This window comes from Rosa chinensis, chromosome 5, assembly GCF_002994745.2.
Source record: "Rosa chinensis cultivar Old Blush chromosome 5, RchiOBHm-V2, whole genome shotgun sequence".
NCBI classification, from domain to species: Eukaryota; Viridiplantae; Streptophyta; class Magnoliopsida; order Rosales; family Rosaceae; genus Rosa; species Rosa chinensis.
In genome coordinates, this window is record NC_037092.1 from 61,288,144 (window position 1) to 61,358,941 (window position 70,798).

General features: G+C 37.3%; 5 protein-coding genes, 2 long non-coding RNA genes and 2 pseudogenes across 18 annotated transcripts; 1 reads left to right on the forward strand and 8 right to left on the reverse strand.

Annotated features, from left to right (window-relative positions):
• Positions 1-7,013: 7,013 nt before the first annotated feature.
• Positions 7,014-11,865, reverse strand: LOC112202242. 4 transcript variants are annotated; one of them, XR_005800469.1, is made up of 9 exons: positions 11,329-11,865; positions 11,111-11,198; positions 9,994-10,173; positions 9,290-9,395; positions 8,856-8,942; positions 8,657-8,703; positions 8,327-8,456; positions 8,037-8,240; positions 7,014-7,461 (listed from the first exon to the last, which is right to left on the reverse strand). It is a non-coding gene; the product is annotated as an uncharacterized LOC112202242 (long non-coding RNA). The 4 variants fall into 4 exon arrangements; XR_005800467.1 differs by having other exon boundaries at positions 7,014-8,240; positions 9,994-10,165; XR_005800468.1 differs by having other exon boundaries at positions 7,014-8,240; positions 8,877-8,942.
• A 4,712-nt stretch (positions 11,866-16,577) lies between these two features.
• LOC112163791 (7-dehydrocholesterol reductase-like) lies at positions 16,578-20,786 on the reverse strand. Of its 6 annotated transcripts, none has more exons than XR_005800603.1 (9): positions 20,346-20,786; positions 19,993-20,127; positions 19,315-19,512; positions 18,329-19,015; positions 18,084-18,202; positions 17,940-18,011; positions 17,756-17,838; positions 17,373-17,443; positions 16,578-16,871 (listed from the first exon to the last, which is right to left on the reverse strand). XR_005800603.1 is itself a non-coding variant. In XM_040507137.1 (3 exons), the coding sequence occupies exons 1-3, from the start codon at positions 20,080-20,082 to the stop codon at positions 18,995-18,997; spliced, it is 309 nt and encodes a 102-aa protein (XP_040363071.1). In that variant the 5' UTR covers positions 20,083-20,786; the 3' UTR covers positions 18,552-18,994. The 6 variants fall into 6 exon arrangements, 1 of the variants encoding a protein (XP_040363071.1); XR_005800602.1 differs by having other exon boundaries at positions 19,993-20,278; XR_005800600.1 differs by having other exon boundaries at positions 18,329-18,436; positions 18,929-19,015; positions 19,993-20,786.
• Positions 20,787-23,042: 2,256 nt separating this feature from the next.
• On the reverse strand, positions 23,043-26,676 carry LOC121049575. 4 transcript variants are annotated; one of them, XM_040507330.1, is made up of 3 exons: positions 26,520-26,676; positions 23,586-25,450; positions 23,043-23,418 (listed from the first exon to the last, which is right to left on the reverse strand). In XM_040507330.1, exon 2 carries the CDS (start codon positions 24,371-24,373, stop codon positions 23,588-23,590), a length of 786 nt encoding a protein of 261 aa, XP_040363264.1. In that variant the 5' UTR covers positions 24,374-25,450; positions 26,520-26,676; the 3' UTR covers positions 23,043-23,418; positions 23,586-23,587. The 4 variants fall into 4 exon arrangements, with proteins under 4 accessions (XP_040363264.1, XP_040363262.1, XP_040363263.1 ...); XM_040507328.1 differs by having other exon boundaries at positions 23,586-26,174; XM_040507329.1 differs by having other exon boundaries at positions 23,586-26,179.
• A 559-nt stretch (positions 26,677-27,235) lies between these two features.
• LOC112164560 (amino acid transporter AVT1I-like) lies at positions 27,236-29,605 on the reverse strand. Its single transcript, XM_040505921.1, has 4 exons — positions 29,539-29,605; positions 29,248-29,330; positions 27,854-28,467; positions 27,236-27,751 (listed from the first exon to the last, which is right to left on the reverse strand). The coding sequence occupies exons 2-4, from the start codon at positions 29,327-29,329 to the stop codon at positions 27,236-27,238; spliced, it is 1,212 nt and encodes a 403-aa protein (XP_040361855.1). The 5' UTR covers position 29,330; positions 29,539-29,605.
• A 1,469-nt stretch (positions 29,606-31,074) lies between these two features.
• On the reverse strand, positions 31,075-34,759 carry LOC112166683 (annotated as a pseudogene).
• Positions 34,760-42,139: 7,380 nt separating this feature from the next.
• Positions 42,140-42,498, reverse strand: LOC112164714. The gene is made up of 2 exons (XR_002922460.2): positions 42,457-42,498; positions 42,140-42,255 (listed from the first exon to the last, which is right to left on the reverse strand). It is a non-coding gene; the product is annotated as an uncharacterized LOC112164714 (long non-coding RNA).
• Positions 42,499-50,926: 8,428 nt separating this feature from the next.
• LOC112201730 lies at positions 50,927-54,837 on the reverse strand (annotated as a pseudogene).
• An 11,351-nt stretch (positions 54,838-66,188) lies between these two features.
• On the forward strand, positions 66,189-69,133 carry LOC112168441 (serine carboxypeptidase-like). The gene is made up of 9 exons (XM_024305563.2): positions 66,189-66,581; positions 67,008-67,176; positions 67,286-67,405; positions 67,594-67,737; positions 67,815-67,965; positions 68,044-68,132; positions 68,237-68,495; positions 68,607-68,740; positions 68,854-69,133. The coding sequence occupies exons 1-9, from the start codon at positions 66,241-66,243 to the stop codon at positions 68,974-68,976; spliced, it is 1,530 nt and encodes a 509-aa protein (XP_024161331.1). The 5' UTR covers positions 66,189-66,240; the 3' UTR covers positions 68,977-69,133.
• A 241-nt stretch (positions 69,134-69,374) lies between these two features.
• LOC112168442 lies at positions 69,375-70,454 on the reverse strand. Its single transcript, XM_024305564.2, has 3 exons — positions 70,225-70,454; positions 70,023-70,143; positions 69,375-69,677 (listed from the first exon to the last, which is right to left on the reverse strand). The coding sequence occupies exons 1-3, from the start codon at positions 70,411-70,413 to the stop codon at positions 69,508-69,510; spliced, it is 480 nt and encodes a 159-aa protein (XP_024161332.1). The 5' UTR covers positions 70,414-70,454; the 3' UTR covers positions 69,375-69,507.
• Positions 70,455-70,798: the final 344 nt, after the last annotated feature.

Below are 70,798 nucleotides of genomic sequence, written 5' to 3' on the forward strand. Positions count from 1 at the left end.
TAGTCTTGACACGGAAGAGGTTTGATATAGTCCCTTCATAATTCTCTTAATTTAATTTCATATACATGTATATATGATATTAATTATTGGCGTTTGTTTTTACCCTTAGGGGCTAAAGTTGGTGAAGGCATCTTTGGAGTCAAATACAGTTCTCAGCATGTATGCCTTCGTAATGAACTGCATAAATTACGTTTCAATTAACTTTGGTGCTTTAGTAATGCAAATTGCCTCTTGGTGGTTCTTTGTATTTCCTGGATTGATATGTTAGAATTAATTTGGACAGATCTTTGTTTGATATGCATATGATATTTTTTCTCATATCATTTGTTAAGAATTGTTTACTTGGATATGATTAACAAGTGCTATCAATACCCCAAACTTGAAATAAAAAATAACATAAGAATTTTATGGACTTTTACTGCTTGGGTGGATTTTACTATCTCTGTTCCTCAGGCTTCAGGTTTGCACTACCTCTGTTTCTCATGTGTACTGCAACGGATATGGCAGTCCTATGTGGTGGTAATGGGGAGGGTTGCTATTCAAAGTAAGCACTCATATGCGTATCTACTTTGACTGAACATTTATTCTGATACATGGACTTATCTATCAAGAATTGTTTGTGGTATTAGATATGGTTCCTATCCATAGAAAGGGAAATATTGCCATGAAATGGCTCTGAGGATTCTTCTGAGATATCATTTAAGTATTTTGACTTTGTTTTGCAATTTTTTTTACTTATGTTTTAACTGAAAAGACTCACAATTTGAGCTTCTTGTTGGATTTCAGTGCAGTGGTTCAGGGAAGGGCACACAAGAAGCGATCTAGGTTTGATTGTCAAGTATGCATGTCTACAGTTACATTTAGATTCCGGTATGGTTATTAGAGTTCCTACCAGTAAGGTTACTAAAGTTCTGATTCATGGGTGTGAACTCTAATTCTATGTCTTTTATTTCTTTGTATTGGTAGCCTAGTGTAATTAAAGCCACATTAAATGGTTTATATGCTTCATGATTTAGTATTGTGATCTATTCCTAGATATGAAAGATTTGTTGATTGATAGCTGGGATTTGTTAGATGTGTTGGATTTATTAAATGTGGTGTTGAAGTTTTGGTTTTGCTCATAGTCTGTTGGTTGATATCGATTTATGTTATTTGCACTCAAACCAAATATCAAACATTTTCAGGCTGTGTTGATATTTGGCACTCCAATAAGATCTTTGCCAATGAGTCACTTGAATATAACAAAAATTGTGTAGGCATGCGGTAAAGGTAATACAATTGTATGTTAAGCACTATATGACAATTATATGTGAAGCACTATATGTTAAAGCATTTTTTCTTGCCCTTACATATGCTAACCTCTACTAAACATTGTAGGTACAGGACATGAAGTTTAGTTTTCCATTTTGAAGAGCCCTGTGAATAATGTGAAGGATGTGTGAGGCTTGTCATGTTAAGCTTTCTTGAATAAGAGCTAAAGCTGCTAGTATGTACTTTTGCCTTTGAAATATAGGTTTTGATCTTTTCCTTCAAATCTGTGAGAATAATGAACTACCAAGAGAGTTTTGTACTGTAAACCATGTTTGTTGCAATATAAGTTTCTCCTGTTCCAAAATTCTTGTTATGTTCTTTTATTTCCTTTATTATTTTGTTTATTGTTTAACTAGTTTTGAATAAGAATCCTCTATGGAATAAATTAATATGTATCGCGCATAGACCATATCGTAATAAGTAGACAACCACAATAAAAAGAATATTTTTCTGCTATAGACTAAAACTAATAACGACAAAAATAAATTTCCTCACTATAAACGTTAGATCCTACATTGACGGAAAAAACATTCCTCATTATTGAGTATCTTTAGTGAGAAAACTTTTTCTCGCTAAAAGGATATATATTGCGATGAAACAAAATTTCCTCTCTGAAAATGGCTTATAGCGAGGAAAAACTTTCTCACCTAAAGCTATTTATAACGACGAAAATACATTCATTCCAAAAACCAGATCTTAATTTTTTAATTATTAATTATCATTAGCGAGGAAATAAATAATTTAACGACGATATCTAGTTTGTCGGAATATATATTTAACGACTATTTTATAGTCCTCTGACTTTTTTAACGAGAAAAAAGTATGAGTTTGGGTGAGGAAAAATATTGTCGCTAAAGAATAACAATGAGAAAAATTAATTTCATCGTGAAAAGGGTTTGGCGAGGAAATAGTTTTTTCGTCGTTGAAACTTTTCTTGACGAGCTTTCTCCAACGAACTGAACACGAAAAAAATTTCCTCGCCAAAATACTACAGCGACGAAATGTCGGTTTTCAGCGAGGAACTTTTTCATCGCAAATGAGGTTTTTTGTTGTAGTGGCATATATGCTTTTGATTTATGAGTAGCCAAAAGATCAGCCCTTGTCACAATCTCAATTGGAAACCTAAATCAACACCAACAAAAAAGTAACTGAATCAAGCTAGTCTCCTCAAAAATCAATTTTTATAAATGTAACAAAAAAAAAAAAGAGAGAGAAATTAAGACAAGCAGAAAGGGACTGAACAATAGCTGGATGACTTGTGTGAAAGTCCTAGATATAGGATAGTAGTACCTAGAATGTAATTTCTTTCTAATAGGTTCCAATGACAACTTAATTAGACCTTATAGATGATTAAACCAGCAAGTCACCTTGAAACACAGTGCAAATAACTCTTGGAACTCTTTTAAGACTAGCCAATGTATTATAGTCCAGTGAAGATAATTCCTATGCTCTACTAGGATGTTGATCCAGTTGATAAATTGGTGAGTTGAGTGAATGGCAAGGACAAGCATATCTTGGTGTAATGGTGTAGTTATGGTTACTAATAACGTAACAATATATACTCTCGAGCTTTTTTGGTTTTTTCCCCTCATCAGTTGTGTTGTTTGACTTAATTCTTCTCATACATGTGGTTAATTTTACAGCTATTGCTCGTACAGCTGGCCATTTATCCAAGAGTGTTGAGGTCATCAAGCTTGTTAATTATAACCTGATGAAGGCTCCAGAAGTGGCTGTTACGTAAAATGAAGGGGCCTCTTCATCTAACAAATAAGCATAGAGTTGATGACTTTCGTTTCCTTAATTAGCTTCAGATTTATTGTATACATGCATAGAATATACGCGTTGAGCAATACTTTCTTTTCATTGATGTGTAATTAAAATTGCATTGGAAGTGTTTTTATTACCAAAAAAAAAAAATTCTATTTTTCCATTCTTTCGTTATTAAAGAGTCTAGGAAAGTAAAAAAATCGGACTGCTTGCTACTAACTGGAGAACGCGCCTCACGCGCGGAGAAAAAGGAGAGAGAGAGAGAGAGAGCGTCTTCGAGAGAGAGAGAGAGCGCCTCTCCCGGCCGAACGCCGCCGGCTCCCTGCCGTTTGCGTTCCGGTCCGGGAGAGGAAGTTTTCCCGGGCTAGCGGCATGGATCTCTGGCGGAGGCCTGGTTCACGGATGGTGGAAGGTGGTTTGACGTTGGACGGGGCAGATCGGGTGAGATCTCCTCCCCTTGGGTCATGGGTGAGATCTGACAAGGAACAGCGAAGGGGTGATTGCCAGCGGCTGTTCCTGGCGTCACGGATGGTTCAGGGTGTACGGAGGTGGCTGGGGCTTCGATCCCAGGGCAGGGACGAGCTCGGAGATGGTTCGCCCCTTTCTGGGCTTCAATCTCGGACATCGACCAGGTTTGGGGGTGGCCGGCTTTGTGGTGCGGCGATGCGGTGGCGTAGGAATACGTTGCTGCAACGTGGTGGTGCAAGGCGGCGGTGTGGTGACGATGGAGAATGCTGGCAGCAAGTTTGGAGGAGGGCGGCGATAGTTCCTTGCGGGAAGTGGAGGTTGGGCCGGGCCGCCGTGTTTGGTCAATTTTTTATTAGGATTTTAGTTTCAGGTTTTTGGTTAGGTCAAATAAAACGTCCCTACTCAATTGAGCTAGGGTTTGGAGGTTTTGGTCGTGTTGTGGAGCCATCTATATGGTGTTACTCCTGGGAACAATATGGTAGAATTTCGATGCTGTTTGGTTATCAACGGAAAGGTGGATTTCCCTTGCACGTGGTCTGGCGGTTTATGGACACGGTGTGGAAGAGGGTGGAGTGGTTCGTCTGGCTGTTGGTGACGAGGTCGTATCGTGACACTCGGGATTGGTTATCTTTCTTTGTAGCCTGGGGTGATAGGCGTAAAAATTGGTTAGGGGTTGGACCTTTTCGGTTCATGGATGTTACTATTAGTGACGGACCCATAACTATGGATCTTGGTAGGAATATGTGTCGTGGTGTTGATACCACAACCGATTATTCCAATGCTTTGTAATTCTTTTGGTTATTAATGGATTCTATCTTTTCTCAAAAAAAAAAAGAGTCTAGGAAAGTACGGAAATAGTAAGTAGTACAAACCTTCATTAAACCAAAAACCTTAGAGAGCTAGGAAGCAAATTATTTTTCCTGCATTTTGGTCGCTGTTGTCCATTTGGTGAGAATAAGGCAATTAATAGGCAACAGTTTTGTAATAAGTTTCCCCACGAGGACCTGATTGCAAGCTGCATAACTAATTCCAGCCGACCGAACTAAACCCACTTCTACCAACAGATTTCAAATCCCCATAAGGTCTAGGTATCATATCAGCCAGGAATTAATGAATTTCATATGTAGTAAGTTAGAAGAGGATGAGGGCCGGACCATCTAAAACCATCTAGTTGGAACACACCTTATATTTTCAGAAATAATAGAGTGCTCTATAGCCAAACCATCCTAGGAATATATTGACCAAACTAATCAACTTCAACCACAAACTGTAGGTTTGGAGTTTCTGAGCTTCTCCCAGGCAGAAGCAGAAGAAAAAGTACCACTGAAGAGGGGCAAATACCAGATTTCACCACCCCTGTAAGGAGTAGGTAGTTTTCATATTAGCTATGGATACATGAATTTCAAGTAGTAACCAGTAAGCTAGAAGAGGATGAGTGGTGGATCATCTATCATCATCTAGTTAGAACAGGCCTTACCATCTCTATGAAAACTAGAGGGCTCTGTAACATTTGAGCCATAAGCAAGTGGAGATAAATGCCCCAAAATGATGCCAATTGCAATACCAGAGGGATATAAAAAGGAGCCATTACCAATCCTATGAAGTATCCATAATCTTACAGTACTCTTTAATTAAGCAATTTTGTCCATTTCCAGGAAAACAATTGGGGAGGGCTGATGTGTCTCAAATACTATCACCGTCCAAGTGATAGGCATAAATCTGAGCAGCCCAAATGCTTCACTTCCAGAAACATTCAACAAATAATGGAGTGCTTTTACCCCAAGGCCACCTGATTTGGCCATTTGGGAAGCCAAAGCTCATCATAGGAGACCTTTTTGGCGTACTCGCCATTAGATGTTATTATCAATTATGCTTGTTGCCTTGACTATATATCTAGTTGGTCCCATGATTATTGAACCTCATCAGGTCCTCTACTGAATAAGCACTCATATATTGTGTGTGACGTATTGAACAGATCGTGAATGATAGTCTTGACACAGCACTAGACTCGGAGGACCTTGAAGACGATATAGAGGAGGAAGTTAATAAGGTTTTGACTGCTATAGCGCGGGTGAGACTGCTGAACAACTTCCAGAAGCTGTCAGGAAGGAGAAGTTGAAGCAACCTGCTGGTGCCCAAGCTGCACAGGAGGCATGTGTGATGTAACTGTCATATGATAAACTCCAGTTTCAATTGTACGTTCCTGGCTTTGAACAAGGCAGGAGAGCATTAAATGCCATGTTACTTCGATCTGCAGGAAGAATCAATAGCTGAGGGTGCTCATGATGAGGAAAGGTTGGAAGAAATACGAGCCAGACTTGCCAAAGTAAGGTCATAAGGTAGAGTAAGGCTTTAAGCCTCTGCCTTTTCTCTTCTCCAAGCATTACATAACCGAGGCGGCTCGAATGTAGCATCTCCACCAGATTGAGATAGCAACAGTGAAGCCCCATTTACTACTGACAGAGAACACCAGAGATGTTTTGCCTACTGTACATTATATTTAAGCAGCTTGTTAAAGAGTTTACACGGTAAGCTGCAATTGTGCAATATTAAAGTGCAAATAGATTATAGTTTGTCAATCTCTATCTATATGAAGTTCAAGTTGTGTGTAACTTGCATTTGCTCCTTATCATAAAAGTGATGCTGATTTCATGTAACTGGGCATGAGATCATAGCATGACGTGTTATGATGTTACTATCCGGATACATAGAGCTTACAGCAACCGGATGATCGCCATCACCACATTCTTTTCCTTCAGCTAACATGGCCTAGAACTTGAGTCTAGCTTTTCCTTAAGTTCATAATTAGATCTTTGGATCTCCAAACTCGTATAGGTTGATATTTACTCTTGGACAGTATAACAATGATCTAAAGGGTTATGGTAACAGCGGTAAGATTAGTTTAGGGTTTGTACTTCCTGTACATGGTCTTACTGGATGGAAAACATGGCAAAATTACTGTATGAGTGCTCCTTAATCTTCAAACGTTGGATTTGGTCAACAGGATGAAAGTACAACCGGGTGACCGATTGGATGCATATGAGGGGAAGACAAGTTGACACAGTTTTGTATTCTATAAACCGAAAATCTTTTTTGTCAAATGTTACCAAACTATACTTAAATAAAAATAAAAAAATGCTTAGTGGTTATGTTTCTGCTTCATTAAGGAAGATGAGAGGAAGATGGTTCTGTCTTTGAAGTCACTCCAACTCTTGAAAATCTCAATGTTTTCAAAGCGTTTGTCCAACTGTGTGAGAATTTCCTCTTCTTCATTAGCATCACAAATCTTGCGTTTTTCTGAAGGCAAAGATATGTCTTGCATGCAACTATAATTCCCAACTTGTTTTGGCCTATTAACTCAAAATGAATAATGTATTAGAGGACAATGCTACTAACAGAAAATATCCTAGTTTTCTCGAATCATGATGAGTGCTATTCACGCACACTCATCAAGCACCTAACTAGCATGAGAACCCGCGCGTTGCCGCGGGGCAGATTTTCTACTTTAATCTCTTTATGTTCGATTTTAAGTTTTTGGTTGACAAAGATAACTAAGATGTGTTTACATGAAACGAAAAATATGCGTTAAACAAATTGTTTTAGAACTTAGTTTACATTGTATGAATCTAGTTCAAGGATATGCATTTTGTATGCAGTCTTTCTACAAAACAGTATAATATCGAAATAATGGTGGATATCACTTCATCACAAAAGATCACTATGTAGGGAGCAAAAAAGGTCTTCACAGCTTCATATAAATTAGTGTCTTATCAAAAAAATGTTGTCATGTAGGAAGCAAAAATATATGCACAGCTTTATTGATCTTCTACTGACAGTGTTCTAAAGATGGTCCTTCAGTTTTCAATCTTGCTTGGCATGCACTTGATGTGATTTTGGAAGACACTCTCCTATGCACTTGTATTTTGAAGCATTGAGAAATAGATAAAATATTAATTGGTAACTGTTATACACTACGAAGCAAAAGAATAACAATTAAGAAACAAAATAAGCTCAATGCATAACATATGGCCAATCAAAGTCTTCTGATTGTCACAGTAACAATCAAACAATACTAACTCACTCATACTCATAATTTCAGAAAGATGGAATATCATGAAGGCAGGTCTGCATACATGCTCAACAATACTAACCATTTCTGGGTTGGGAACAGCATTTAAATCAAGCCTTTTCAAGAATAATCAGATTAATAAGATGTACTTTATGAGAAGGTGTACTTTTTAATTATGTTGTGGAAGTATGGTCTTAATTTTAACGATGAGGAGTTAAGAGAAGCATCAGAAATAAGTGTTATAGAGGGAGGCTGGGGCGGTAGGGAATCCTTCCCTATGTCAATATGTGATTCAAAGTTCTATAGGCATACAAAAAACAGACTCGGAAAACAATTCAGCATCAAAGATAAGAATCAACAATCTAATGACATAGGACATACACAACATGAATTTAAATGTTGATTGGTAAGCATAGAGTACCCAGCTAGTTGGAAAAGGCCTTGTTTTGCTGCAGAGCTCCCTTTATCAAGTCCACCACCAACTGTGTCCAACTTGGCTTGATGCGACGTGTAACAATGATTAGATCTTTGTATAATATGTATTTAGTGGTCCGGTATGATCTTGCCAAACTCAAATGCATCTTCAACCGAAGCGGACTCATCTGATCCATGGACTACAAACACCCTGTATATACAGAATCCCAAGTAACTTAGTCATGTAGAAGATGCAAGAAATGAAAAGAAAAAAAAATTGAGAGAAAAAAAACATACAAAGAAGCTGGAAATGGTTCATTACAGTTTCCTTGCCAGCAATCTTTGTCAATCTTGGGGCATGATTCATGCATATAGGTGCCTAGGCGATCCATAAAGCTTTCCTCAGCCATCCAAAAATTAACACTTTCTGCAAGTATAGCATTAACTAACTGTGTGAAAGCCCAGCCTATACATTCACTCTGCCCCCAGGTAGTTACTGAAAGCATCTAATCTTCTGCATTTATCTTTTTAAGCTAAAACTTTTCACTCACGAATCAGAACTATAAGTGGTACCATGATTTCAAAACCTCTATGTCTACCACACATGAAGTTGGGATAGCTTATTACCAATATCAATGAAACTTCCTTTCTGATTCTAAAAGTTGATCAGCATCCTGCACAAAAAAGTACTTCATCACTAATTGGTCTAAATCTAATTCATCAATAACCATCCAAACAATATAGTCTAGCTACTACCAAGAATTTTTCTTTGGGTATGTTTTAACAATAACAAAAGATTAAGCAAGGGTGGTGCACTGCCACTTACTCAAGAAATTGATAGGCATACCGCATTGATATCATTTTGTACAGGATGACCCTTGCTTACTGCTAGAGCCGCAGCTAGTTCTTCAGCCTATTGATTAATACAACCAGCATTAGCACCTTGAAACGAATTTTTCATAATGTATTATATATTTCCCTATGTCCAGAGTAGGAGCTTCAATTTTTGGGTAGCACATAACATATAACACAAAACATCAGTACAAAACTTCGAGAAAGTACTTCTGACCAAACTGATTCCCAGGAAACTGATACCATATGGTTATAGTAGATTACCAGTAAAACTTGATGAGACTAAATCAATCAAAACCAAAAACCCTTTTGACCCAAAACCAAACTGAAATCACATTCAAACTAAATTCCACACTCCACCAAAACAAAAACCAATAATAATAATAATAATAAAAACATTAAATTTACCTAGTCGTTCCCACTTGGTTGCCTCCTGAAACCAATTGATATTCAACACCTAAGCAAACAACTTCTTTCCATCAAAGCTGATGAAATGGGGGGGGGCGGCGGCGCGCTGGGGAACAAACAAACATAAACATAAACATTACATCATAACTGTCAGCTAAAAATAGAAGTTGATAATGAACTGCATTGTAACCAAACCAATCACAGATCAAATTTAAAAGCTCAGCAAGTCAGCATTCATTTAAACTTGGTAACACGGAGACCTTGACATTACGTAGGAAGAGAACTTTCAGCTTTAATCCTTGGCTAGTCATTACAACACCTCACACCATATCCAAGCATCAATTGAGGCTGAGCCAACTCAATTCCACTGATCAACAACTCACTGGAATAAGATTAAAAGTATCTACCTTTTCAAATAAAACAAAAACTTACAACCAAGCTCATAAAATCATCCCGATCCTTCAGTTTCTAGTTCTTCATATAAACAATAAAAAGATGCCACAACCATATTCAAATTCCATCCCATTGTCAACTGGGTATATTGAATCAACAAAACATGCAGCAGCAAAATTGTAATTGCAGTATCATCCTATGCAACCAAATGTAAAAAAGTAGACATCTTTGACTCAATCATGTAAAAACTCAGGGGTCTGAAAATTCTAAACCTCAGTTTCACAGCAAAGCATTGGATTTGGGGTATTTACCACATTTAAATTTAGGAATTTATACTTGATGCTTTCAGCTAGTGAGTGGTTGTAATTCAATCCATGAGCATTCATTCATCGTAGGACCAAGCACCCGATATTGAGTTAGAGCAGGTTGGGAAGCTTCTAATCCTGATTGATGAGCCAAGATGACCCTCTCATCAAAAAGCACCTGCAAGGCTGCAATCAATGATGAAATAAATATAATCACACTATTTCTTCACAACAGAAATCTGAAACTTGACTATAGAGATAGAGAATCTTCATAAGAGGAGCACAAAATTAAGCCTTCCTTTTTTTTGGGCAACCCTATAACCAATTCCTAGTACCTCTGACATTTTGCTTCTAACTCAAAATGAGCCGCTGGTCGCTGAAAGACAAAGATATTCCAAGATATGCTGCTAATGTCAAAACTAAACAGGATCCTGTAGAAAGTTCTGAGGCTGATTTATTAGGCAGAATTTTTTTGAATATGCAGGGTAAATGAGAAAGTTACCATTTCAGATTTTTGTTTGGCATTGGTGGGAAAACGAAGCTGGTTCAAAATCTTGGTTTACTTTGAACGAAGTGGTGGAATGCTTTGTATGCATATATAGACCAGTAAACAATAATTCACTCCTCATGTCAAAAAATGGCATAAGTTCTTTCATTCTCTCTTTTATTTCACCACAAATTCTCTAGAATTTTCTTTAAGTCTCTCTACCCTATACTTGTTAAGAAATGCTTCACGATCCATAAAGCTGGCAAAAAAAAAAAAAAACTCATATAAAGCTATTAGCTCTCAGTTTTCCTTTCCAAAGACAAAGTTGTTATGCATATAAATTGAACCTTCACAGCAATCCTATTATATCCAAAATCATGTTAAATAAGATTTTGACGCCACTACATACCAGATTCTTTTATTTTGAAAGGACCTACACTTGATTGAGTTAACCAATTCTGTAAGTAGTTTTGATGTGAGGATTTGAATCTAATACTATTTACAACCACTTCTTTTTCTTTTTGCATGTACAGTTATGGGTTCAGGAGTTTTTAAGCTTTTTCTAATGAATTTGTATGCATTCTAAGATGGATATAGAAATACAACAAAACATCAAGGCATTTGACAGTGAAGTACCTTAGAGGTAAGCTTTTTGTGCCAGCTTGTACTACAGTTGCAGCTGATGGAGCTGCAGATGCAGCAACCACAGATAGCCCACAATTCCCTATAGAAAACAGAAATGAATGTGTGTATGCATGTATCAATATCAACCATTTCCATCTAAACTCACACATTAAAGTAAACACAGATAGAGATAAAATACAAATAATGCAAACTGAGAAACAATAGATAACCTCAAGTGAGTAGCTTCGTGCGAAGCGACTTGTACTTGCATGGCGGAGATGAAGGCGGGCAAAGCCTATGGTATCCGTTTTAGAGTGGTGGATTTTCTGAGGAAGAACCATCGGGTGACCCGGCAGAGTCGTTTTGGGAGCTTGAAACCTCTCATTTTTCTCATGCTCGGCAGAAGAAATGAAATTGAGGAATTGGGTGTTTTGAGCGTTTGGGTTGTTTCAATTTTGGGTTAGAGATAATGGAATTTGCTCAGGTTATCTGCTTCGGACATGGTAAGTCGTGAAAGAGTCGAGAAGATTTCAGAGTGAGAAGTGGCTAACCTCGTGCCGACTGATCAAATGCAGGTTAGAGATGAACTCCAGTATTCGGCCACTTTCTTCGGTATTCCCTCTGCTCTTTCTCTTTCTCTTTCTACCTCTCTGTGTAGTGAAGAAGCAAAGACACGGTAGTCGTTGTTCTGAGCTGGTAGCCAGGCGTCGCAGCAACAGAACGGAGGCAGGGGAAAAATAATCTTTTTCAAATAACGGCTCGGCATGAGCCGGTACTGTTACTAAGCCGTCACTGTTCTTAAGCTACAGTACACGAACACTTATATATAGAATTTCACCATTTATAAGGAAGGTGCTAAAATAATACTACTCGAATAATTTCATCAAAAATGGGCTAAAAACTAATGAGAAACAAAATCACGATCAATGTCTTAGTGGATGAGAAAGATCAGGAAAATTCAGACATCGGTTTTTAGCCGATGTCCAATATAATTATACAGATCAGTTTCTTACTTGATTTCAATGTATAAAATGAGTCTGGACATCAGTTGATTTGTAAAAAACTGATTTCATTTCTTATTATGGCATCATTTCCGTCAAGCTTTCGATTTCTTTATCCATATTTGACATATGCGTTTTAGGTAGAATCGATGTCTCTATCTTTCTGTAACATTAGTTTTGTTTTTTCAAGTGGTTTGTGTATCATTATTTTACATCAGTTTTAAGTCTAAAAGTGATTTGTTTCTATACAGAGACATCAGTTCATTCATTTATAAGTTGTAGAAATCATCAAAATGAGAATACAAATAGTTAAGCTCCATAAGAAAATTACCATTGATAAAAAGATAGTACAAATTATAGGGAGAAGGGGCCTTATTTTCCGAATGCAACAAAAGAAAAGAGCCATGAGAGAATACACCGTCCTTATAAAACTAAGATAACAACAGTGAAGTAAATTACCGAAGATAAAGCGGTCAAGACTCTAGCTTATTAGCTAAGTATTTATAGACTAGAAGGCTTTCAGGTTCTGAGCAACTTCGAACCAACAATCTAACCAAATTTTTGTGTTCCACAGTGTTTATAATGTTGATTCCATTATAGAAATTTGCTGCTCTATGCCTGTTGTTAAAGAAAAGCCTCTTCACTAGCTGCAATCTCTCTCCCATTAGGCAAAACTCCCTGCAAATATGAAACTAACCAATTAGTTTCTGCAATCATAATAAAACATTTTATTCCAGTTCAAAGCATATGGAGAACAGCTAACCTTATAAACTGTTCTGAAACCTCATTGTCCAAGCTTTTTGTCATTGCCAAAAGATTATGTGGCCTTTTCAATTGTATAGTACTCAAAGTTTAATCTACCGTCATTGTGGCTTTTTGCCACCTTTTCTTCATCATTGAAATATAAGAAAAGAACCCATGAAAAAAAAAACATTACGAAAACATTGGAGAATTGCTAGTAGTTGCTTATGAGGGGATGGGGTTTGGGTATTAACCTTATTCATATTGAACCGTAGTAGAAAAGATTAATGAGCTCAGAATCAATAGAAAGTATGGGAACATATCTTTTGCAAAACAACAAGGGCCAGTTCCTAAAGCAAATCAATGGGCTCGGTAGTATCCAGCTACAGAAACCCATGAAGAAACTAAAAGTGGGTCTTCAAAATTACCAACCAAGCTGCATTAAAAGAAAGGGACCCATTCGAACAATTTTACCATAAAAACCCAAAAGAATTTCTTAACAGTCCCAAAACCCCTTGGTCTATTCTTTAATGAAAATAAAACAAAAACCCCGAAATTCATACCTTTGAGCTTTAAGAAGGCCATGTGCAGGCACCTTTGTGCATCTAGTTTTGCATTTGGTCCGGTCTTGTCGACTTAATTCTCAGTGGATCTAGTTGTACATCAATTGAGGTCTCTAGGCAATTAGATTTATTGGTTAAGAGTAGGTTGAGAGGGTCGGATCCTTTTAGCGCCTCTGGCGTAGTACCAAAGAGGGATCTCGCTATGTCTATGTATTGATTGTATAATGAGTGGGTTTATTTTCTATGTACCATTGTGGGTACTACCACTATCTTCTTATCTGTCTAAATGGCAGCGGAACGGTATGTAATGGCCTATTCTGGCTTTTGATGAATATAAATTCGCCCTACTGGCTAGATTATTAAAAAAAAAAAAAAACTACATTAAAGACCAAACTTTCTGCATTGGGTAATTAAACAGAACCCATAATCTCCGAGAACAACTGAGCAAAAAAAACTCCAATATATGTATCATAAATAATTTACAAAAAAAAAAAATCCAATATAATTTTCCATTTTACCATTGGAAAATTGAGACTAGTAACGACACCAACTATTTGTTTCCTCAGTTACTTAGTTGCTTGCAAGTTGCAATGCGTCCAGCAATAACTACAAGCATAATAGCTAACAGTCTAACAATTAGCAAAGTACCAAATCAAAGGAACAAACCTCTTGCATAATAGCATTTCCTGAAAGGCTCAGGTCAAGAATGACACAAATTATAGAAGAATCAATGTTTTCTTGCTTGGGTGGATTGATGGTAAGGGCGGGCGTAGTTCGGGTCAGATCGGTGTTGAGCCCAAAACGTTTCTGTATCGCCCAATTCTGTTGGGCCAAATCTCAAACCATGACTCAATTATTTCTGAGATGGACCCACATGTTCGGCGGGCAGAAATAGCAGTTCAGCCCCATTTCGGTTTCGGGTTTGTTTAATGGGCTTAAATTTTTTTTTTTTAACAAAATTCTTTTAATCAATTGTCTAATATCCCGATCCAATTTCAAATTTAGTAACATATTTAAGGCCCAATTTCAATTTAGCAATAGGTTTTAGACTTCAACAAAGATCAATTCCAATTCTTCAGGATTTAGTATGAACAAACAATTGAAAGCTAAGCTTGAAGAAGACGAAAAGAGAGAGAAAATATCTGTAACTAATTTCTGGTAAAATGGTTTTTGGAAAACATGAGGTTATTACAGCTGAATATGGGGTATTTATAGTAACAGAAAGCCTAAATTAACGAACAGGATTGTGACACTTGTCAGTCATCTGAGTAACACGATTAACTCCTAACTAACTCTTCTAACTATTATGTTTACACTAACAGCCCCCCTCAGCTGGATGGAGGTGAAACCACCATCAAGCTGTTGCAAAGATACATATGCTGAGGAGAACATAGACCTTTGGTGAACAAATCAGCAAGTTGTTCAAGGGTGGAGACAAATTGGAGTGAAATGGAGCCATCTTTAACCTTATCCTAGGTGAAATGAACATCAACTTCGACATGCTTGAGTTTGGAATGATGCACAGGATTTGAAGCTAAAGCTAGAGCAGAGATGTTATCACAGTGAAGAGTTGGAACGTGTGAAAGTGGGAGCTGCAGATCAGTGAGCAACTGCTTGAGCAATTGAAGTTCAGAAGTAGTGTCGGCCATACTTCTATATTCTGCCTCTGTAGAAGACCGAGAAACAGCATTCTGCTTTCGACTACACCATGACACAGGAGACTGATTCAGTAAGATAATAAGGCCAGTAGTAGACCTTTGATCATTAGGGTCCCCAGCCCAGTCGGCATCACAGTAGGCCTGTAGACACAATGGTGTATTGTCAGACTGCCTCTTGAACAGAATTCCATGATGCAAAGTGCCTTTGACATATCTCAGTATACGTTTTGCAGCATTAAGATGAGCATCAGTGGGATTATGAAGAAATTGATAGATAGTATTAACACTGCACACAATGTCTGGCCTAGTAAATGTTAGATACTGTAGACAACCAACCAAACTTCGAAAATAAGGAATATCACATGAAGCAAGTGGGGTACCACTATCCTTGAGAAGTTTGACCCCTGATTGCCAAGGTGTGAGATGAGAATGACAATTATCCATACCAGCCTTGTGCAATACGTCTCTGGCTTATTTCTATTGAGATAGAAAATACCATTTCTGCTATATTTAATTTCCAGACCAAGGAAGAAATGCAGATCTTCCAAGTCCTTCATATCAAACTCATGTTGTAAAGCCTTCTTAACCTCAGTAATCAAACACTCATCATTACCAGTTAATATGATATCATCAACATACAGTAAAAGATAGACTTTGGAGGAACCTGAGTTTCAAATAAATAAGGATGGATCTGCATGAGAACACTTAAAGCCAATGGATGGAAGAAAGGAGGTGAATCTATCAATCCATGCTCGAGGTGCTTGCTTAAGACCATAAAGAGATTTCTGCAATTTACATACATGAGATGGGAAGGAAGCATCTTCAAAACCCCCAGGCTGAGACATATAAACCTCCTCATGTAGCTTACCATGCAAGAAAGCATTCTTAACGTCCATCTGATGTAACTTCCAGCCACTAGGCCAAAAAAGCTAACAGACAACGGACCAAAATTGTTGTGTGATTTGGACGATATCCGTTGTGTATCGGAGCGTTGTGTGATGAAAAATGGCACAACGGTGGAAAGCCGTTGTATGAAACACAAACAGTCGACAGTTTCTTTGTTATCAGCGTTGTACCTTCCCTCGGCAGATGTCAGGCACAGCTGCCGCACAGCCATGCTGTGCGTGGCATGTGCATCCTTCTTACAACAGAACTTGTTTCCAAGCTGTTGTTGGAAAACCTAGTCAAACAACATTTTTTTTAATTTCTCCGTCGTCTGATATACTATCAAACTTCAGTTGTACAGTATAATTGTTGTGTGAATTGAATTTGGACAACGGAGTTCAGTTTTTACCATTGTGTGATTGTAAAGAGTGCATTGAGTGAATGGCCTAATTTTGTGTATTCAGACAACGTTGAATTTCCACGCTATAAAACTATTGTACAATCATTTTCATTTCCTATATTTTGTGCACAATAATGCTCCATTTCACCTAATGAACGCGATCAATTGGAAAGAAAACACATTACAAACCATCATTTGAGTAATCCAACCTATTCTGTATCCAAGCCAACATTAAAAGATTAAAAGAAAAAAAGTAGTCTAATACATACCTATCTACTTGGGATATCCAAGACTGATACAAATTATTCCAAAACAAGATAACATTCTAGTGCCATGCCATTATCAATATCCATAAACCATCAAAAACTAATATGAATATTGAAAAAAACATAAGCAGCTGCTGCATGTGAATATTATATATCAGCAGAAGCAGAAAATGGTGCGCCCATAGGATCAATATTTCCCCCTCTTTTGCAGAATCCAGAATGAGTCTCTCCTTCTTACCAGCTTGAGGATCTCAGTTATCTGCGAAAGCAAGAGGAGGCTGGATTAATATAGAACTTTAATCTGTACATGTACACACAATTGGGACTTTCAAAGTGATACTACTATGTTAGTTAAGTCCACAACATATGGTATTAGCTGAAGCAAAAGAAAAGGCTCAATCCATACAAAGCTTTAAGTTGTACATGTACACACACAATTGGGACTTTCATAGTGATAGTACTATGTTAACATAGCATATGCTATCTGTGAAAGGAAGAGAAAAGATTGGATTAATAGAGAGTTGTAAAATCAATTCCAGTTAGTTGTGTATTTCAATTCCAGGTTTCTTTCAAAACAAACATATATAGATCATCAAGGTCTCAAGTGTTTTCCCAAAGTCACAACATCAGTCAATAAAAACAAATGAGAAAACCCAGAAATAATGAAAGGCTCACTGAATCGAACAAAAAAAGTTATTGAAATTGATTAGCAGCTGATCAGATTCAAAATTGCAAAGCATCATAGATCCAGAAAAATTACCATGCAACAAATGTTCACACTCTATCAACTACAATTAAGTTTCTTCCCACTAGCTCCAAGCTCTCAGCTACCTACAAAAGCAAGAGCATGCCTAAGGTATAGCACCAAGCAAGAGAAAAGAGGTAGTATTTGGCACTTCTATTAAAAAGAGCATGAAAGGTATCAAAGTGATAACAGGATCTTCAACCGCTCATATTATCAATTGAGAAGAGAGAAATATAACTCCTTTTTTTAGGAATCTAGAATTTCAAATACATAGATTTAAAATCTGAAAACATAAAATCAAAGGGGAAATCAAAATACAAGCCTAGGAAATAAATTCATAATGGAAACGAATTGTATGAGAGAGAGAAAGAGAGAGAGAGAGAGAGTTTTGTTATTACCGAGAAGCTGCATGAAGGAGCTCATCCTGCAAATTCTTAATTAAGCTCCTCCATATCCTCTAATCTCCTGTTCCAACGCAAGTCTGCCCTCTTCAAAAAGTTAATAAGAGATATAGCACCAAATAACTAAATAGAAAGTTGGCATACAGCCTAAACTAACTTTTTTTAATTCTTACACAATCACCTTGGAGAGAACACCCAGTCCAAAACATGGAGCATCCAACAGAACTTTATCACACTTCATAGTATTATTGTCCTGGAGAAAAGATAAGGACCATAAGAAATTTCCAGTCCCAAAGATCAATGTTGTATAGAGGTGATAAGTTACAGTATAACTATGTATATCAGCATGGATAGTGGTGATGACACCATCTACTTGGTGCAACTTAGCCATTTCTTTGAGGATTCTCAACCACCCTTCGTTTATGTCAATTGCATATACCATACCTGAAACCCAATGATAGTAAAAGAAGATTAGAAAGTAAGATCCAATTCATGATACAAGAATAAGAATTTCAAAATTCTTCCTCAGTGGGTTAATATAGAAAACTAATAATTTAGATAATGAATTACCTTGGCCACTCAAAAGCGACGCCATGTAAAGAGTCTTTCCTCTAGGAGCAGCACAACAATCACTAATGATTTCACCCTGCTGAGGATCTACAACAGAAACTACCAGACCTGCAATGAGATTGCAGTATACAGTTTAAGAAGATAGGCATATAAAAGGTCCACCAATAATAACTTAAAAACTAGAATATACTTTGAGCAAAATGGAACATTGTATAATTCATACCTGCATGGGTTGAATTCCTTTATAGTAAACACAAGACAACCAATTATGGTAGTCTAGTACAATTGAATTCCCAAAATGAACCAATCATGCATTGCAAATAGGGTCGCACAATCATTAGAAAGTGTGCACTTGTGAAAAAAGATGAAGAGCATACCTTCTGGGTTCGGTCAGAGGCACACTAAACCAATCTTATCATCAAAAACTATACTTCAGAGTTAGAAATAAAAAGAGCCACAGGCAATTGATTGGTTGATAAAAAAGCAATTATAAAATAATTAGAAATCATATAAATTTGTAAAGAAGATAATATAGAACCCTAACATATAGAAATTGAAATTGAAATTGTAGGGAAAAAACTTGGGATATGAACAATATACCTGATAACAACACCGCTATTGGCTTGAAAAGCAACGAATGAACTCCGGTCATGGTAATGTCACAAATTATGTTGCCATACCATTTGCCTGCAAAATTTACAGTTTACATTAGAAAAGGAAACTTCAAATATACATGTGTAACTATAGTACTAAAATATGGCATAAGTTTGCTTGTATTTCAAAGAATTAGAAAACTGAAAATTTATAGTTAACACTTATCTTAAGAATTCCAGAACAAAAGATGACAAACAAGACTATGAGTTAAACATTTTGAAATCTACTGACTCGTGTAAAGCCAACAAGTGTAGAAGGCAAAGCTATGTAAACCCTTATTTTTGTAACCACTTTGGCAAAGCAGTTTGACAAAGGAATCAAGTGCCAAGCACCTTGTAGACAGGCCGATACCCAGCCGGAGATATTGGTCCTTCAACCTTTTTTCCAGGTAAAGGCAGCTGAAGTGCAGCCTCAAAATTTGCCATAACTGTAGGTCTTGGCCATATGTCAATAAACTTTGCAGCCCATTTTGTTTCAAGTAATCCCAAGTTTTGAAAAGAGAGCCACCAGCATGTACCATTGTATACCATCTGCAATTAAGTATCAAATTCGAATCAGCATATAAGAGGTTCTTTACTGATTCAAATAATCAAAGTACAACACTTGATGTTTGAAGCCTAATTCTTTGCATTTTGTCATCAACCAAACAAAGCATTCCAAAACAACAGAAAATGAAACAAAAAGACAAAAAGCAATCAAGTTCTCAACGGATTTCCATGAGACATAAGCTTCATATACAACTTCAAGCCTTTCTATAATCAAAAAAGCAACAATCTTGCACTTCCCTTTCTCTCAAAACTATAAAATTCTCAATCTTTAAACATATGAGATTTGAATTTCTTTCACAAACCAAAGAAATAACAAGAAGTCAAGAACCCATTATTACCCACGATCATTCAATCTCAGCAAACCCAATTTCACATGATCAAACACCAAAATCGAATCTTTACAAAATCAAAAAGAAACCCAAAACACGATTGATACACATAGAGATAGGGAGAGGAGCTTACAATAATGACAAATGGAGGGCAAAAAGTAAGCAGTGAAAGCATGGAAGCGTAAGTCACCAATGGTGAGTGCACAGTCTTGCTCTCCACCATTGTTTCTGAATTGGGTCTCTAAGAATGTGGACTGCTGAAATGAATCTGAAATGGAGTTGACAGACTCACTCAGAGAAGACTTGGCTTTTGTGGTACCATTTTCTGGTACCACAATCCCATTGGCTTTTGTGAATCTTAAATTTACAACGCAATCCCTGGCTGCAGATCTGAATAGTCTCTGAACCTCCTCTATCTCCTGATGTGTATTATCCTCTGTCAAAACAAACAACCAAATTAATCCATTTCGAAAAAGAGAGACGTACTGAGTAATCAATGAGCCGTGAGGAGGCTCTCTCTAGAGGCTTCGATTGGGTCCAAGAGGAACGTGGAGGCCTTCTTCTTTAGCTTCTAGGTAGTCTTGGATTCGAGCGAAGACTTCGACAGGGTGCTCCGATGGAGATTCTTTTAGGGTTGACTTAGGGTTTGGTGACGGGTAGGCTTTCAAGAACAGGAGTCGATGGCTAGGTTGTCGAAGAAGGTGTCAGAGCCATTAAGGGGTTAGATACGGAAGATTTAGGGTTGATTTGCAGAGAAAGAAGTGAAATTAGGGACAATGAGGACTGGAGAGAGAGAAATTCCCGAAGCGCGATGTTGAAGGATAGTTGAGATTTCTGGGAGAGAAGAGAATGAAGAGAAGATGAGAGTGAGACAAGAGGGATGAGAAGAAGTTTTGTTGTATTTTGAGTCTTTGACGGAGTGTCGAAGACGAAAAATGAATATTGGTTAGGGGGTGCTTCTTTCTTTCTCTCTTCAAGGACGCATATCGATTTTTTATTTTTTTTTACTCATGACTCATACAACGGATGAATCAAGTTCTGTTGTCGGATTATCTACGTATAAAATTTGAGCTGAGAGCCTGAGAGGGAAAACTCCCGCCTATGTACTGTCACAATATCAGTTTTGGTGTAAATGCTTATCTTTGCTCATTCAGACAACATAAATATATCATTACGTTGTAGGAACCTAAAATCACCACACAAGTAACCAACATTTCAAGCAAAATTTCGTCATTTTGGGGCACATCCAAATGTTGCCTCCTACATTTCCCTCACTTAGACAACACAAAGCTAAACACTGTTGTATGACATTTTACAAGTTACACTCATACAACAGAAACAAGTAAACTGTTGTACTATGTAGTAAAAATCAGTGCATGTGAGGTGAAATTTGGAGCCAAATTTGAGTGAAGGTCGGAGGGAAATCTGCCGCTAATTTTTTTTTTCATTCACACAACAGATTATTCTTGTAATTGTTGTGCAATCACCTTCCAACTAAAATCTTTTGAATTTTAACAGGCTTATACAATGAAATTTTCTTATAAGAGTTGTATGATTCACTTTCCCACATCACACAACGAATTTTTTTTTTCGTTGTGTAAAAAGTGTTGTATGTTAAGGTTATTGGCCTAGTGAGCCATAGTGTGCAGCTAGACCAAGAATAAGTCTAACTGTTGTATGTCTAACAATAGGAGAAAAGGTTTCTTCATAGTCGACACCATATTCTTGACTAAAACCTCTGGCAACTAGTCGTGCTTTATGTCTGGCAATGGTGCCATTAGCATTTCTTTTTAATTTGTAGATCCATTTGCATGACACAAGGTTCTGGTCAGGTGGTAAAGGCACAAGTGTCCATGTCTGTTGCTTCATCAGTGCATTATACTCTTCTTGCATGGCTTGCTGCCATTGAGGGACCTTAAGAGCTAGCTTATAACTGACAGGTTCAATTTGGCTTGGATCAATCGAATCTGTAGAAGAGATGGCAGACAGAAAGCATTTTTTCTTTGAAATGCCTCTTTTCCCCCTTATAAGCATGGTGTGATCATTATGAACAGCATTGTGTAGCCCTTCTATTGGATAGAGAATATTGGCCTCGGAGACCTGAGTTCTTGGTCTTGAAGGACTGAAGTCAAGGATGAGAGAAATATTTCCACCACCAGGTTGAGCATTAATGTCCAAAGTGCCATTATCCTCACCGAAATGAATTACAATATGTGAATTGGGGTCAAAAACTTCAATAGCTGGAGATGGTGTGAGGGAGGTTGGTGGAACATTGACCATAGCAGAAGGAGTTATAGATGGTGGAGGCATAGAGTGAGAACTCTGTGTGTTTGAAAAATGATTGCTTGAGTGATTTGAAAGAGCTAAATGTGGAGAGTGATTAGTAAGAGACTGACCTGAGTTTGATGGTGTGAGGAGGATAGGTGCAGGAGCTTGATACTGTGTTGAGGACTGAGTATGAGTAAAACAAGGTAATGGAGTAGAGTTAGCACTTGATGTAGATATCCCAGACCTGTGTTGTATGACCTTCATGGTATCAAAATAGGGGAAGTGTTCCTCATCAAATATCACATGCCTGGAGATAATATACTTTCGTTTGCATGTTGTAACAAATGTAGCCCTTATATCCAGTGGCAAAACCAAGGAAAATGCACTTTGCAGTCTTAGATTGAAGCTTATCTGTTCTGGATGCTAGTAAGGGATAACATGCACACCCAAAAACTCTGAGAATATCTAGAGATGGTTGCGACTTGTATAGTTGCTCAAAAGGTGATTGCATCTTAAGAACTGGTGTTGGCATTCTGTTGATAAGGTAAGTACTGAGAGCACAAGCATGGTACCAGAAAGTATTTGGAAGAGATGCATTTTGAAGCAAAGTGACTGCAGTCTCTCTTATGTGTCTATTTTTCCTTTCAGAGACACCATTTTGTTCAGGTGTATAAGGACAAGAGATCTGATGAGCAATTCCCTTGCTGCTAAGAAAACTCTTGAAAGCATTGTTCACATATTCACCACCACCATTTGTCCTTAGAGGTCTAATAATACTTGAAAATTGAGTTTGAACAAAAGCATACAAGGCCGGACAGTAAGCAAATACTTCATTTTTATTTTTCATTGGAAACATCCAAGTGTACTTAGTACAATCATCAATGAAGAGTACAAAATACCTATAGCCATCAATTGAAAAACAAGGTGAAGGCCCCTATACATCTGAGTGAACAATCTCAAACGGAGCTACACTTTTAGTTTGTGAATCTGAAAATGGTAACTTGTGGAATTTACCTAGAAGACAACTTTCACACATGGATGATCCTGAGTCTGACTTAAATGGAATATTACATTTATTCAACATACTACTAACTATCTGATTGGATGGATACCCAAACCTTTGATGCCAAAGAGATTGTTTTATATACTTTCCCAAAAAAGCTGAAGCACCAGATACATTAGTTGCAGCTGTAGAACTTGTAGAAGTCTTAAGAGATGGTAGATCAAAGGGAATGGGATATAAGCCTTGTTTACTCAGTCCTTTGTACAATATCTTGCCCAACACCTTGTCCTGTATCACACACATAAATTTAGCAAACCACACAGAGCAGTTATTATCCTTGCAAAGTTGATAAATTGACAGTAGATGAGCTGCTAGTTCAGGTATTAAAAGTACATTCTGTAATTGAAGAAAACCAAGCATAGCTTTACCAATATGTGTAATATTAAGCTTTTTACCATTACTGGCCAACTTGAACTGCATCTGTATGTGGGTAAGGAGCAACATTGTTGAGCAGCTGAACTTCATTGGTCATGTGATTAGTGGCACCTGTGTCTGCTAACCAGTATTGAGGAGCTTGAGTTGCAGCAGCCAGCATTGCATTTCCAAGCATCATTCCTGCATTTCCAGCCATCATTCCATTTTGTTGAGGTGTCATTGCCTGAGTTGAGGTTTGGGGCTGCTGATTTGGAAAGCCTATGATATGGTAGCACCTTTCTGCAGTGTGATTGAACCTGCCACAGACTTGACAACCACCTGAATTCTGATTGAAGATTCCTTGTTGTTGATTGAGGACATTGGATATAGACCTGCAAGTTCTAGCTACATGGCCATTTTCCCCATAGATCTGGTAGATGATGGGATTCCTGAAGCCTGCATTATTATTGAGAAGACCTGCATTGTTGTTGGGAAAGCCAGCATTGCCTCTGCCAAGAAAATTGAGACCATTGTTGCCATTGGAAGCATAGTTGTTCCTACCACCATTAAACCTTGGAGTTCCTCGTCCAGCAAGAAAGCCAGTCATAGGCATATTGGGATCAAAAGCATTGAATGATGAAACACCATATGGCATAGCTGAAATTAGGATGTACTGAGTTTGGGATGAAACTAGTGTGAAGCCAGGAGGAACTGCAGGAACTGATGAGGCTTGTTGAATAGGAGCAGTTGAAGGAGATGCCATATTCTGAATAGAACCAGTAGATGTGCTAGCAGTTGATGCAGAAGTAGAGACATTTTGAGCAACCATTGCAGATAAAGGAATTTAGAGTAATCTGGACTTCATTTTCTATATCTATCTCAGCAGCCTGTAGCAAAGTCTTTAACTCAGGCACAGAACAACTGACAAATTGAGCTCTTATCACTATTTTAATAGCAACATACTCAGATGGAAGACCTCTTAGAACTGTGACAACAATATCCTTGTCATCAAGAAACACTCCAACAGTCTCTAATGCATCCCTTGCAGCCTTAATTTTATCAAGATATGCCTCAATGCTATCACTTCCCTTTCTCAGGTTTTGCAGATTTGACTTTAATTGCAGGATATTTTGCCTATTTGGAGCTGCAAACTTATTCCTCAAGTTAATCCATAACTCTTGAGCAGATTTACTGCCAACAGCACATGATATAGCAATAAGACTTAGAGTTTGACCAATCATATTGACAATGCTTTGATCTTGTGTTTTCCAAGCTACATATTCACTCGAGACGGATCTAGTAGAACCATCAGCAGATGTAATATACTGAGCAGGGCAAGGTATGGTGCCATCAACAAATCCATATAGGTTTTGACTTTTCAGAAATGACTCAAGTCTAAACAACCAGGTAGGGTAATTGGACTCATCAAGAATAACATTTGGTAGGTAAACTGTAGTTTGAGTAACAGTAGTGGAAGCCATGAGTAGATCTAGAGGATATGAGTCTTAATACTTGTAAAAGAAGTAAGGTAGAACTCTAAGCTGAGCAATCATCCAGAACTTGAATCTTGTAGTATTATCAAGTAACCTGAGGCAAGAACGAGACTAACAGTAGCAAAAATTTGAACTAATTCTTTAATTTCTTCAATTTCTCTCAAAATCTAGGGTTTCTGAGTATGAATCAACAACTTTTCCAGAAAATATTGCTCTATATGTAAATCCAAATCTTCGATGATAGTATCAACAACAAAGGCTTAACTATTCGTACTGTTAGATCTGAAAGTTTTGATGAACAACTTCACTTATCTTGTAAAATTTGTAGAGACGAAGTGTGAAGCTTCACGAAGGAAGAACAAGGCTGATGAAGATGAACGAGCTTGGAGCTTGAGGTCACCGATCGACCTGAGCTGCTGATACCATGAAAGCTAAGCTTGAAGAAGACGAAAAGAGAGAGAAAATATCTGTAACTAATTTATGGTAAAATAGTTTTTGGAAGAGGTTATTACAAATGGATATGGGGTATTTATAGTAACAGAAGGCCTAAACTAATGAACAGGATTGTGACACTTGTCAGTCATCTGAGTAACACGATTAACTCCTAACTAACTCTTCTAACTTTTATGTTTTACATTAACAACAATTTGGGTGAACTAACAAGAACAAACTAACTTATTACAGATCAAAGAAATCAAAGTGTCACAGTGCAGTAAAACAAAAATAATAACAAAAATATATCAAAGGGTGGAGGACAGAGTTCCAATTTCCAGCTTCTAATCTTTTGGTTGATGCGGATGAACAAGACCTATGAAAACCACTAATCTTGGTACAAACATACAAAAGTATTATAGCATAAAATTCACCACTGATCTTAATAGCATAATAATAAAACTTTTAATCAAACACATGCAATACCAAAAAGGAATATATAAATTATAACTTCTTTTTTTTATCGAGATCCTACAATTTTTCAAAGGCTTCATAAATCCAGAGACTAATCCGTGCCGTGTGGTCATGTTAGAAAAGTCCCTCCGCTCCGGCCACCAAGAATAGATTGAGATATAACTCAAATCAGCGTCGGTAGGACCCAGGCGTGAGGGTTCCGCACTTGGAAGCTCTTACCAACTCGATCACCTAGCCTATGATAGTTTGTAAATTATAAAATTCAAGTTTTCATGTCATAAAAAGAGAAGAAAAAAAATATCACTACTCAAGCATTAGATGAAATAACCAATCCTCAGAAATATTTCCTTTTTGAAAATCCTTTTTTCTTTGCAACTATCGTATAATGAATTTAACAGATAGATTTTCATGTGAAGATATCATAAATACTCCTTTTTGCAGATCTTCTTTTCTTTGCAAATGAATATAATCAATCGATCCTCAATCCTCAAATCCAAATCCTTAGAAAGCAAACCCAAAACCATACAATCAAAACTCAGATCTATAGCCTAGTTTATATTCAAAATAGGAACTTACCAATAGATTTTGATGAAAACCCGATTCATTTAATGATGTCCGTTAGAACACGAACAAAAATAGTGACTAAATATTTTGTTATGGATGATTTTTGTGAGAAAGAATGAGAGAATTGAGAGAATGGGAATGAGAGGGTGAGGGAGAACGAGAGAATGAGAAGGCTGTTGTTAGAGAGAGAGAGAGAAGCCGTTAGCTAGGGTTATTGGATTTATATTAGGTGATTCAAAATTGTGTGTAGTAAGGTACATAGTAAACAAAACCTCACACACTAGCAAAGTGATTAATTCTGTTATAATTTGGTCAATTCGGTGCAGTTCCCTCAGTATGAAGTGTAAAACCGGTTCCGAACCGGAAAGATCCAATCTAGTTCAATGAATGTCATTTTCTGTGTTTGTTGCATGCGGTTTGTTCTCTGACCCAATTTGGTAGGTTTTCGAGATCCTGGTCGGTTTAGGCCCACCCCTTTTGATGGTGCTTCTTTTATCAGGTTTGTAGGATGGACTGTGATTATCTTGGTTTACTTAACTGAACTCATGGACGCAAACCCTAACTACCAACCATCATCAATATTTCTTGCAACACAAGGTACTTTAGCCATTGATTAAGACCACTTAATTTATATTCACAAAAAAATAAATAAAAAATAAAGACGGGGTAGAACACTAGATTGTGATGCATATCATCATCTCCCTTAAATTAAAATTACATTTATTTACTTAATGGTTTACAAGATCAACAATGGCTGTATATGTGCCTAGAACTCCAGCAAGAACACCAAACACCATTATAGCTAAAGTGGCTACTAACTTGCAGCTCCATGCACTAAAACTATGAGTAAGCTTGATGTAGCATGCACAAGGCAATAAAAAAGATGCTAATACAATAAAAATGGATCCTAGTATGCCCACTAGGGTCTCAAAATAGGGAAAGAAATAAGCTAATAAGGTACTGCTAGCCAAAATTACTAGCCTAACAGCTCTCTGAATTAAACTCCTATTTTGGTACTTCTGAGGGAGGTGACCCTCAATAGACGAAGCTACAGGGGTAACCAACAATGCAAAGCGGGTAATCGGTATTAATAGTAATGTATAAATAGCGACTTTCGCACCTGCTTCTGAGGTGGGGAGGTTGAGGGTTATCTGAGATTGCACTCCTCCTCCATACATAAGATAGCCAATCACAGCTATAACCAAGCAAGTCGTGGTGGTGAGAAGAAAGCTAATCATCAACACCTACAATATATGCATATACCAAATTAATTGCCATGAAATTAAACAACAAATTATTATGAAAGACATAAGATTAGAGTTCAAGTGCAGGCCTAGCGAGATTACCGTAATGAACTGTTGTCGATGTCTCATAGACACATAAATGGAAGGTAGAACCGAGTGGCTCGCGAAGCAGAAAATATAGAAACTCATAGCGGTTGGGATTCCACTCATGTTCCACAGCTGACCCCCTTGTGTGTGAAAGCCAACTTTTGATATTCCGATGGATATGAGCGATCCCACGATAAGGAGAGAAGAAAGAACTCCCATCACCGACACGTACGACAATATGCTCAAATCCGTGAGCAGCATTGTCGGTAAAGTAATGCAAGCGGTAATTAAGACAAAAGTCTTTCTACCACTAATTATTGTTGCCCCGCCGCCATGCTTAATGGAAAACGTGGGGAATAATTTGTGTAAATTTTCACTTTCGACTATCATCAAGCTGAGAGCGACTAAGTATAGTTCCGTGTTTAAAAACACGGAAGCTATAATCCTCCATTTATTGCCAAATGCTCGTTCGACAATATCGAGGTACGTGGTTAATGATGGGTTCGCATCCATGCATGCTTTTAGTAGCATACCAGTATAGCATGTCATCATGGCGATGACAATGCAAAGAAGGAGCGATACCCACCCTCCTCTGGAGAGTGCGTACGGTAGAGTAATAATGCCTATCCCTGAAAAATAACAAGTTGATTGGCAACAATAGATTTCATCTAGTTTTATTAGATCAAATAAATTTCAATTAAGTTCCTCGAATGAAGTCACATTTGTGTAACAAAATAGATTGGTACATAAGACATAAAACAGCTAGGGCAATCTCACAGAAATAAACACACGTTAATGCACATATGGTTATATAGAAAAGAATTCCAAGGTTTTTGTATTAACATTGTTTGACTGGCAATATTGTTTTCAATCTAATCATTATGTAGGTCACGATCCAGTAATACTTGATTAGGCCACCGTAGGTTTTTCCGTTTTTATGAACAATTTCACTTTCTATGCATGTATCTCTAAAGCTTATCTTTCTTTCTTTCTTTTATTTTTTTATTTTTTATTTTTTATTTTTTTTATGACAATCTCTGAAGCCTAACTTTTAGGCATCAGAAAGTTGGATTGATCGACGAGGTTTAATTCCCAATATCACAAGTACAGAAAGGTGAGTTCTATGTTATATCATTTTCCATTTTGCTGGAGTAATTAATTCACTACTCATTCTTAGTCCATCAACTACAATAAACTAAATTAGCTATAGGTTGATCAAGGTTTTAACAGTTAGCATGACTCGAACAAATCTCTATCAAAAGCTTCAAAATTATCTAGCCAGCACAATTATATTAGCAGACACAAAAAGCAGAACTCAAAGGGAAAATAGTATAATGCAAAACTTTACCTCATTCAAGTTCAATGGAGTTTACAGTAAAATAAAACAACTAAACTGGATCACTACTTACCTAAAAACACACTAGTTGTATTAAACGTAGCTTTCCAAAGGCTGGATTGGCCCGTCGAAGGAGTAGTACTTTCACTGTTCATTCTGGTGAAATTAAAAAACGAAATAATTAAAATATTGTGGACAAAGAAAATATAATAATGAAAATAATATACTCTGATTTTTTCAGTTGCGGGGATGATGATGATGAGGACGTCTGGCTTCTTATGGATTCAGAGATAGCATTGGGTTAGATCAGCAATGGATTCAGTTTTGGATTTGTTGGAGCAAATTCAGAAATTTTTATGCTTACTTCTCCTGAATTGATGGTTGGGGTGTAGATCAACGCACAAAGGCAATGACTTCACAACTAGTAAAGCCCTTTTTTAACTACCTGATATTGGTGAACCGATGAAGGTTTGCTAAATTTATAGTGTCAATATTACTATCTTTGATTATATATTGTTGTTCAAAGATTGTTGCTATCTTTTTTACAAAGGCCGGATTCCTTAATTGTTCGCTTGCTAAAAGCCAAGTATTATCCTAATTGTTTTTTAATGGAGGTGGAGTTGAAAAAAGGTGCATCTGATACTTGGCGTAGCATTATAGCTGGTAGAGAGGTCTTACAAAAGGGATTTCGGTACCAAATTGGTGATGGAAGAAATGTCTCTTTGTGGAATGTTCCGTGGGTGCCCATCCCTAGCTCTTTCAAACCCTTCTCACCCATAATGGAGGGAACAGAGGATTAGATAGTGGCAGATGTTATTGATCATGGACAGAGTCATGTTGGGGCCCGGTGGGTCCTGTGCCCCACTGAGATTTTTCCATAATAAGTAGTATAGAGTTTCCTACACTAACTAGATGCCAAGTTGGTGTAGGTTGGTGTAGCTGTGGCTTCTTGTTTTTAGTTACTTGTGTAGCTGCAGGTTTCAGATTCGAGGCTTTTTGCCACCATTAGACTAAGTTTTGTTTTTAATTTCTTGCATTTTCAACATTAACACTTTTATTTCTTATAATTTTAAAAATAAAAGATAAAATATGTTACCATCATAAAGAAAACTATAAATTTGATTAAAAAATATATAACTTTTTTTAAAAAATAATTGATATTTTCGTAAATTTATTCTAATTTATTAATTTTTTATTAAAATTTGATATATTTTAAGTTTCAAATGGTTTTGTAAAATTTCCGGCTGCCCCATTTGAGATTAATTTCTAGCTCCGCCACTGTATTGATGAAGAGAATAAGGAGTGAGTTATTGAGGTATTAAATGAACTCTTTACGGATGAGGAAGTCAATAAAGAGTGGTGTGGCATTATGATACAAAAGGGGTGTTTAATGTAAAGAGTGGATATCATGTTTATTGCAACTCACTGAAGATGGAGGAAAAGAAAGGGCTTCAACGTCATCTGTTATTGCTGAAGGTCAGTTGCGGCAATACTGGAGCAAAGTCTGGAAGGTTACTGTGCCTCAAAAATTCAAGGTGTTCATTTAGCGTCTCTTGCATGGTGCCCTACCTACCAGGCCTGCACTTCTTAAACGATATTTGTTATGCGATAATATAAGATATCTATGTTATATATGAAGCAATTCGTTGAGAAATAGAGAAAAACTCATAGATTATTAGCCTTAGTCATAGGCAACTATGTTGCACCATAAGCTTGAGGATCATCATAGAGTTTAAGAAGAAAAATAAATAAGAGCAAAAATGTGTTGATAACGTGTTATAAATTAGAGAATAAGAGAGATAGAAGAAAGAAACAGAATATGAAGGTAGAAGTATGTATTATTCATTCTCATGGACCTCTTTATATAGGTGTTGAGTTTATATCTTAAGGACATAAAAGATGAGAATTAATGTGGATAACCACATATTTATAATATTTACAACACAAGATATTGATATTCTTTTCTCTGAAAGTATATTTCCCTATAATGCCGATAAACACGTACTGAATAAAAAAAAAGCTTCAAGATGAGCACACAGGAGCCCCCTTTTCCCAAGAAACAGGTCTTTTCACCCCACAATTGCAGGAGTAGGGGCAAAGGCGAGAAGTCCTAGCTCCATTACTATCATCATCTGGTGACTCTATAATTCTACAAAACCAAATAAAAACTAGGTTTAGTTTTTCCTCCAATCAACAAACTGATATCGAGGCAACATCAGATTTTATAATTTTGAATTATGTACTAAGCACATAATATTTTATCCAAAGGTAAAACCAAATGTACCTTTACACTTTGTAATAGCTGTTTGGCAGCTTTGTCATTCTTGAAATGGGATCGTACGGGCTGTAAAAACAAAAACAAAAAAAAAACAATAAAAAACAAACAAAGAAACAAAGTTAATCCCAGCAGAAATGAACAAGAAGGCACATGTGCAAATTGCACAGTTCCTTAGCAAGTGAATACATAGACAAAACAACGGGTCAACAATATATGATAACAGCAAAAGATCTTGATTCTACAAATGAGGGAATAAACTTTTAAACTTTTTTGGGGTAGCGAGAAGGATCATATATCAGATATACAGCTTTGAATAAACTCCAATAATTTCTTGACAATATGGGGAAGGAATACCAACAATAATTGCCATCGGAACCTGAATTCAGGAAAAAGAAAAATTAAACGCAAATGACATAAAAATATGAACCTACCTCCAGTATTCTATTCAATGCTTTTGCCAAAGATGGTTTGAGGTCTCCAGGATGGACCTCACCTTTTGCATAAGCAGCACTCAATTCTTCAAACTCTTTGAAAGTGTTGTATTGGAGGAATAGAATGTGGCACAAACAGAACAATTGTTACCAATGTTACAGGAAAAGTCCACTATGGAAGATAGCTCAAGACAACAACACTAAGTTTAAAAAATTGGCACTCTCAGTAGAATGTGAGGAAAATCGAACTAGGTAGGTGAACTTCAACAGGCATAGAATTATTTAGAGTCTGTGACTTACATATCTCCACCGTTCTTTTCACTGCACTCTACAGTGAACTCATGAAACCAAGGGAAAATGAGGTACTGTACGTATTCCAAACAAGGATTGCCTTCGACCTTTTCTGGAGGGCAGTAAGCCTTCTTAATCTTTGTATTCACTTCCGCCTAGGATTCAATCACAAATATAAAAAACTGAATTAAAACCAATCAATTTCAAGTGGCATAAAAGAATAGCTACCAAAATTTTAAACTTAAATATTTTCCCTTCCATTTCATTGTCAACTAGCAGTAGAGGTTAATTTACTTTACCCTTGCCTGAAAATGCAAGTTTAGTAAACATTAGTACCACCCCACCTCTTCATCTTCCATAAATATGGAGGAGGATAGATCACTTTTTGACATTTTCTCCTGGCCTTGCTGTAAACCAGGTAGCATATCTGCAAATCATCATATGAGCAAAATAAACAAAAATTATGTTACTACTCTCACATATCAGTATAAAAGATTAGCATTGCAATAGCTGTAATAGAATTAGGATGTTACGGTGTGACAAGATAATAGGATTGTTTTTCTTCTTGATGTCATCACAGTACTCTCGTGCGAGCACATTCACTTTACGTTGATCCATACCGAGTTGACAGATGTCAGCCTATTTAAGGAAAAACATCACATATCATCACTTGTTAGTTAAATTTCAATATAGATATGTTCCTCTTCTTTTTATGTCAAACAAAACATCTATCTGATGAACCATGTTATATGCTAAGACCGGAAAATCAAAGTATCAAAATAAAGGGAAGATCAGAAAAATAACAGAATATAATGAATCACATTTAGTCTGCAAGCACCACAAACTAGTTCCATCATGTTGTAGGTGGTTGTGGCAATCCAAACCCTAGTGAGGACTTAGTGAGGACAAAATAGTGATAGGACCGCAATACTCGAAGAAATGAGCAATAAACAAGGGAATCTGAATTGTAAGGCGTGTATAAGTGGACATCTCGACATATCTCATTACACTAAGCATCGCCCTTTTAATTTTATTAACAAAGTTCTCAATAAAACCGAGTTATCAGACGGGAAGTCTAATACCTGCTGGATTAGTGTCTCAAGATATGTTACCAGGGGTGAACCTAAGACTAGGCTAGGTAAATCCTACCTTTAAAACTCCGAAAATCATATAATGGTTTATATTCGAGCCATATAACAAAAACCAAGCAGTGTTCCTATAAAAGTGCTTTCGTCAGATGTCAGACAGCCATGTTGGCTTCCTCTAGTTGGCTTTATGAGCTTCTTGCCCTTTGCAGTTTTAATTGATTAAGCTTTCTATATTCATGAAAGTTTTTTTTTTTTTTTTAAATGAGTGCAAGAACTGAAATAGAATATACTGCAATGTCATCCAGTAAGTGGATCTAACATATGCTTTACTCCCTAAAACTAGCATGGCTTCTTCCGAATCCATGCAAATCCATGCAACATTCAAAAAATGATAAAGGCAAACCTACATTCAGTCTCAAACACAAGCCAATGTCAAAAAAATATCAAAATCAAAAGTAAAACAGTAAGCACCTGCAGGAAAAAAATATCTGCACATTGCATACACGGGTAGAGGATCTGGGCAGCAGTTAACTCTTCTTGATCTGTACGACCCATAATTTGACTACACCTGAACATTAGAAGCACAAGACATTAATATCGAAATTCACCAGATCCAATACAATGAGAATCACACACTCTAGGTACCTAATGATCCTCGAAAGCTTGTTTTCCTGGCAATATCCATTACACGCGGCCAGTACTCATGTGACCTGGCATTGATCTCCTTAGAAGACCACAAAAACTCAACTTTCCCACTGTCCAGATTCATCCCTACAGACCTCCATATCTCAATAAAATACTTCCCCACAGTCTCAATCTTGTCCAAATCACCCCCCATCTTATTGTTTAGCTGCGCAAACCAATCGGCAATCCATATCTTCACTCTGCAGCCTGCGGCAATCATCTTGTTCACATTAATTGCCTTCAAAACTCCCTGCACAACAACAATAAAAACAAACACTTGCCTAATCAAAACACAGCTAGGCCCTTACATTCCGATTCGAATCTCTTTAACAAAACAAACTCTCATTCATAAACTGAAAGCTCCGGAGTTCAATTACCTGAGCAATATGCATTCTACCGGAGGGCTCAAAGCCGTCGTAGCAGATCGGCTCGGCCTTCTTATCCAGCAAATTCTTGAGCTCTTCTTCTAGGATACACTCCTCCGCGATGCTCCTAAGTAGGTTGTACCTCTCATCCAGACTCAATCTTCACCATAATCATCAACACAGTTTCGAAATGAGTTCAAGCTAGTTAACAAGAATGATAGAGAAGATGAAAGAACAGAGAAGAAAGCGATGGAGACTTACTGGACAGATGGACTGGACGAGCTTGCGGGCTGGTCTTGAGACTCAGAGTCGGCGATCGACATCGATTTGATTTCGTCGTCAGGGACTTGCTCCGGTACTTCGGTTGCCATTGGAGAGAGAGCTGGAACCTTTCTAGTTGGGGCAGCTTTCTAGTTGCGTGAGAGGAGAGATTCTTACGTAGAGTATATGAGGGGTTCTAAGGTTTGTGGAAGGCTTTCGCTAAACGCTTTAATTGGGTGGTTTCAAAGCTGAAAAAAAAAAATTAATAATGAAATCTATATATATATATATATATATGTCAAAAATTATACCCCATGATGACATGATCTATCCTTTTAGGAAAATGCTTGAGATCCCAAAAAATTGTACCAAAACTCATTTCCAAATGTTGTGGCATATGCCATATCATTGATTACATGGAGTTTTTGTTTAGTGGATTTTTTATTTTTTTATTTTATCTTTTGTAATAAAAATAAACCAAAGTAATGAATAGAAAATAAATTCAAGATAAATCATTAAACTTTTTAAAAACGAATCATTCATTTGGTGCTTCAATTGCTGATATGAAATCATGATCAGTTTCATATATATGTCAATTCATTTGATGCTACAACAACAATTTGTAATCGATTTTGAAACTTTTTTCTTTTGAAGAGAAATTGGTTTTGATACTGTGATTAAAGTGATCAGTGGGATTCTATTAGGGAAAAAAAGTTTGTTCCAGATAGAAGGAATTATTTTTTTTATAGAATTAATCAACAGCCAAAGCAAATACTTCTATCAATTGGATTTTAGTTGGTTCCAAATAGAAGGAATTTATTTTAGAATTAATCAACAGCCAAAGCAAATACTTCCATCAATTGAATTTGAAAGATCTGAGTTCTCAAAAGGCCGAGCAAGAATTTTATATTTTGCCACTCGGTTGGTATAGATTGATTAAAACTACCAAACATCTATTATAAAATACAATTATTAATAGTTTCTAACATGAATTTCCTGAAAATATTATAGAGGAAAAAATTGGGTAAACCTTGAACTTTGGGCCTAAAATCAGTCTGGTCTTAAAATTTATTTTTTTTAATCAGACTGGTCCTTGTACTCTCAAACAACATCACCCGCGTCCAAAATTTGAATCTGGGTCCAAAAATGACGTCACTTGCTGAGTTGGAGCCGACATGTGGGCCTACACTTCAGATTTTTAAACCTGAAGGAGGGTAGAATGGACATTTCAAATTTAATATAATTTCTAATTTTTATTTTTATTTTTTCTCTATATACTCTTTCCCTCGCTCCCCTTCTCTATATCAGCGACCCCCTTCTAAGACGCCAAAACCCCTCCTCCTCTGCTAAGCCCAAGAGGCCTCAAAACCATGCCCCCAAGTTCTTCTGCTTCGCCGATGATGAAGAAAATGCCACACCATCTCGCTCAGAGCCGCCGATGATGAAGAAAACGCCATGCCATCTCGCCCTCCCTCTTTTCCAAACTCAGAGCCGCCAAGAGCAGCAGTCCTCCAAACTCATAGCTGACGAGACCATCTCCAAAAGGTACAACTACAATGACGAAGGATCTTGAAATTTGCTTTTAGTTTGATATGGAAATTTTGGATTTTGGATCTTGAAATTGCAAATCCAGAGTTGCTTGAATTTGGTGATTTGGGAGGGAGTTCGGGAGTAGATTACTTCGGTGGCGGTGGTGAGGGGTGAGGCCAAATTGGGCATTGAAGTTGGATTGGTGGGCGTCAGAGACTTGGGCCACCAAGGCCCACTTCTTCTTCTTTGGCTCCCTCTCTCTCTCTCCTCACCCTCTCTCTCTCCTCACCTTCTCCCTCTCCTCACCCTCTCTCTCTCTCTCTCTCTTCACCTTCTCTCTCCTCCTTCCTCTCCCTCTATTTCCACCTCTACCTCGTCGTTGGAGAGATCACCGCCAAGGAGCTGAAGCAGTACGACGACTCCGATCCCAAGAAGTCTCTACTCATGGCCATCAAGGGTGAGATCGAAGACAGTGGATTTGAATTTGATAGCAACTAGATTTGAGTTTGGGTGTTGGATTTCAATTTGATAGCAATTGGGTTTTGGATTTTAATTTGGTAGCAATTGGGTTTGAGTTTGGGTGTTGATAGGTTCGGAATGGCATGGAAGAAGAAGAAAGAAAGGGAATTGGATCGGTTCGAAAGAACGAAATCCTCTGAGGTTTTTTTTTTTTAAAAAAAATCTTTTTATTGTAAAAATGTCCATTCTACCCTCCTTTAGGGTTTAAAAATCTGAAGTGTGGGCCCACATGCCAGCTCCAACTCAGTAAGTGACGCAAGTCATTTTTGGACTCGGATTCAAATTTTGGATTCGGGTGAGGCTGTTTGAGAGTACAAGGATCAATCTGATTAAAAAAAAAAATAAGGACAAGACTGATTTTAGGCCCAAAGTTCAGGGGGTAAACTGAATTTTTTCCTATTATAAAATACAATTATTTTCATTTTTGATATATCTTAGAGAACCCTAATTCACCGATGCCTATGAGTTTCTTCTAAAACGTTATTTGAAGGTATCTGACAAAATTTGACATCTCCACCATCCACTACAAATCTTAGAGCTTGATGAAACAACATATAATAGATGTTTGTTTGTTTTTATCAAAATCTATACCAACCGAGTGGCAAAAAATAAATTCATGCTCGGCTTTTTGAGAACTCAAATATTTCAAATTCAATTGATGGTAGAATTTGCTTTGGCTGTTGATTAATTCTAAAAAAAAATTCCTTCTACTTGGAACCAACTTTTTTAAGTTTTCAAATCCAATTGATGGAAGTATTTGCTTTGGTTGTTGACTAATTCTAAAAAAATTCCTTCTATTTGGAACTAACTTTTTCAAATCCCACCGATCACTTTAATCATAGAATCAAAACTAATTTCTCTTCAAAAGAAAAAAGTATCAAAATCAATTACAAATTGTTGTTGTAGCATCAAATGAATTGACATATGAAACTGATCATGATTTCATATCAGTAATTGAAGCACCAAATGAATGATTTGTTCTGAAAAAGTTTAATGATTTATCTTGAATTTATTTTCTATTCAATACTTTAGTTTATTTTTATTACAAAAGATAAAATAAAAAATAAAAAATATCCACTAAGCAAAAACTCCATGTAATCAATGATGTGGCATATTTGGTAATGAGTTTGGTACAATTTTTTGGGATCTAAAGCATTTTCCTGTTTGAAAACAAGAGTGTTGGTGTGGCTGATGCGACATCATTTTGTTTTCATATATATTTTTTTTTTTAGTAATGATTTCATTTATAGCAAACACATGCTAGAATGGCCCAATACATAGTTTCCACCAGGGGAATAGGTGTCATTACACTTGAAACAATTCCACTCCTTTTGCAGGAACCTAGCAGAATAACATAATTCTAAACTAAGAATAATAGCAGACAAAGTTCCCGATGCTAATGCACTCAATTGCGGTACACCAAAGAACTTTGTACCTAGATGTGTAGAGTCACCGATCATTCTGTAGGTAAAGTACAAGGAAATATAGGTTCCTAATACAAGGAAATTATTGAATTTAGACAAAACTTAAAAACATAGGTTGGGCCAAGGGCAAAGCCCTAGTCCAAATTGAAGGCCCAATGGGTTATCAAAGGAGAAAGCCCAAAACAAAACCAAGGCCCATCAGGACTTAGGGCAAGGCCCAAAACATCATCATCTAGGTGCGTCTGCCCATGCACCACCGCCTGCCACCACCAGTCTGCCGTATTCATGCCGCGCCTGCTCGACTACGATGCACCACCGACCACCGCACATAGCCTACTTCACCGCTCACCTCTCCAAACTCAAAAGCGGCCGCCCGGATCCTCTAGGTCGTCACCTCCGCAAGCTCCTCAAAATCACGCCGTCGCTCCCCATCAGAACCCACCGCCACCCGGATCTGTAGAGCCCTCCCCCCCCGGAAGCATGCCATCCTTGCACAATGCAAAAATCACACCCAGCGATGTCGTCTGGAACCTCACCACTGCCACCCATCCAAAGCCCTGAGTTTCAGAACTCCTCTCCATATCTCCCCGAGCGAATTGCAACTCCCGTCTGGCAATAGCTATTAACGGCGAGGCAAACCTCACCTATCCCGAGCGCCGCCGAACGAGTGAAATCCTAAAAACTGCGACCTAGGATATGCCGAGTTTTTTGGAGCTCCTTGAGGAGATAGTAGGTTTCTCATATAGGGATATGTAGCACTGCTCATCCTTTTAATGAGCCAACTATAAAAAAAATTTGAACCTAGGGCCGATCTAACTTTTTGTTGAGAGAAAGAGGAGACTTGTCTTGTCTTTTTTTTTTTTCAAGGACAATGACCATATCAATAGTGTCTCGACTGAGGACTATATCAATAGTTTGAATTTGAGTTTTCTTCTAGGAAAAAAATTGATGCCGGTAGTGTTAGAGTTTGTGGCACCTTTCTAGTTGCATGAGAATATATATGAGGGGTTCTAAGGTTTGTGGAACTTTTTAGTTACTTTAATTGCGTGGTTTCAAAGCCGAAACAAAAATTAATAATGAAATAAAATAAAAAAATAAAAATAAATATATATATACGAAAATGTTTTGAAGAGAACGTCTGCAACCCAGAAAAAGTGCGGACGTCCCTCCTTTCTCCTCGATCAAGCTCCGACGGCGCTCCTCTTGCCGGACGGAGGCTACATGCATCCCAGACCAGTTTGCAGTGAAGACGAAGGCCAAAGCGATCGAGGTCGGAGGTCTGGGCAGCATGGTCGACTGCAAAGTGGTAGTCCAATCAAGGTCGACTGGAAAGTGGTTACCGGCGAGTCCACCCGACTGGAAAGTGGTCCGGGATGTTCAGAGGGTTCGTCCGGCAACAGCAGAGCAGCCATCGCCGCCTTCTCGATGCCGGAAGAGGGACATACACACTTTTTCTGGATTGCGGACGTCCTCTTCAGAACGGTCCTCTATATATATATATATATATATATATCCTATCCAGAGCGGAGCTCCGCTTTGAAATTAATGTGTGAAGTTCAAGTTTTAGGTCACTTTTCAGTCGCATATCCACATCTCGACCGTTCAGTTTTTAGGTACTAGTGTATAGATCATCTCTGCAAATTTTCAGCCAAAATGATGATCGTTAAGGCATTGATAACTGCCTTAAAGCTAGTACAGTTCAGGTTGATAGATTCAGTCTGTCCATTGATTTAAGCGAGTTAGATCCTTAACGATCATCAATTTGGCTGAAAATTTGCAGAGATGATCTATACACTAGTACCTAAAAACTAAAAGGTCGAGATGTGGATATGCGACCAAAAAGTGACCCAAAACTCGAACTTCACACACTAATATCAAAGCGGAGCTCCGCTCTGGATAAAATCTGTATGTATATATATATATATATATATATATATATATATATTCGTGGCGCCGGTGGTAGAATTATACATTTGGGCTCTATCCAAGCAAAACATATGTATATATACTACTAAGTACAAGAAAACACGTTGGCTTGTAAGAGTTTCAACATAGACCAACAATTCAGCTTTCAGAAGAAAACGAGTTGCTAGCTATGAACATAATTAGTAATAGCTAGACTGTTTCTACACTCACATAAAGATACGTGAAGCATAACATTTTCTATTACTAGTAATTAATATCCCCAAATTTAGGAAGAAAACAAGTTGCTATCAATATTATACACTACTACAAAAAAGCCATCAGACGACGGTGGATTTGTGTTGTGTGATGACCAAATTCACCGTGGTCTAAGTGAGTGTTGTGTGATTGAAAAATCAGACAACGGTGATTTCACCATTGTGTGATAATGCTTTGCTCAACAGAATTCCATTTTCCATTGTGTGAATTCTGCACAGGCATGTGCCTGGCATGGCATGCGAAGGGAAGCCTCCAGACAGTCAGACAACCGAAAAAGAAATTTGATGTTGTGTGAGATTCATAACACACAACGGATATAATTGATTCTTTGTTGTGTGAGATTCATAACACACAATGGGTATAACTTATTCTTTGTTGTGTGAGATTCATAACACACAACGGGTATAACTTATTCTTTATTGTCTGAGACTAATAACAGACAACAGATATAACTCAGACAATAGAGATGATTTTATTTCCATTGTGTGTTATGAATCTCACACAACAGAATTTTGTTTTCTTTTGTTGTTGGTTGTTAGTTCACACAACAAATTCTTTTTATCAACTGGTGTGAGCAACATTAGGTTTGTTGTCTGTGCTTGGTTCTCACAACATTGTTTTGAGCTGTTGTTTGTTCATTATGTATTCCATACCTGGAATATCTTTTCATAAATAATGGTCCATATTACCACATAAAACCACACTAATTAATCCATATCACATAAGTTTTTCAAACTTCCAAACATTCAAGTTATTAGATAGTGTACCAAACAAGAAAGCCTTCCTAGCTACTACCTACACATGAATCAAAAGCATTATTCCTAGCTGCTCGCTAGACCCATGAATCAAACTTGGTAGCTCATATGCTGAAAGGAGGTAATCCATAGCACTTGCTTCTCGAGCTCTAAGATCCCAGTCCAAAACTCATTTACGTTGCTTCTCGAGCTTTGGATCATTACCGCAGAGTGGGCATCCTTGTTATGGCTCTAATGTCTTCCTTCCCAGTCCTCATTGTCATAATTGACGATTGTTGAAAACCAGAAAAATGTTAACAAAGACATAAGCAACATAAAAGGACCAGAAAATTAAATGAAATGTTACATGACAATATATGCAGCAATAACTGATGCAAAATGAAAGAGAATGAATGAAAGAGAGTTAAGTGGTGATGCATAATCATTTTGGTTGCTGTCATTTATGCCATTTGAATAGCTCATTAGTATTTAAAATGTTGTCATTTAAGTGCAAAGACGATCATACAAAGAAAGAACAATAGTCTAGTTAAGAAAAGATAAATGAATCTATCAATGCAGTACATTTTTACTCGATCAATTAACGATGGCAAAGAGCAATGCCTGCAAGACAAAACCAACTAACACCCAAAATAAGTCCTAGACAAATGTATACAGAGCTAGAGCAATACAGACTGAACAAATCAAACCAGGCTAGGCATGAACTCATATCACAAATTCAAGGCAGTAAAACATAAACTGAGTCATTGATTAATAATTCCAGTGCACTAGCAACCAAATAACTGCAGGCCAAAGGTACCCTCATAGATGACTGAAATGAAGAACTGAAATGAATGAAACTTTGTATAACTGAGTAGATGCAATTCCAAATGCCATTACATAGGCTTGGCTTATGTGTATATAGAGAATATATATATATATATATATATTATGCTTTCTCACACAGAAGGAGAGAAATGATAGTTTAAAGACGATTAGTTTCTGATCATACTTATGAGCCATGAAAGGATGGTCTGAATGCAACCAGCACATTGAACAGGCATTAGCCATGTTACACATAATATGACTCAATAGCCACTTCCAGTATTAAATATCTTGACTCTAGAGTATATCAGTCAGAAATGAGCCAGAATTTTGATTATTCCACTGTGCAACAAGTACCTGCAAGATTTTCCAGTGATGAAATCTATAAAAGTCTTCCACACATGGTTCCAAAAGCTTTCAATGGAGTCAAAGAAACCAGTTGTTCCTGTCTTTGGTGGCTTAAAGGGATTACCCTGCAACACGTAATGACTTGAGTGGCTCATATAAATCAACTGTAGAAGGTTATAAAATTTCACGAAATAGCATCAGGTTGATCAGCTGTTGTATATTAATATACTGATCATATACCAAAACTGCTTATTCTACGGGGTTTAGCAACATTCATACTGTCTTCAAAAACGAATGAGATTTCTTGTCTCTAAGCTACCACTAACCTGTGATCCATTATCAATGACAGTAGACGTCGTAGAAAATTGGCACTCGACTCTATCCACTTCATTATAATTAGAGTCGTTAAGTATAGCTGCATTCAAGATTTAGAAATGAGTCCAAGCGTGACTACTTTAGGCCATTTTATCATCACTATGGCTTGGGCAGATCATACCTGCACATATGTATTTTGCAGCTTGATCGGTTCCTAGGTAAAGTTTGAATAATCGAGTTAACGTTTCTTTTGGCTTCATAATGAAGTATTGCTCCTGAAAAACAGGTTCTCTAACAAATTAATACTCATCTTGTTACAAGTCTAAATACATGAGCTGCAGGGGCAAAAGTACCTCCATAAGGGTGACATCACTTGAGCAATCAAACTGCAAGAAAGGTAAATTTGTGTCACAACATATTGCAATAGCCATCCACTGAAGTTGTGGACAGCTACTTCATTCAAGCTGGTAAATGAATAATGATTCCATTTCAAGTACTATGGAAGATTCAATATTTCATTTTTAATCTTCTTAGTAAGTGGACAATATATTTATAGAATTTCATCGCCCAAAAGAAACACGATAAAATAATCACAATGAAATGTAAGCATTAATACTGTCACTAGGTGTTCATTAGCATCACTAACTATTCGAGCTGTCAAAAAGTTTATCAGAAATTGAGAACCAGTTTTAAACAGAGCATGTTAAATAGTACCACACGAAATAATCATCAATAGGAATGATATTAAGCCTTAATATATCAAAATTAGACACGTCATAGGTAAAAGGCATATCAGCTAGTTGTGGGTAACTTGTTATTTCTCAGCTGAAGAGAGTATCCTAGTATAAACAACCTAGTTGAAGTCCCCCACATTCAAAACCAAAAGTTATAAGAACCCTTAACGTCCTTGACTTAAGTTAAAGAAATCCAAAGTCCCAAACATCAAGGGGAAGGGAAACAATAGGTCATTAAAAATAGAATAGTCAATAGTGTACTATTAAGCAATAGGATGCTTCCACTTCACCAGTATTCTTTGCTATGATTGTAGCAGTTCCAAATTGAGTAAGGGCCTCAAATGTTGGGATATTGATGCTTAAGATTTTCCCAGGACTCCTATATAATACATACCATTAAGTATAGAAAATGAACATTCTATGTGAAAAGTTGAGTTATTAGACAAGTACTGGATGGCATAATTGTTTCAAAACGATACTGGTAAAGCATAATCAATGGACCGTAGATACATGAAACCTAGTCTGGAAATACTAACCTTTGGTAGACATAATCTACATCATCAGCACTTAGTTCTATCAACAGATTTGTATTGATGACTGTTGGAGAGGAAAGATCCCACATGGGAAAAGTGACAAATAAAATATAACTTATAAGTGGGTGGATCTCACCCAATTGAACCGAGGCCTTTTGTGATTAAAACCCAACACCTATCGGGTGCTTAAGTTGGGACAATATCGGTACAATGGTGGGCCACAGGCCACACTTATCGCTATTTAACATGGTATCAGAGTGGGTTGCTCTTCAATACGTCGTTATCATGGACCCGGATATGGGTTCATTCATTAATTGATTCACCAATCTCCTCTCTAATCATGGACCTAGTTTGGGTTCATTAAATTGGCTATCGGAAGTTTCCGATTGGATTATTGCCAGGTGTCTGATGTGGGCCTTGGATTGTTATGTGATTGGTCAAGTCTCTAATGTGGAACTTGTGACCCGATTTCCAATGTGGAATCGGGTTTGTTAATTAATTCCACGTGCATACCTAGAGCTAGGTTGCATGTGAGGGGGCGTGTTGGAGAGGAAAGATCCCACATGGGAAAAGTGACAAATAAAATATAACTTATAAGTGGGAGGATCTCACCCAATTGAACCGAGACCTTTTGTGATTAAAACCCAACACCAATCGGGTGGTTAAGTTGGGACAATATCGGTACAATGGTGGACCACAGGCCACACTTATCGCTATTTAACAATGACTTCTGTGACTCCTATGGAAAACAAATGAGTCCCTGCATTTTGCAAACAATCAGAAATAATATGAATCCAAATGATAGAAATTCCTTGTGAAAAATAACTCAAATATTGCTGATACATTATTGGATGCTGGTTTATCCTTTCGAACCTCCCTTCCACACCAAAAAGTGGCACCTGTTTCCTTTCGATACGGTTTTGGTCAGCCTGTCATAAAGATAAGATCTCCCAATTGTTCACAAGAACAATAAAGTACTCAGGTATCAAATACAAAACAACCATGCCAGAGTCCTATGAAACATCTCATTAAAGGAAAGAGACTCTGGCTTTTCATACAAATGTAGACATAACTTATATGTAAATAAATAATAGATAATAGAGCTTGTAGCTCTCAGATTCTGATGCTAGAGTCCATGCTAATCAACTTTAAATCAAACGCTTAAAGAAAAAAGACTGGTACATGATATAATTGTACCAAGTGTAAGAGGTTAATACCAATATGTAAATTTAACCTTACAATGAGAAGACAGACTAAACTAGGGAGAGTAATTGGATTATAGACATTTGGGAATAAGGCACTACAGTTTCCAAGTCTGTACTTGCGGCTCCGGGAACGGAGCGTAACCACGCCACCGCCTGAAATCACCAATCTTAGTCAATTTTGACAGAATCTTAATAGGGAGTGCTAATTAGAGAGAGAGAGAGAGAGAGACCTGAGAGGCTCTGTCAGAGAAATAGAGAACAGACTGCGTGGGAGTAGAGTGAATGGCTTTCACTAGTGCTCTGATTCCGCTATTCATCACATTCATACAACAAGCAGCCATTGTCATTTTCTTCTCTTCCTAAACCTCCAACCTCGTTTGCTCCAGAGGCTTCTGCCTATCCCTCTCCTTCATACTCCATCCCCCCAAATCCACGTGCTTCCGATTCGACAAATCGTCGGAGAAGAACATTCTCGTGAAATTCGAATCTCTGAAGCTAGGTTAATGTCCACGCAACTCGTTCCATGCTTAGGCGAGTGCTTGATCGGTAGAACAGAGAAGCTAGCCCTAGAATCGGAGAAACTGAAGAGACTTCTGCATCTCTTCAATTGCAGAAGAGGATTTGGATTTGGAGGTGAGGAGGAGAGAGAAAGTGGATCTAGGGCACTCTATCTCTTCCATTGCTGAAGATGATTTGGATTTTAGGGGATAAAGAATAAAAGCAATGAGATCAAGAGACTAAGAGAAAGGGGTATCGTGGGGTGGGGGGGGGGGGGGGGGGGGGGGAAGGGGAGAGACAGGACTGAGAGAGCTCGAGAGAATTTGTTTTATTTTTCTTTCGACACGATGTGGCTTGGGCTGGGTGGGAGACACAAATAAACTTCAACAAATTCTAAAGTTGCTCACACAACAAAAACCTAACAAACTGTTGTAAGAGTACACTACATAAAATCAAAATGTCAAAACATGGAGGGAAATCTGCCGCATACAACAATTTGGCTCAAAATGTTGCCGCCTATATGTTCCCACTTTCACACAACAGAAAAGTATAACTTATGTTGTCTAATTTCTACAGCTTGCACTAGGTTTACCTTGTGGAAGACATTCAATCAAGCTTCCTCAAAATTTGGCATCCAGTTTTCAATCACACAACGGAAATATAAAGCACCGTTGTATCAAGTAGCACAAATTTCAGATTTCAAGAGGCAACCAAGACTCCAAAGTTGAGGGAAATTTGCCGCTAAATTTTTTAAGACTCAGACGACAGACATTACTTAATTCCATTGTGCAATGTAGTTCTGATAAAAAAGTTATCACTTTGTTGGCATTCACACAATAGAATATAACAAGTATCGTTGTGCAATAAAACTTACTTAAACACACAACGGATGATTTCTGTTCCGTTGTGTGATTAACTTTTTGTAGTAGTGATAATTAGTATCAGACTCTTTCTACGCTCACATAATGATACATGTGATGCATTACATTTCCTATTACTAGTAATATTCCCAAGTGATTCGTAAAGAAACTTCTATTTCATGATAGCTAGGCTTCTATAGAGCTAGGTAATTTCATATCTATCTATAAGTTGAACGGCATGTTCCTCACCCAAACCCAATCATAAATGCCATTTTTGTTTTCTTCATAAGTAGCATGAGAACTAGTCATGATTTACACACTACCATTAGAATGAAACTTACTTAGCTAGGGTAAATTGATCATGGCCCTCCTTCTATGAGTTTATTGATATATATATATATATATATACACGACAGCGTTCTGAAGAGGACGTCCGCACTTTCGTTAAAGTGCGGACGGCGCTGCTGCAGCTCGGCTAGGGGTGCGACGGAGCGGCGGAGCTTGCCGGACGGACGCCACGGGTCAGACGGACGGGTCTGCAGTCGGTGGAGTCGCCGGCGACGTGGTTGCAGCCTTGCCCAGAAACCTGCAGTTGCAGGTGAGCTCGCTGCCCAGAAACCTGCAACTCCGACCTCCTCCGACCTCGAACGCTGCCCAGAACCGTCCGCCAAGCCTCCGGCCTCCGTCCGCCAAGCCCCGAGCCGCCGGCCAAGCCTGGAAGGCCGCCGCTGCGTCGCCGTCCGCACTTTAGCCAAGTGCGGACGTCCGCTTCAGAACCCGCCCGTATATATATATATATATATATATATATATATATATATATGTATATATATATATATATCTCTTTCTTATTTAGGTTTTTAAGATAACTTACAGTTTGCATTGCTATTGCACCTCAACTCGTAATTAATCTCGTGCATCCTAATTAAGGTTGTTGATCATGAAGTACATGCATGAATCCAATATAATAAATACATATACTAACAAAAAATCATAATTTTCACACTACCTACCGTCTATTTGCGCTCTTCTAATGAGTTTCATTAATTGAGTTTCCTATCTTTTTTTTATCATTTTCATTTCTTAATTTACCCTTGACCTTTAATTTTATAATATTTTGCTAAAATTCTCACAGTTGCAATTCCTTTTAGAATGAAGAAAGACATCTTTTTTTTTATTTGTCAATCACACGGTGTCCTCAAAGGCTTCCTAGGCCCAAAGACTAATCCGTGCTCGGGGGATCTTGTCAAAACGCTTCCTCCCCCCTGGCCACTAAGAATATATTGGGATTGAACTTCAAAAAGTGTCGGCGGGATTCGAACCCGGGTGTGGGGGTTCCACACTTGGAGGCTCTTACCAACTCGACCACCTGTGGTGGTTAAGAAAGACATCTTTAGTAGGCATCACTTCTGGTATATCTTAGTGGAGAAGGAGAGACCCATATGTGTCTCTTCTCTCATTTGAGTCATTTATTGTTCTTTTCTTCTTGATCTATTTTGTCAACTAGTCATAACTCATTCATTGCATTTTGGTTGGCAATCACTAATTGGTAGGGGTGGGCGTCCGGACCCGAAAGACCTAAGACCCGACCCGGACCGAGCAAAAAAGCCCGATTCGGTTCGGTTTTAGTATGGAAAATCTCGGTTCGGTGCGAAGCCCGACCCGAATGTATATTTTCAGTTCGGTCTCGAGCTTCAAATATTTGGAGACCGAAAGCCCGACCCGACCCTACCCGATTTCTCCTCCATCTCAGCGAAACCATCTCAGCCTCTCTCACTCTCCTCCCAAGCCAACTCCTCCTCCTCCTAAACCTCCATAGACCAAAGCCGACCTCTTGGATTTCTAGAATCCTCCTCCTCCCGCTCAAAGAAGCTACCTGGATCGTCGACTGGACCTGCATATGCAAATCACCAACTCGTTACAAATCTGTCTAAGGCAGCTCCCTAGCTCATCGCCACAACGAGGAGTATTGAAGCTGAAAAGGAGAGGGCTCGCCGTTTTGCCCACATCGATCTGCAAGAAGAAGAAGAAGAGGAGAGGAGGGGTCAGATTTTCGTTTCAAATGGGAACAGACATGATAGTTTATATCTTAGATTCACTCTCTCTGGTATTTAGGCAAAGCCATGCCCAGGCTGTTTTTATTTCCACACCTATCAACTTTTTTACTAAAAGCTTCTTCTATAGTACCACACCTCATCTCTGTCTCCACGTTGTTGCTACCTCACTTCCCATTTTCCCAAGCATTAAAGAAAAGAAAAGCTGCTGCAGCTACCAAGAATAAGAGAAAGGACCGGGTGCAAAGGAGACAAAGAAAGAAAAGAAAAGAAAAGAAAGGACAAAAGTTGTCTCCCACCAAGAAAAGTTTCCAAGGATGGAATAAATATAAATTTTGCACATATAATATCAAGAGAGTCTCCTGCTCCGGTGGTTGGGAGTAAGCCTTTCGTGTAGGAGGTCGGGGTTTCAAACCTCGCCTCCTATTGAATTTTGTGATATTTTGCATATTACTGGACTGAAAGATGGGAAACTCAATTTTGGGCCCGAAAAGCCTGAAAACTGAACCGGCCCGAATGGGTTCGGTTTCTGTCGGTTTTCAGTTTACAAAAAGCCCGAACCGACAGTTTCTGGTTCGGTCTCGGTCTCACTAATTTTCGGGCCCAGCCCTACTAATCGGTATCCTTGTAATCAATGGCGGAGCTAGGATTTTAAAATAGGGTGGGCTAAAAAAAAAAATTAATAAAAGTTTACTAATGCTTTAAATTATTTTTTTTTCCCTAAGTTTTACTAGTAACATGTTTTATTCTTTCCTTAAATTAAACCACATCATATATTAATTACATATTAAATAATCAAATAGCTAATTTATCCAAAAAAATCAACATTATAACGTTTGATAGAAATTCTATAACAAAAGTCTAAGACAAAAGAACATATCTACTCAAATTTTATCTTGTGCTCTTGAATAGAACCAAAAATCTTTAATTATTGAATTTGTATCATAATTCTCAGCCAACTCTTATTCTGACTTAATTTACCTAAAAAAAAGCAAGCTTTTTATGCGAATATGTCTCTTAAAGTAGAATAGAAAATAAAACACAACCAAATACTTTAAGCAAAGAAATAACATAGATATGACCCAAAAAAATTAACATATGGGCTAACTTTAGAAATTTGAAGTGGGCTACTTTTTAATATTTAATTTTTTTAACGAAAATTAAGCTATAAATTAATGTTTTTTCAAATTTGGGGTGGACTGTAGCCCAGCGGAGCCCGTGTGTATCTACGTCTTTGCTTGTAATTAATATGCTATGTAAATGCTTTGGTAGAATAATTGATCATCGATCTCCTTCCCACTTTGAGTATATTGATGACATCGATCAATTGGGTTGGTACATTTACTTTGTTGATATGCAAGTCTTAAAATTAAGTGCTTGCTTTCACATATATAAATTCATGTTCAGTGGCCGGATGCGTAAATTCATGTTCAACATGTAATGAATTTTATACGTGTTCTAAAATGGTAAAGAGATTCATTAACATCATGAGTAATTCTAAGAAGATACATACCATCTTTAAAATTTAATTCTAATACGGTTGGTACTCCCTTAAAATGTTACAAAATCACTTGGATCACTAACAAGCAAAGCTTCCCTTGTAATGTTTAATGAAACATGGTGAGCAAATTCGAATCCCTAGCATTACTCCCCTTGTAATGTTGTAATGTTTCATGAAACACAAGTTAAAAAGATATTAGAGCCGTACGCGTGCTTCTTTCGTTTATATCCTCGTCAGAGGATGTTGCTCTGCTATAGTTGCAGAGAAGTCTAGGGTTTTCCCCTCCGCTTTTTGAGATGACTGCTGACCCTATTTTGAACGTCAAGTGTAATATTTGGATGGTGGCATGGCACAATTGGGTTTGGTTCACTAAAACATGTTCCCGTACATTGGAGTTTCTGGCTTTTTTCACCTTTCAGTGAAGAGTATCCATAAGAGATCCTTTGTTTACCTAGATTGGCAAGGGGAGTACAAAGTCTAGGCACTAGCTCAGAGAGGACGAACAGGGAGAGGAATATGGCCTGCGTTCGTTGAACTGTCAGACTGGACTAGAGCTCCACCTGCCATGTGATCATCTTTGTAATTGCAACAGCCACCTCTTTGGGTCAAGTTGTTCGATTAGATGCGACTTGAACTATATATTTAAGTCCAATGAGGTACATTTTCTGTTTTCATTGCTGCAGATAAAGTGAGATTAATTTGATCGACTGAGTTGGATTGCTGCAAACTTACTGGTGCAATTGTGCAAAGAAAGGTTCTGGTTTTCCTCAGGTTCCAATCGGCCAAAAGAAATAAAAATCGGGAGCATGACAGTGTAATCACCAAGAAGTAAAGATTGGTGTCCCCTGGGGAAGTGAAGAGATGAAACTTGCATAACTTAAAAACGTGCTTATATGAATAAGCAAGGGAATAGGTATATGAAGCATCGCACATCACTCTGTTTCTCCTTTTTTCTTCTTTTTTTCACGTTTTTCTTTCATTCATTTTGAGGAAATTTTACTGCCTATTTCTCTCCACATAACTAATATATGTCTGATTTGATCTAAAAGATTAAAGAATCATAAATAATAACAAGTTGAGAGTAAAGACTGCAAGATTAGAGTACAAAATGGCTGTGACAGCAAGGATTTGCACTGACATACAGTGATTTTGAGCAGTTTGTGTCCCGGTTCCATTGGACCCAAATAAAGAATCAAGACAGGACCATCCTATATTGCTTTTTGAATTATGACTACAATTATTGTGAGCTGAGCTTCTTCGATAATGAGTATAAGAACCACCTGCAACTTTAAAGCAAGTGCAGTATGTTCGATATTTTGGAACGTACTTTCTCGATAAGCTCTCTTCTGAGGATTTTTCCTGATGCCGACTTAGGGGCAGTGTTTATGAACGTCACTTGTCGCAGTCTTTTAAAAGATGCAGCCTGTTTCAAGAAAGAAAATGAATCATAATGCAAGAAGACAATAATAGCATCAAGGAAATCAATTTAGATTGTTAGCTGTTGATTCTTCCTTGAAGTTGCCTCCTTACCTGACTCGCTATAAAACTCTTGATATCTTCTCCGGTCAGTGAACTGTTTGGCGAGCGCACAACATATGCAACAGGGACCTCACCAGCTTCAGCATCAGGAAATCTGTATGGTGCAAATAATCCAATTATTCAAGTCCTGTGATTAGTTCAGGTTATGAATTTTTTGTATACAACTTACGGGATGACAATGGCGTCTAATATTTCAGGGTGAGAAACTAACAGGCCTTCAAGTTCAGCTGGTGCTACCTAGCAGAGGACCACAAAAGCAAAGAAAACATGATTGAATAGTATAGTGGATGTACAGAGCATGCATAAAACAAGAACAGTAAATAAAAGGCAACAGTCAAATCAAAGGAATTGTCCGATGTCTACGGTCTGAGTGAGGAAAACAATGTGACAAAGTCTATTTCAAATTAAGAACATGGTAATCATATGATTAACCAAATGACAGGAGATATTGCAACAGTGATTATTTATTTTAAATTGAGACCATGGCAATCATATGGTTAGCCAAATGACAGGGGATATTGCTACTACATAGAAAACAAAATTCTTATCATTATTATTAGTTTTTCATACAGAAACTTATACCCTATAGAACTAGTTAGAACCAAAATCGCCACTAGACATTTCATCTATTGATTCCTTTACATCAAAAACAGAAGTTACCTGAAAACCTTTATACTTAATGAGTTCTTTAATTCAGTCAACCACAAAAAGTTGGCCACCTTCATCAAAGTATCCAAGATTTCCAGTATGTACCCAACCATTTTTATCTAAAGTTAGCTGGGTGGCCTGTGGGTTGTTAAAATAACCTGAAAATGAGTAATGTTATCATGATGTTATCATATGCAGGAATATTGCAAGAGCATATAAAAGCCTTAAATATAACTCAATGAAAAGTTCTACCAACTTCCATACAAAGTTTAAGCCAAATAGACCTGATGGACAAATCTAAAGCAAAGGTTTCCAACCTGATTAGATTGAATAATTTTATTGAATGAAGGCATCCATAACTGAGAATTCTCATTGGAAAAAGAGAGTACTTTTGTCTGTTAAACTAGTACCTCAGTTAAAACATGCATCATACTGACATGTCTCCAGGTTACTGCTTAGAGTGTTCTTAATCCATGCTCAAAATTGGTAAATGGAAGGGCAATTAGATTCCCATGCCATATAAAATCTTCCATGCCTATGTTATTGTAGTAAAATGCATATTATTCATTTAGAGGCAGACCAATTTAAATTTCTCCGAAAACATTCCACATAAAATCTTCAGCCGGGAAAGAGTGAACATTGTGAGGGGAGGGAGTGCGATCCACATGGTAATGAACAAAGAAATATTCTCCTTTGGGATGAACAAAGCATCACTACAAGAGCTCTGCCTCTTCTATAAGTAATAAAAAATTAGTTGAAAATAATCATTTGGAATCTTAGATGATACATGACAATGTTCCAGCATTTTGCAAATTTCAACTACACCCTTTGAAATAGGTTGCAGTCAGTAGTAATACTTGAACAAACTCATAGTTTGACACCGTGCAGCTTCTGCCAAAATTGACAATCAGATTTGACAAAATGACCCAACCTACTGAGTTTTCTACATTCTGCCCACAGGTGTTGAATACACCCGTCCCAAGTGGAAAAACATTCCTTTGTCATAAATATATGCAGACTGTTAGACATGAAACCTATAAAATATCAATCAAAATTGCTACTGCAGAAATTGTCATCAAACGCGGTCCAAGGTCCAAGGTACCTCATGTTTCATTGTTATTTTTCTATACGCAAACTAACTGCCAGAAAGAAGAAAAAAAGCATTCTCTAATCGAGTATGGATTGCAATGCAAATGGAATGAACTGCCAGTCAAATGCAGGACAATCATGAGCAAGCTGGCTTCTCCTAAATGCAGAAGAATTGTTCGTTCTTTTCTTTAAGATTAACAACAAGCAAATTGAAATCGCACTTACCTATCATCATATTAGGCCCCCTACCCATATCTCCCCCAGCTGCTTTGGAGGGAGAGGTTTGAGTGTATCTACACTGATTCATCTCCGGAAACAAGAGTTCCAGCTGAACCACTATGTCGAGGTCCTACTAGTGCATTCTCAACTGAAACTATTCCACAGGTTTCTGTCATACCATAACCCTGCGAAACAAGCAAACATCTAACCAATGAAGACATTTTTAACTCCAAGCTACTAAACTGAGGTAACCTTAAACATGCAAAACAAACCGTCTTCCAAAACCTCTTCACACCCCTAGCGTTTGCAACACTAGATTATGGCTAGCCTTTCCACTACCCAATTTCAATACTTCACATCAACTGAACATTTTCAATTAAAAATCTTATTCAAGAAAAAATAGTCCAAAAGCCACAAGCGTCAATGACACCATAAATTAAGTACCTGAGCAACTACACCTTGAGGAATAATTTTTGCACACTCCTCCATCAACTCTTTCCCCAGATGAGCTGCACCGGACCCAATATGCTTTAAAGATGAAAGATTGTACTTCTTAACCACACTGTCCTTTGACAGAGCAAGTATAATAGGAGGCACAACCCACAAATGGGTGACCTTGTACTTCTCAACAGTCATCAAAATTTTCTCCAGATTGAATCTGGACATCGAAATCACAGCATTTCCCTTCCGCAGCTGCGCGTAAGTGATGATGGCCAATCCAGAGACATGGAACATTGGCAAGAAACAAATGGTGCATCTTTCTAGCCACTTCTTGATCTTGCGTAACCATCAGAGTCAGAATCACACCCTTGCTGGGGCCTATTGTACCCGAAGCACAGCAGTATCAGCCTGCTTAACATTTACACTAGGGAAATCCGAGACAGGCCCACTTAACTGAACCAAATCATGAAAACCCACAATTCTTGAGCTGGATTCAATTTGGGAAGATGAACCTTTCGGTCCTAAAATCACTGCTGGAAGATTCAAACCCTTGTTATAACCAGTTTTGGATTGGAATCCTTAACTTGCTTGGAAAGCTCTGAAACAGTGTAGAGAGGATCTGAAGTTGTTGCAACGCCACCAATTGCAATAATTCCCAAGGAAACAAATAGGAAACTGGATTGAACTGGGAGCGAAAATCAGAACCACGTCGTTTTTCTTAATACCCAGATGGATTAAGCCATGGGCAACCTTGATAACCATTGACTTGAACTGGGAGAAGGACAGGGTTTCAGAGGACTCGGCATCAATGAGGGCAGGTTTGTGTGGATAAGAAGAAGAGTTTTTGAAGAGCAAAGAGACCATGGTGAGATTTGGGTCTCCGGGTAGTACCAGAGGCGCGGCCATCATGGCCATACCTAGATTTCTCCATTGCAAAATTAAGTCAGAGGAGTGATAGGTAATTGGGTAGTTTGTTTTTGATTGAAAGATAACGACTTCGGGGCAAATGGGTTTGTGGGACTACACGTATTAAGGGTGTGCGGACAAAACCTGTTGGGATTGAAAGAGTAATTGCAATTTGCAAAATTGAAAGAAGGGAAAACTAGGATTCATTCATAATTCAGGTCTGACCATAAGCTGGGTGTGTCGTGCTGGAACAAGTCAGCAGAGTGACAAATGTCCTGGACCACAATCAAGTGTAGGGCCAATATGCTGGTTTAAGGTTACACTAATTGGGTGCAGAGAGTAATCTGCCTAGGTTGAGAATGAGGTCTTAAGAGCAAGTTACACCCGTTGGGGGTAAATGTCAAGGTCAATGGGTTGACCGGTCAAGAAATTGTTCACTGTCACTGGACATGAGTCTTCACCGGTTCTGTTTCTTGACCGGTCAGTTACTGTTCATTGAATTTTTTTTTAAATTTATTTATTATAAAATTGAAATATATGACGTAAATAGATGGTAATAATGGAGATTTATGGATAATTAATGTCAGAATTGTGATTACTATAGCTTTTCGGAAAGGGATCGAGGCTAGGAAGATAACTAGTTGCTTTGCCACGACATGTGGGGTTTTTCGGGCTCTCGGAATCATTTTAAGCCTCAAAACTGCAATTTACTATTTTTTTGATATTTTTGGTGGACAAATTATGAGCCACCTACAGTTATAGACAATTTTTCTTGAAATAAGTGAAGCAACGATTGACAATTTTTTTTGAAAAGCTTGAAACAACCACCGACAACTTTGAAATGACAAGATCATTTGCATACTATTCAATCTAACGGTTATTGTCGATGTAATCTTATCTAAAATTTTGGATCAGATTATGTAGATCTAGGAGTAGACACGTGTCCTTATCATCTTATCAAGTTTGATGTGAAAAAAGTAAATAAATAGAGAAACAGGCAGCACTTCATTCACACACAATCTGATATTGGCAAATCTTCCCAGGCTCAAGAGGGGCATAGGAAGGTTGTGGGAATACACTGGGGTAAGGTGGTTGTCAGACTGCACCTGGGTAAGGAGGTTGTGGGAATCCACCACCAAAATTTGGTTGTGGGAATGCACCACCAAAATTGGGTTGCGGAAAGTATCCACCCAGAGAAGGTGTTTGAAAACTTGACCCACCGTTTGTTTCAAGATCTTCTCTCTTCTAGACCAATAACGCTTTTTCTTAAAAAAAAAAAAGATTTTGTTTTTGGAAATAATCGTTGTGTTGATTTGTTTTTCTTGAGTCACAAAGGTGATTTTGTGATTGTTTGAGTTTACTTAGGGAAGGTTAAAAGAGAAAGTTGCTAGCATTTCTCAACTGGAAAATAGAAAATAGAAAAAACATGTTTTTTCTTTATTTGGGGGTCTTATTGGAAAAATTGTTGGATTTCCAAACCATTAATGTTATAGTTATGAGGGTTATCTAAATACACGTGGCAGTTGATGAGTGAGGAGGATTAGAAGAGAAAGATAAATAGAGAAGGTAGCTAGCATTTCTTTGTTCACTGATATGCTATTAACTTATCCAAATTGCATCCATCAAAACATATGATATATATATATATATATATATATATTCAAAAATAAAACATAGGAGATATATTATAATATGACAAAAATTAATTATTATATAGCAAGATATGATAAATTATGATTAATACCCTAACGAGCTTTCTTTTTTCTTCCCTTAAAAATATATTCTATCATATTCACAACTAATAAAGATTAATAAACATTTCACCATGAACATGATAATCATTTCCCCTTGTTTGCTTCATAGTTTTAGCCATTTCAACTGACTTTGCACTTTTTCATAGCTATTACGAAGACCTAATCGAAATGGCACGGGTGTGGCCATTGCAATCGGTCTAGTTTTACCGAGCACGATCACAAGGACGAATGGGGCACTGGTTGTTTAGTCTTCTTGGCAAGGCCAAACCTCAGATTTTCAGACCTAAGACGAGCTTTAAAAGTTGGGGCCGTCTAATCATAGTACGCATTTACTGTTTTTTTTTTTTTGAAGAATTTTTTAGAAATAAATCTATAAACTCAAAATCCAAAAATAAAGTACCAAACAAAACATAATATCCAAAATATTTGTATTCACATAATAAAGCCAAAGATGTTACAAACCAAAATTTAAAAGATTCAGCTAACGATGTTCCAAATTAGAACTATAAAAATAAGTTAAGAGCATCTCTAATAGAGTACCTAATTGAGAGTTAAAGGCAACTCCAACAGAATACCTAAATTCAATTTTTAGCTATATAATATGTTATGTACGGAGGAGGAGTGAAATCTCAGATAACCCTCAACCTCCCCACCTCAGAAGTAGGTGCGAAAATTGCTATTTATTCATTACTATTAATACCGATTACCTACTATGCACTGATGGTTACCCCCGTAGCTTTGGCTATTGAAGGTCTCATGCCTTAGAACTACCAAAATAGAAGTTTAACAAGAAACTTGCCCGCGCAATGCTGCAGGAAATGAGGTTTTGAGGTTTTGAGGTTTTTGTGGTGAATGTTAAATTTCAATTGGCGATGACTCCTTTCTCTCTCTTTTTTCTCCACCTCCTCTCTCTCTCTCTCTCTCTCTCTCTCTCTCTCTCTCTCTCTCTCTCTCGTGTCGGGAACAAACCAAAACCCAAAACCTAAGCGGTGGGTGAGAGACAAAACAGGCATGAGGGGCAAAATAGTAATAAACACAATATTAGAGGCAAAATAGTAAATCAATATGGGTATTACTATTCATTGAGAGTTGGAGCTATAGTATATGTAATAGCGATTTTTGAAGCAAAATTCAACTCCAATAGACTAGTTATAGCTAAGTTAAATATTTAGCTAATGAATCACACATAGCTAAAGTAAAAGTTATATTTTTATATTTCTCTCTCCTCCTTTGTCCACATGTCAGTTTACGATTCGATAAAAAATAGTATATACTTACAAATAACTACTATTGCTGGAAAAATATTGTTAAATCAATATCTATATTTCACAATTCTAGCTAAACTTAACTAAAAAGTAACTTCTACTATTACAGATGCTATAACTTTTGGTAATTGGATATATATAGCTATGAAGTTTGCATAATTATATTCCTATCTCATATTTTTTTGGCCATTTATCCAGACGACAATTTATGATTTGAGAAAACATTTGAAATAACTAATATAGAAAAATTATAAAAACTATAGCTATATTTTAGTTTCTTAGTTATTTTAACTTAAAAAGTTAAAATATAGTTTATGTTGTTGAAGATACTCAAAAGATGTCTACACTAAAAGTTAAATTAATAAAGTTGGAATTGTCGACAAAAATTAGAGATTTACTTTTCTTTAACCTTGGGGTAATTGTATTGCTGCATATGATGTATATAAACTTTTCTTTATCCTATATACATAATAAATTTTTACTCTTAATGGTGATTAGGCTTTTATTTAATATATATCACTAGTAGAACTGAAATCTCTCGAAGTAATCTAATAATGAAACAAAACTAGCTAAACCTAAATTGAGGAAGACCTAAAATATCACTATTACAATATGACAAAATAAAAGGAGAAGTTACATCCCACCAAACCAATTGAGTTAATGACGTACTGTAATTAGCGAATGCATCTGCAACTTTATTCCCTTCACGAAAAATATGAGAATGTCGAAAGGTCATATTTGAGATGTAACTTAAACAATTAAGCCAACGAACATGAAGTTGCCAAGGTATAAGCAAAGGAAAATGTGGGTAATCTAGCATAAGTAATGAGCCAACCTCTAACCAAATGTACTTCCAATCACGAACCCAAGCAAGTTTAATAGCAGTTATAATTGCTGAAACCTCCACCACTATAAAACTAAAAATGTCAATGTTGGAAGAAAAAGCACCAAAAACATGACCTTTAAAGTCACGGAAAACTGCTCCAAACCCTCCGCATGCTTCCAAGCACCATCCGATATAATCTTCACCCACCCAATGATCGGAGGATGCCAAAACAACCATCTCAAACTTTTCCTCTCCCTCTATCTTTGTTTGTTTTTTTTAGGAGAAATGTAAACAATTGTTTCTACTTCCTACTTTCTACAATGCTCTCATTCTCTTCCCCTCAAACAAAACCTTCACTTCTCCCTGTTTCTGTGTGAGAATTTTGAGACTAAGTATGAAGCAAGATATAGAGAGAGATGTGACACAACATGTATAGTGGCTCACCTTGCCCAAGAGGCAAGGCTACATCCACTTGGAGATTTCACTAAGAGGGAGGCCAAGTAGCCTTTGTAATGATACAAGTGTGGGGATCATGGATCCCATCCTTTCTAAGAAGGGGAGAACTCCCTTTTATAGCTAAAAGAGTTCTCATTCTATTTTAAATTTCGAATGTGGGACACAATACACATATTTGCTTCTCTTGAAACCTTTTGGAGAGCATGGGAAGGTGGCCTCCTAATGAGATATTGACCTACCTCCACCATGGTGAGGTAGCTCAGGTGTCGGTCTATTAGATGCATGCTGTTGGTGGGGCTAGCCATGTCACAGGGACCACCTACAAGATTGTTGCTTATGCTTGGCGTATGTAATATAGGAAGTATGTACACTCCCTCCGAATGTCTACCCATCTTCTCACTCATTCTCTCACTCTCTTCTCCCACCACTAAAACCCACCAAAAACCAGACCCATCTTCATCCTCAATGCCTACCAATCCAAACCATTGATGCTACACAGCCTTTGACTACTAGTACTAACTCAAAACCCATAACAGAATATCCAATGCTGATCTCAAAATTGGCATCATTGGCTTCGGCAAGGACGGCCAATTCTTGGCCAGGTCCTTTGTCCAACAACGTCACACTGTCCTTGTCAAAACCCATAACCGAAAATCCAACGCTCTTAAAATTAGCATCATTGGCTTCGGCAACTACGGCCAGTTCTTGGCCAGGTCCTTTATCATACTTAGTAATAAAGAGAAGTGTATATACACTTTTCACAATCCTATTTTCACACATACACACACACACTAGCTTCATACCCGTGCAATCCATGTGTTATAGTTGAAGAGAAAAATAATACGGGAGTTTCCGTGTCACTCACTTTTTCCAATTATTCTTATTTATGTATTTATTATTATTATTATTATTATTATTATTATTATTATTATTATTATGAAGAGGATTATAGGCAAACCATAATTTGGTGAAGCTTTTGGCTTGGCTTTATAGTATTATATGTAAATAGACACACACATACACTTTTCTCTATCCTATTTTTACACCTTTATATATGAGTGTGGAGATATATATATATATATTGTAATATATAAAAATATATCTATACATATATATATATATTGTAATATATAAAAATATATCTATACTATCATTAAGAGAAGAGAGTTTGTCAATGTTAGACAATTTTTGTTTGAAATTTTATTTTCATCAATTGTATAGACATATATGTAATGTCCTCCCCTCACTTTCATTATGAATATCAGAACATTAATTAAAAGTCTACACAACAGCATTCATGTATCCAATTTTGTTATATCATTGGATTAATAAATCATAAACTCAGATGGGACATGAAAAAGCCTCCACAAATTACCTCTTCGATCTTGTTTTTTTTGTCCAAATGTTCTAATAGTAAATTTCTAGCTTGAGCGTTTGCGTTCTTGAGATGACATAGGCCACATGTTACAATTCATTATACCATATGATTAGATATCTAAAAACACGAGGTACGAAAATAAGATAAATTTTAACAATGTCCCTAACAAGCATCGTTATGGGCTTCTACTGTCAATAAGAGGCCTCCTATGATTTTGGGTGATTATATAGTCCCTGATGTGATGTGTTCCCATTATAAATTAGTGAGATTCAAGGTGCATCTTTACTCAAAATAGGCAATTGCAAAACATACTCGCATGCCTTGTATGAGCATTTTGTGTTACGTTTATATGTTAATTCTTATGTTAATCTTTTTTAGTTTATTTTATTTTCTCTTTATTTATTTACTTTTCTGTTTATTAAGTTATTGTGGATCAAATATACAAAAAGAAGATAATATTGAGGAAAGATACGCAAATAAAGAAAAATTTAGAGTTTAGACCTGAAAATGAGACCTTGATGGATTGAGAAGCCCAATCCATGGAGAAATACTAGAAAAAAAGGGACAAAATACTCAAGAAGATATTAATGATGACATGGCGCAATCCTAGGGCTGGGCACAAGCCGGGTTCAACAAGAATTTTGCTGGGCACGGGACCGGCCCCTTTTTTACGGTTCGGGCCGAAAACCCATTTTGCACTCAATAGGGATCGGACCGTTTCATTTCCGGTGAGGCTTCCGAGTTTATAGGCCCAAACAACCTTATTAAAAAAAAAAAAAAATCGACATAAGCTGGATTTTGATCGAGATTATCCAGATCAGTACCCAATGTTTCTGATATGTTTAGAAGTAGAAGCCAATGCAGGTACTTGGATTTGGATTTGTGTACAGAAGAGTAGGCGATAGTTAACCCAACAGGTTGTATTGTTGTCAGCGTCTCGGCGATTCAGCGAAGGAGGTAGGTCGTTCGGCATCTCAGTTCAGGACTTTAGGTCGTTCGGCGTCTTTACTTTGAGAAAGAAGAAGACTCGGAGAGGGAGGAGATCTGATCGTGATGATTGAAGGAGTAGAGGCGACTAGGCTAGGCTGATCGTGATGAGTCTGATAACTGAGGTCTGAAGGAGGAGAGGTGGATGAAGTCTGATTGTGAAGAGTGAAGACATTAGTCAATTAGGTTTGGGCTTTTGGACTTTGGAGCTGAAGATTCAGTGAGATCCTACCTATGATAAGGATTTTGTGCCTTATCTTATAACAAATAATATATGGACACCTGTCTCCTTCTATCTAAAAAAGGCCTGACAGGCTTTTTCATCTCTAAAAGTGGAGGCCCGGCCCAAACCGTTTTGCTTATAAAAAAAATTGGGCTCAGCCCATACAGGTCGGGCTTTGATAGGCTCGTTTGGGTTTCTGAGTTTTCAGGCTTAAATGCCCAGCCCTACGCAATCCAATTGGGTAAGTGATGTGTAGAAATCTTAATTCAATCAGAGAATTAAGAAGTTGGCTTTCTCTACACCTCAAAGAATTTAAGACCAAAAAGGAATGAAAGCGGACTCAAGAGCACTATAAAAAGGCTGGTAAAGTTAACAAGAAAACTCTTACGCGCGAAAATCAAGCCAGAAACCCGAGAATAGGAGCAAATTAGAACCATTGTCGACCAGTCGAAACCTGCAGCTCAACTAGTCGATTCCAACATCTTCCCAATTTAGAGTTTGTTCTTCTGTTTCTTTTCTTATGACTTTCTTTATGCTTTCATTCAAGACTATGTGCAACTAATTTCTTAGTTGTTAGAGGTTGTTGAAGCCCTAATCATGATTATATGCTATGCTATGACATCTAATTAGCTTTTGTTCATTTAATGGATGAGAACCTAAACTCTATTTTTACATTGATGAGTTCTTTGCATGTCTTCTTTGGTGGCCAATTTTGTTTGCATGTCTAGGATTCTATTGCTATGAATATTTATTGCATGTTCCTTTTAAGAAGGTTCCGTTGAGAGTTCTAAAGTAGTAAATTGTCTATAAGGAAAATGATTAGATTCCTAGATTAATTGAGACGCGTCATACTCATAATATCTTGTGGTGTCTCATTTTTCTCATTCTTAATAATTTCTTTGTGTTAAATCTGGAGTTGCGTCAATCTAGATTGCAATTTAGAAAATAAATTAGGTGTATAGCGTCTCTTATATAGCATAAAAGTAAGGAAAAGCAATAAGTTAATTTGCATTGAGTTAACTTCAGCACCTTCATCCATAAATAAGTAAGACTAGGTTAAACATAGCTATGCATACTTGATTGATTGGTGGTGAATACATTCCCTGACTTCTATTTCTCTATTTGATTCTCCCTTAAGATATTTGATTATTTATTTTCATAACATCAGATCAACTCTTTTAAATCGGAAAGTTTAGCAATTAGTTCTACAAGTCCTCTGCGGGAGACCCTTATTCCTTATCTACAATTGACATTCTTAAATCGAAAGTAGGAAGATTATTGGCATAGATAAATCTGATCAACGACCACCGGGAGATATTCTCCACTGCATTGCACTTTAATAGGACATTAATTTGTATGTCATTCAGTCTAGTCACTGTTTTCCTGTATAACTCCATGCAAACGAAACAAACAGTAACACAACTATGAATTATGGTAAAAGTTTAACTTAGTATTTTAGCTACAACAATTATTTAATGAAGTAAACAAAACCATAAACATAATAGTAAAAGATTGGATCCCCGAAACTTGGGTTACGTTGACGGGAAATGAACATGACTCAATAGAAAGAGATGAAGAAAAATAAGTAGAAGAGAAAGGCTCCTCCACCTTCCAATGATCAGTCTTAATCCAATTTTCAATGGAGAATCCCCGATACTCGCAACTCAAAGACCCATCCTTAAACCTCAAACAGAATCTCAAGATCTCTCTAATTTGGTTAGTCAATGTCATGCCTATAGAATGTCCTATTTTCTTGTTCAAAAAAATAAATAAAAAAGGAATGTATTGTTTATAACCATTGAGGCTTATGAATAGAGAAAGCCAAGTCTCAAATGGAAGCCTAAATCAACACTATCTAAAAAGTAACTAAATCAAGTGGTCTCCCAAAAATCAATTTTTATAAATGTAAAAAAAAAAAAAAAATAGAAAAGTTAAGACAAGCAAAAAGGGACTGAACTGTTATTAGATGACTTGTGCAAATGTCCTAGATATAAGATAGTAGTTCTTCTAAAGTAATTTCTTTCTCTTGCTTGGTCTTTTTTGATCCCCTGTATCCAAAAAAAAAGTAAAAGAAAAAGAAAGGGTCTACACCACTCGAACAATAATTTAAAAAACAGCTTGAATGGATGGGGATCTACCCTTGGCGGGAATAATTTGTGGCAAGCAGAAAGTAACAAAATCAACACTATCTAAAAATTAACTAAATCAAGTGGTCTCCCGAGAATTAATTTTTATAAGCAAAAGAAAAAAAATAGAGAAATTAAGACGAGTAGAAAGGGACTGAACTCTTATTGGATGACTTGTGTGAAAGTACTAGATATAGGATAGTAGTTTCTAAAATGTAACGTCTTTATGTTGTTGGGCTTTTTTTAATTCTCATGTATTCAAAAAAAGAAAAAGAAAAAAAAGGGACTACACCACTCAAGCAATAATTAAAACACGGCTTGACTGGAATGTCCTTGGTTGGGAATATCGGAATTGTCTTAAGTTTCGTCCTCAACCTTTTGATCTAGATGGCATTTGTTGCTGGTTGCTTTGCGGCGGTGCGGCAGCTATTTCGCCGATGGTTGTTGGTACAGATGTGGCTGCCCTTGTGTTTGAGTTTGTGTTTGTTTATGTTTGTTTGGGCTTTTTGGGCCTATGTTGATGTTGTTGGGTCTATGTTATTTGTGATATTTTCTCTTTAATAAAAGTTATTGTTTGACAAAAAAAGATCAATTGAAATTCTTTTTTGCTTCAAGTATTTTTCCAACAAGATCACATTCACGAAGAAGATGTTGTACAAGAGGACCATTTTTGCTTTCCAAACATGATACGATTATGTTCTCTATGTCATGATGCAAAAAATTGTTATATGGGCACCTGGAGCACTCAAAATGAAAGTGAAGAATAAGACCTCTTTTATCAGCTCCTTATTTTTCAAAGTAAATAAATTCAGTACCTACTTCAAAAACAAGTCTAAAACTCTTTGTATAGCTGCAAGACGAATCAAATCCTTCTCAGCAGCTTAGTCAAACTATACCACTACCATCACAGGGTTGACATTGCTGGAAAAGTGGAAAGTGACCTCAATAATCAAAGATCACCATGTGCTTCATGCATCAAGCTAAAGTCCTTTTGTTTAATTTAAAACTGATGGTGGTTGATCCAATCTGCCTTTATTTCCTCGCTTCTAAGCACACCCAATTCGATCACTAAGGAAGATGAGAGGAAGATGGTTCTGTCTTTTAAGTCACTCCAACTCTTGCAAATTTCAATGTTTTCAAAGCTTTTGAACAACTATTTGAGAATTTCCTCCTCTTCATTAACATCACAAATCTTGCGTTTCCCTGAAGGCGAAGATATGTCTTGCACGCAAGTATAATTCCCAACTTGTTTTGGCCTATTAATTCTAAATATTGATGTTTCTATAATGTATTTAGAGGACAATGAACCCATCGAAACTAATCCCTCGAATCATGATGAGTGCTATTCAAACACACTCATCAAGCACCTAATTTCACTATTTGTGAGGAAGGTGCTAACTTAATGTTGTATAATGTATGAGAGGGCAATAATACTAAGAGAAAATTCCTCAACCTAACATCCCTTATTCCTTAAATTGAGGGCCAGTGTTAGTCACTCTTCAAAACCTCATGCACTCTACTGAGAAAGTGCCAATGATTTTTATCATTATGCTTGTTACTTGCATAGAATACAAAGTATTACAATTCTCGTGAACCATACCTTAAGTAGATTATGTATCTCAAATGATATTAAAGGAGAAAATTGTGTAAGGCAAACTACTAGATTGGCTGGTTTAACCAATAAGAATGCGCTAAATAAATGAGCGGATAAAATGTAAACCTCAAATATCCCTTATTTTGCACATGAAAGACCAGAATATCCTTAATTTTTTGTTGTGATTTCTAATTCGTAGGTCGGGCAAGCCTATCGTTCAGCTGCATGTGTGACCCCTTTAGACATTCTCTTGAAGAAGTCTCTGTCTAAAATGCTAACATCACCTTATCATTTTATTCCAACCTTTTAATCAATAACTATTTGATAAAGGGTCTCTATAATTATTGTACGTCCACTCTGTCTTTGAAAGAGATTGAATTATTTTATGCATACAATAATGTATGTGGGATGTGTTGAAATTACATCAGAAAAAGAAGGAAAAAGGACGAAAGAAAGAAACAGATCGAAAAGACTAGGCAAATGCTCCTAATAGTATGGACTAGGTAAGATCCAAAATCTTGCAGGCAATGGAATTAAGGTGGTTGGGTGTGACTGTGTTGGCCTAAATTGCTAAACTCCATGGTATACAAGAACAAAAATATAAAAGTAAATTGGAGCATAATGTGGTCTCATTACCCACGATAGAATGATAGATTGTTCAAAACTCAACTGCCTTATCGCCCTTTTCGTTTTCCTTTTGCTTTCTTTTCTGTTCTTATTAGAAAACAAAAGGAAAACGAATTTCAAAAGCAAAGAAAACAAATTTCAAAAGCAATAAAAGAAAGACCGTTACAACCCTCTTCCTCTGTCTCACCTCATCTCTCACAGGTTGAACATTTCATACTCCACCATTGTATTATCGGCCAAGACTTGACATGTGACTTGGATTCACATCACATTCAACACGTATATATATTCCCTCCAAAGCCAGCCTTTTTTCTTCAACAACAAGAATAACAATGGCATCTACTTTTCCTCACACATATTTCTCTTTTCTCTTGCTCCTTCTCCTACCGTTCTTCTCTTCCTCATATGGTATCAATACCAAACCTGACCAGCTTCACTTGTCTTCACCAGCATTCTTCCCGAAACTCCAAGCCGAAAAGCTCATCCGAGACCTCAACTTGTTCCCCAATGATGAGATTAACACCGGCGCCCATTACAACTCTTCACTGGATGCTCCAAAGCTTGTCGAGAAGCGGTTCAAGATGCCTTACCTTGGTGCTGCTTCTGGAGCTACTGTTCAAGAGCTTGGACATCACGCCGGCTACTATCGGCTTCCTCATTCCCACGCTGCAAGGTAATCAAAGCCTTCTTCATCTGTTGGAAAAGTAAATCCAGTAAGCATCTGCAAATTTTTTCATTGTTACTGTGCAAAGAGACGCAAGTCATGGCTGTCATGCCCAATTGGTTGTCGTTTACTGCTGGATAAAAGACAATATGAACAGAGCTGATTGCTACATTTCTCATTTAATATCACTTTTGTATGATTGTTACATATACGTGAAATGCCTAGAAGCAATAAATGTAGTTTTGTGGTTTTCTGGTTCATGGGTCCATATCTGTTGCTTGTATCTTTCTGCCTGTGCCAAGTTAGTCAATAATTGTCTCAACTTGTCCTCAACCTCAAAGAATCAAATACAAAACAGGACACGGCTACTTCCATACAATCACTGCAACCACTGTTCTAGTTTTTCATATTTTATTCTATTTTTGGTTTCTGCAGGATGTTCTACTTGTTCTTTGAATCAAGGACTAACAAGAATGACCCTGTTGTCATATGGTTGACTGGAGGACCAGGGTGCAGCAGTGAACTGGCTGTGTTTTATGAAAATGGTCCCTTCCATATTGCAAATAACTTGTCTCTATCTTGGAATGACTATGGTTGGGACAAGGTACTACTATGTTGTCATGGTTTGCAACTCTTTAACAATTTATGCATGCTACTATTTCCTTCTCTTTTTCCCTTCTACAGGGTTTTATGAACAAGTTTTTCTTTGGCAGGCGTCAAACCTTCTCTACGTTGACCAACCTGTAGGAACTGGTTTCAGCTATACTTCAGATAGCCATGATATTCGTCACGATGAAGAAGGTGTTAGCAACGACTTGTACGATTTCTTGCAGGTCCTAATCATTCCTTTATATGAAATTCACCTTACATAAATGGTTGGCAATCAACCACAGTTGTTACAAACTTATGATTTCCATTGTGTAACTTATGATTTCCCATGTGTAATGCGAATGCAAGTGGTGATAGCAGCTTGTACGTTTTTCCTTGGCTTGAATCTTCTGACTTCGGTTCATAATCACAGGGATTTTTTACTCAGCATCCTCAATTTGCTAAGAATGACTTTTACATCACTGGAGAATCATATGCTGGCCACTACATTCCGGCATTTGCTTCTCGAGTTCACAAAGGAAACAAAGACAAGGAAGGGATTCACATAAACTTCAAGGTGTGATGTCTAATACTTACAGGGAGTTGTATAAATTATTAAAGGAACTAACCAAAATAAATTATATGGTTTAATAGGGATTTGCAATAGGTAATGGCCTAACCAATCCAGATTTCCAGTACAAGGCATACCCTGATTATGCAATGCAGATGGGGTTGATTGAGAAACCTGATTATGATAGAATTACCGAGTCGATTCCAGCCTGCGAACAAGCAATCGAGACTTGTGGTATGTCCTCTTCATTTCTTTGTCTTCTCGACCTATTTCTGTACCCATTAACTTTACTAATAAGTGAAACTGTGTCAGGCCCTACTGGTGGACAGCCTTGTATTGATGCATACAATGTTTGTAATGACATATTTTCCAAGATCATGGATATCATTGGTGATAAAAATGTAAGCAAGGGCAAGAATTATTGTTATTTGAAAACAACTTAGTCTTAAAGAAACCAAATGTAAATTCAAGTATGATGAGAGTTTGTTTTCTGTTTGGCATGCAGTATTATGACGTCAGAAAACAATGTGTAGGGGATCTGTGTTATGACTTCTCAAACATGGAGACATTCCTGAACAAGAAACCAGTTAGGGATGCCCTAGGTGTAGGGGACATAGACTTTGTTTCTTGCAGCACTACAGTTTATGAGGCTATGCTGACGGATTGGATGAGAAATCTGGAAGTGGATATTCCTAGCCTTCTTGAAGATGGAATTAAGGTGCTAGTGTATGCTGGGGAGTATGATCTTATCTGCAATTGGCTTGGTGAGTCCCTTTTAACCAGCAAAATGCTCATGTTTCTTGTGTCTTCAAGATAATACAGTAGTTTTGCCTACTACCACTTATGATATCTGATATCTCTCTAATTTTTTGCAGGGAACTCAAATTGGGTTCATGCCATGGAATGGTCTGGTCAGAAAGCATTTGGAGAATCATCAAATGTTCCATTCAAGGTTGGTGGTGCAGAAGCAGGACTGCTAAAAAGCCATGGACCCCTCGCTTTCCTCAAGGTCTCTCTCTCTCTCTCTCTCTCTCTCTATATATATATATATATATATATATTTATCTGTTCCCTACCTATTCATCTTATCTTTCTCTAATTACACTGTAACTTTGGCAACAGGTCCATGATGCCGGTCACATGGTTCCAATGGATCAACCAAAAGCCGCCTTACAGATGCTGACAAACTGGATGCAAGGAAATTTCGTGATGGCTGAGCAAAGTGAAAGAACTGCTCCCAAGTGATTGTCTGAGATCCTTCTCAGCCTGTCAATATGTGGTTTTCCACAACAACATATATTTTATATACAAACCTTATAAAGTTCCTAGTCTAGATCTGAAGTTTCTTTCAAAGGAGTTCAATATACCATTTTACACATTTTAGTGTTGTTTCTACTCTCTAGCAAGTTCAACTGATCTGAAATTGGCAATACTTTCATGTTCATTTTGAAAATTTGACAATAATCTACTGCATAGAAAGTTCTTCAGCTCTATGAAAAAGTCCAGAACATTTCGGCATTATTGTCAGACAAACAACTAAACTTTTAAAAAACAAAAAAAAAAACTAGTTTAACTTTCCCGAGTGAATATGCAGGCAATCAAAATACCATCACAGATATGTGAGCAGTAATGCGTAGCAATATAAAACAGATTACGTGTATTGAGACCCTCAGTGCAGTTCATATATTTTATATATGTAACTAGTTTTAAGATAACAAAAGGAAATAGCATTTGCAAATTTCAAGTCCCTAGCATGCTCTAGATGAACAAGAACAGTCAAGAGCTTCTTACTCCATACAATTCCCTCAAGGTCACAATTGCCGGCTGAAAACCAGTCTTCAATGGTACAACTTGTACTGCTCGCAGATTTTGTGCATTACCATTCTTCGGTTTGGATATTGTCATCTTAAACATCTCTCCCTCCAGAATTCTACTAGCATTAGCAGCTGCATCAAACACCCCAAAAACCCAAAAATAAGTATAACTAACAGAGCAAGCCAACAACTAAAAATTCACTAATATGTCATAGCAGTTGAATTTAAGCAGGTTGCACAGAAGATCCAATTCTGATTCAAAACTAATTTAGCACCAATGATCAATAAGTCAAACTGACAAGCTTTGATTCAGTTCTCTAAAGAGAATAGCACATTGCATTTGATTAGATGAGCATAAGAACTAAAGTGCCAAATGAGAACATTAAGCTACAATTACATTCAATATAATTCACATTTTCCAATGTAAAATGAGTAATGAGGTATCAAAACTTGAGTTGGGTTTTTAAGGGTTCATACCAGAAAAAGGGTGAAATCTCGCAAAGTCGAAAAACTCATCAGCAGAGCAACCAAAGAGGACCTTGGCTACCCTATCAAAGCATATGACAGTGAACACCTTGGTATCCGAAGCAATTGACATCTGCCCAAAAGAACAAACTATCACAAATGTTGGAAAACACAGTTAAAGCAAACAGATAGTGAAGAAATGTAAGAAACTGACAAGAATGCGAAAGAAGCGTTTGGAGCGAGGGAAGCGGGGGTTGAAGGCAGAGGGGTTGCAGTATCTACAGAGGGAAGAAGGGTTGTCAGGGAGAGTCCTCTCGCAGAGGGAGCATGCTCTGTAAGAGAAGTCGGTGTGGTCTATTGCCAGAAGTGTGCACATCATTGTTGTGTGTTCTTTGGCTTCCATCACTCACTCTGCTAGTCTGCTGTGTTGTGTTTGAGACTGAGGGGGACTCAGTTACACAATGTAGACTAGATATAGTTTGGGGAAATTTAAAAGAAAAATATAAATTTGAATGAATATTGTAGGTTTTAAGATTTTAATTTTGACACATTATTTCAAAGTTGTTACAGTTTGGTACTCCGGACTCCTTTAATGGTTACTTTAACCATCAATGCTAAGCCACTTTCTTTTGCGTTTACAATGGTCAATAACTCAATAACATACACGGATCGTTTCACTAACCACATCAATACGTGAGTACAAATTTTATTATTACAACTCCAGAGAATGATATTTTGGCGTATGAGTTGAATTCTAACGGTGAATGTATCGTGGCCATGGGGGTGTA

Excerpts from the sequence above, each read along its gene's own strand:
- LOC112163791 (XM_040507137.1), bottom strand. The coding sequence starts at position 20,082 with ATGGTGGAGAGCAAGACTGTGCACTCACCATTGGTGACTTACGCTTCC. Across the intron at positions 19,513-19,992 it reads GCCCTCCATTTGTCATTATT|ATGGTATACAATGGTACATG; the intron begins GTAAGCTCCTCT and ends ACTTAATTGCAG. Across the intron at positions 19,016-19,314 it reads GGTATCGGCCTGTCTACAAG|GCAAATGGTATGGCAACATA; the intron begins GTGCTTGGCACT and ends TAAATTTTGCAG.
- LOC121049575 (XM_040507330.1), bottom strand. The coding sequence starts at position 24,373 with ATGGTTGCTCAAAATGTCTCTACTTCTGCATCAACTGCTAGCACATCT.
- LOC112164560 (XM_040505921.1), bottom strand. The coding sequence starts at position 29,329 with ATGAACAGTGAAAGTACTACTCCTTCGACGGGCCAATCCAGCCTTTGG. Across the intron at positions 28,468-29,247 it reads TACAACTAGTGTGTTTTTAG|GGATAGGCATTATTACTCTA; the intron begins GTAAGTAGTGAT and ends GTTATTTTTCAG. Across the intron at positions 27,752-27,853 it reads ATCGACAACAGTTCATTACG|GTGTTGATGATTAGCTTTCT; the intron begins GTAATCTCGCTA and ends CATATATTGTAG.
- LOC112168441 (XM_024305563.2), top strand. The coding sequence starts at position 66,241 with ATGGCATCTACTTTTCCTCACACATATTTCTCTTTTCTCTTGCTCCTT. Across the intron at positions 66,582-67,007 it reads CCTCATTCCCACGCTGCAAG|GATGTTCTACTTGTTCTTTG; the intron begins GTAATCAAAGCC and ends TGGTTTCTGCAG. Across the intron at positions 68,496-68,606 it reads TCTTATCTGCAATTGGCTTG|GGAACTCAAATTGGGTTCAT; the intron begins GTGAGTCCCTTT and ends AATTTTTTGCAG.
- LOC112168442 (XM_024305564.2), bottom strand. The coding sequence starts at position 70,413 with ATGGAAGCCAAAGAACACACAACAATGATGTGCACACTTCTGGCAATA. Across the intron at positions 70,144-70,224 it reads AACGCTTCTTTCGCATTCTT|ATGTCAATTGCTTCGGATAC; the intron begins GTCAGTTTCTTA and ends TCTTTTGGGCAG. Across the intron at positions 69,678-70,022 it reads GAGATTTCACCCTTTTTCTG|CTGCTAATGCTAGTAGAATT; the intron begins GTATGAACCCTT and ends TGTTTGATGCAG.